Source organism: Rhipicephalus microplus, chromosome 2 (assembly GCF_043290135.1).
Source record: "Rhipicephalus microplus isolate Deutch F79 chromosome 2, USDA_Rmic, whole genome shotgun sequence".
NCBI classification, from domain to species: Eukaryota; Metazoa; Arthropoda; class Arachnida; order Ixodida; family Ixodidae; genus Rhipicephalus; species Rhipicephalus microplus.
Window position 1 is genome coordinate 268,600,958 of NC_134701.1, and position 72,089 is coordinate 268,673,046.

The 72,089-nt window shown below is 44.4% G+C and overlaps 1 protein-coding gene across 1 annotated transcript; it reads left to right on the top strand.

Moving 5' to 3' along the window:
- Positions 1 to 15,223: 15,223 nt before the first annotated feature.
- On the top strand, positions 15,224 to 52,300 carry LOC119169236 (uncharacterized). The gene is made up of 11 exons (XM_075884762.1): positions 15,224 to 15,423; positions 39,186 to 39,249; positions 40,806 to 40,891; positions 41,758 to 41,850; positions 43,225 to 43,284; positions 43,730 to 43,813; positions 44,737 to 44,890; positions 47,229 to 47,410; positions 49,234 to 49,427; positions 50,863 to 51,080; positions 52,043 to 52,300. The coding sequence occupies exons 1-10, from the start codon at positions 15,349 to 15,351 to the stop codon at positions 50,873 to 50,875; spliced, it is 1,005 nt and encodes a 334-aa protein (XP_075740877.1). The 5' UTR covers positions 15,224 to 15,348; the 3' UTR covers positions 50,876 to 51,080; positions 52,043 to 52,300.
- Positions 52,301 to 72,089: the final 19,789 nt, after the last annotated feature.

Sequence of the window (72,089 nt, forward strand, 5' to 3'; positions counted from 1 at the left end):
AGAAAAGTGGAGTCTTCCAAACTTATGATGCAAGTCCGGTTGGCCCCGGTGGTAGCGCCGCTTCAGAGGCTAATCCCGAGATGCTTTGGCATCGTGGGCGACCATCGCAACACAGAACCGTTGTTCCGGGCAGTCGTATGAGGTGATCTTGATCACCTCACGAAGTGCCGCCACGAGTGCGGCTATCATTTTGTCCTTCAAGAGGCCGGCATGAGCCGGTAAGGTAGAGGAAGCGGGCAGTTTCGTCGTCGCACTCTTGTATGCAGTGGCAGAAGCCGTAGGTGGCGAGGAAGCACGTGGTGTCTGAGTCGCCGTCGAGCACGTGGTGACGACGGCAGAGGCCGGCTGAGTCGAGGACGAGGGCGATGTCGTCGTCGTGTTCGGGGACACGATGGGCGCACTCGATGTAAGTTGAAGGGCGGCTTCCGTGGTCAGGCCGCCGGTTCCAGCAAGTGCATCCTGGAAAGAGCGGCCCTTGACGATCGTCGCACTGCTCCCAAGTGTTTTGGCGTGTTTCATAGCATGGCGGCGAGTCATTGTGCCGTCAGATGAGGCCATGATGACCACGGCCTTGGGCTGGAGTTGTCAGGGAGGGCAACACGGCTCGGTTGCGGAATGTTTTCCGTTAGATTTGATGCAGCGTGGATGTTCAGCTGCTCACGGTCATGGGGCGTGCTCGACACCGCAGCGCAGGTACCGTTCGTGTCGTGAGCAAGTGGCTTTTGCGTGTCCGAAGCGGCCGTAACAGGAACACTGTAGGGGCTGGCGCTGGCGTGGATGAATAGGCGTCTTTGCTTATAAAACGGGATGTTAGAGGGGATGGTGGTCCCCACAAAAGCGAGGGTGAGGCAATTGCCTCGGCGAACACCAGCCACAAGTGGCACTGGTGAAGCGATGGTGGCGGCTAGGTTTTCGAAGGGGCTCGACTGCTCCACTCCGAAGACCACGCCAACACAGGTGTTCAAGTCCAGTTGCTTGGCTCGGACTTGAGTCTCATAGATCGTCCCAACCTGGAGCAGGGCGATCAGATTGGTAGTGGGGTGCGCGTCAACCGCAACCAGGTTTCGCTTGAAGTTCACGCATATATACACGTCGGGTGGCAGGAAGCACCTTACGTTGTATAAAAGTGTGAACATTACACGCTCTGGTAAATTCGTAAAAGTCAGCCAGAGGGGGCGTTCAAAAGGAAGAAAGAAGGAAAGATGAAAAAGTGGGGAAAAGTTCAAAGCCGTTTAGCACTCTACTGTCAACTAAGTGAACAAACACTTATAGTTCACTGGGGAGATTTTGAACTTGCGAGTAACTTTCTGCACGATGATTTTATGAGATTCTGACCGAAGCGTTTTTTTGTGTGTGTCCGAACATCACGTGTTTGGTTCGCCCTTGCGATTCGCGTGTACTTTCTAGGCTAACCAAGATGTGATAAAGGGATCTAAAATAAGGCTTGATATTTTAAGCTATGTGATATTTACGCCACAGCGAGACTTTGTGCTCTGGTTGACTGGTAATTATCAGTTCTACCTTAAGATTCTTGAAACAGAATAACCGGACATTTTACCGGTTGGTCAAATTTTCCAGTGCCCTCTACTACAGCGTCCCTCATAAACATATTATGGATTCGGGGCATAAAAACATATATATTATCATCGTTTGCGCAAAGGCTGAAGTGATGACGCCACAGTCTTCTTTCTTTATAGGTGATCTGAAGATAGGAAAAAATGATAAAGTTCCCTCTCTTAATATTTGCAGCAGCACGTAAGGGATAACACACGAAGACGTCGCCAGTGGAATGCGTGTAAAACCACAAAACACAGTTCGATTTGGATGGCGGAGCATGGATAAACGTTCGATATAATTTCGTAACGTCATTAGGGCATGCTCCATATAAATACCCGAATAGTTTCGCAATCTATTTGTCCCGCCGCGGTGGTCTAGTGGCAGAGGTACTCGGCTGCTGATCAGCAGGTCGCGGGATCGCATCCCGGCGGCTGCATTTCCGATGGAGGCGGCAATGTTGTAGGCTCGTGTGCTCAGATTTGGGTGCACGTTAAAGAACCCCAGGTGGTCGCCATTTCTGGAACCCTCCACTATGGTGTCTCTCATAATTATATGGTGGTATTGGGACGTTAAACTCTCGAAAATTTGTAAAGGGCTAAACGAGAGGGAACATATAGCAGAGTATATCTCGATTCTGGTGTCTCCTTTCTAGCGCTGATATATATATATATATATATATATATATATATATATATATATATATTTATATATTGTAATGATGAATGTAGTGGGTCATGCAAATCTCGGCACACACACTGTCAGTGCTAAGCACGAGACGCTCGGCCCGGACTGTCGCTGATTTTGCTAGCTAGGCCTACGCTCCTACCTGGTCTCGGATAACAGTTTTGACTGTCTCCGTTCTATATTATAGTTGGTGGAGGTGCTGGGTCTCCTTGCAATCCTGGAATTGCGAAGCCGGACTCTACCTGCTGTCATGACCACTGCATCTGCCACAAGCCCTCCTCCTATGGCTTCCCAGGCCATCGTGTGCTCCGGCGCGGTCCGTCAGCGGGATCCTCCCATATTCAGCGGCACTGACGACCACGACGTCGACGACTGGCTGGCTACTTACGAACTCGTGAGTGTATTGAACAAATGGGACGAAGCCACGAGACGGGCCACTGTCGGCATTTATCTCAGTGGCATTGCCCACTTATGGCTTCGGAACCATGAGAACGACGTTCCCACCTGGACAGCATTCAAAGCAAAGTTCAGCGAAGTCTTTGGTCGTCCTTCTGTCCGCAAACTTCGTGCGGAGCAGCGCCTTCAGTCGAGATCTCAACTGCCTGGTGAGAACTTTACAAGTTACATAGAAGACGTCATTGACTTGTGCAAACGCGTCGATGTGAACATGACAGAGGTGGACCGCATCAAGCATATTTTTGAGGGTATTGACGAGGACGCTTTCCAGATGCTCATTTCAAAAAGCCCTGCTACTGTCGCCCAAGTTACCGAGCTCTGCCAAAGCTATGATGAGCTCCGCCGGCAACGTTTCGTCACCCGCCGTGCTGTCCCACATCAGGAATCGATGTCCGGCTTAACTCCCTCGCAAGACCCCGTCCTCCTCTCGCAGATCAAAGATTTCGTGCGCGAAGAAGTTGCCCGCCAACTCTCGCTCATCTCTGGCCTACCGGAGCGCAGTGCACCGCTTAGCCCTACTCTACGGACTATTATACGAGATCAAGTGTCTGAGGTCCTTCCTCCGCAGCTGGTGCCACCAGTCAATGCACCATTGACGTACGCCGAAGCAGCAGCACGACCACGACCACAGACGTTCCAAGCGCCGCCTCCACAGCGTGCTCCTGTTTATGCCGCCCAGCAGCCACGACCTCCAGTTCGCCGAGTCCCTAATCCATGGCGCACTGCCGACAACCGACCGATCTGCTTTTCGTGTGGTCTACCTGGGCACGTCGCACGTCTGTGCCGCCGCCGCCCACTCCACTCACGTGAAAACCTACGTCCATATGAGAACGATTACACGTACACTCAATACACCCCAGACCCCGAATTGTACGCTCCTCGTCCAAGCCACCGACCAGCTCCTGATCGCCGATCTCCTTCTCCACGTCGACGGTCGCCCTCCCCGATACGCCGACGCCCCCCTACAATCGACGCGGAAAACTAAATGACGCAGTTCCCGAGGCAAGAACTGCGTCCTCGTCGCAAAGCACAAGCCCTCTTCGTTCGCCGCCGAATGTAATTAATGCCGTTCTTGAAGGTGTGCCCGTACTTGCCCTTATTGATACTGGTGCCGCAATTTCTGTCATCGCCGAAAAAGTTTGCCGTTCAATTCGAAAAGTGACAACGCCTTACTTGGGTTCATGTCTTCATACTGCCACTGCACAGCCTGTGCAGCCTGTGGCCGCGTGTACTGCCAGACTTGTAATTCAAGGAGTGCCCTACACAGTGCAGTTCGTAGTACTCCCGCACTGTTCTCATGACATCATTTTAGGTTGGGACTTTCTCTCCCATCACCAAGCCGTCATTGATTGCGCCCGTGCCGAAGTCGCCTTTTGTCCCCTTGGTGATGCGCTACCAGTGCACGATCGCCCTTCCGACGCGAAGTTGGTCATTAGTGACGACACCCAAATCCCTCCACGCGCTACTGTCTTCGCACCTGTGTCGTGTTCCACCGTCGTCGACGCTACCGCATTTTTCACGCCTTCCGCTGCTTTCGTTCATCGCCACCTATCACCGCTCCCAACCGCTCTCGTTACTCTTCAAGGTGGTGCGACCAACGTGCCTGTGGAGAATCCGTTTCCATTCACGATTACGCTACTTCGAGGCGAATGTATTGGTTCGATAGAATCATTCGAAACCATCGCTACACTTGACGTTCCTGATGAATCATCGGAAGTCAGCGCCCTCTCCTGTAGTTCCGTGAATGACCCTTCCACTACCGACATTCTCAACCGTGTCATCGACGAAGGCCTAAACCCACAACAGAGGTGTGAGCTTTTGAGCCTCCTTGACAAGTTTCGACCATCTTTTGACAGTCACAGCGCTACTTTAGGTCGCACATCTACCGTATGCCACCAGATCGACACAGGTAATCACCCACCACTACGGCAGCGACCATACCGTGTTTCGCCGACTGAACGCCGTATCATCGATGAACAAGTAGGTGACATGCTAAAGCGAGGCGTCGTTCAACTGTCAAACAGTCCTTGGGCGTCGCCGGTTGTTTTAGTTAAAAAGAAGGATGGCAAGATACGCTTTTGCGTAGATTATCGTCGCCTAAACAAAATAACACGAAAGGATGTTTATCCTTTGCCTCGAATTGATGACGCCCTCGACTCTTTACAAGGCGCAGAGTTCTTTTCTTCCCTTGATCTACGCTCTGGGTACTGGCAAGTGCCCATGAATCCGGATGATAGGCCAAAAACTGCATTTGTCACACCAGACGGCTTATACGAATTTAACGTGATGCCATTCGGGCTATGCAATGCGCCGGCAACATTTGAGCGCATGATGGACACTATCCTACGAGGCCTCAAATGGAACACGTGTTTGTGCTACTTAGATGATGTAGTGGTATTCTCGCCCGATTTTCCAACGCACCTTCGTCGCTTGGAACAGGTTCTACGCTGCCTCTCTGCAGCAGGCCTCCAACTAAACTTGAAGAAGTGTCACTTTGGAGCGCGCAAGCTGACCATTCTCGGACACGTCGTGTCGAAGAACGGCGTTCTTCCTGACCCCGCTAAGCTACGTGCTGTTCGCGAGTTCCCGAGGCCCGCGTCTCTCAAGCAGCTGCGTAGTTTCATTGGACTTTGCTCATACTTCCGCCGCTTCGTCCGAGATTTCGCCTCGATCATGGCGCCTCTGACAGACCTACTTCAGGGAGACCGCAATCTATCTGCGTGGTCTCCAGCTTGCGACAGTGCCTTTGCGAAGCTCCGTGAACTGCTTACAACACCACCCATACTGCGTCATTTCGATTCAAGCGCTCCCACAGAAATCCACACAGATGCTAGCGGTGTCGGTCTTGGCGCTGTACTCGCCCAACGAAAGCCTGGTTACCAAGAATATGTTGTTGCGTACGCGAGCCGCACTCTTACAAGAACAGAAGCAAATTATTCGGTAACTGAGAAAGAATGCCTAGCGATTATCTGGGCCATTACAAAATTTCGGCCTTATCTGTATGGCCGCCCTTTCGATGTTGTTACCGACCACCACGCGCTATGCTGGTTATCCTCCCTCAAAGATCCCTCAGGACGCTTGGCACGATGGGCTTTACGGCTCCAAGAGTACGACATCCGCGTCATTTATCGCTCAGGCCAGAAGCACGCCGATGCCGACGCTCTTTCGCGTTCGCCTGTTTCTACTGATATTGCGAGTGTCTCCATCCAAGACAACTTCCTTCCACTATCAGGACCCATCAACATGGCGGCGGAGCAGCGCAAAGATTCGTGGATTGCGTCTCTGATGGATTACCTATCTGAAACACTCGCCCACCCGCCATCTCGAGCGCTACACCGACAAGCCTCTCACTTCGCCATCCGTGATGGAATACTTTATCGCCGCAACTACCACCCTGACGGTCGCAAATGGCTACTCGTCATACCCAGGCATCTCCGCGCCAGCATATGTGCTGCTTTCCATGCCGATCCGCAGTGTGCGCACGCCGGTTTGTTTAAAACCTACGCCAGGCTACGTTTTCGGTTTTATTGGCGCGGCATGTACACATTCGTTCAAAAGTACATTCGATCTTGCACAGAGTGCCAACGCCGCAAGCACAATCCTAGCCGTCCTACTGCACCAATGCAGCCGTTACCGTGCCCAGTGCGACCATTCGACCGGGTTGGGATAGACCTTTATGGTCCTCTACCATATACATCAGCTGGGAATCGCTGGATTATTGTAGCGATCGACCATCTCACGAGATATGCAGAAACGGCCGCTCTACCAGCCGCGACGGCACGTGACGTTGCGTCTTTCCTGCTGCAACGTTTTGTTCTGCGTCACGGCGCTCCACGTGAACTTTTGAGCGACCGAGGCCGCGTCTTTCTCGCGGATGTTATTCGAGAACTTCTTGCAGAATGCCATGTAATTCACCGCTGTACTACCGCATATCGCCCACAAACAAATGGCTTGACCGAGCGTTTCAACCGTACTCTTGGCGACATGCTTTCTATGTATGTCGCCTCCGACCACACCAACTGGGATCTTATCCTTCCTTACGTAACGTACGCTTACAACACGGCACCTCAAGCGACGACAGGCTTTTCTCCATTCTTTTTACTCTATGGTCGAGAACCATCGTCTCCAATTGACACCATTCTCCCCTACCGACCCGACTCATCCGAAGGCACACCAGTTTCCGAAGCCGCCCGGTATGCGGAAGAATGTCGGCAATTAGCTCGCACCCTTACAACACAAGAACAAGGGCTACAGAAATTTCGTCACGACGATGGACAGTCCAACTACCAATTTTCGCCCAACTCTCTTGTTTGGCTGTGGGTGCCCCCCAGTGCTGCTCCTGGTACCTCTACAAAGTTTGTCAGCAGGTACCATGGACCTTATCGCGTCATAGAACAAACTTCCGCTGTTAACTACCTCATCGAACCCCTCACGGCCACTGTGGACCTGCGTCGCCGAGGCCGCGAAATCGTACATGTGAATCGCCTCAAACCATATCACGAACCACTTGTCCTCACGACACCTTAGAACACTCACTTGGCACCATCTTCAGCGAGGGGGAAATATGTAATGATGAATGTAGTGGGTCATGCAAATCTCGGCACACACACTGTCAGTGCTAAGCACGAGACGCTCGGCCCGGACTGTCGCTGATTTTGCTAGCTAGGCCTACGCTCCTACCTGGTCTCGGATAACAGTTTTGACTGTCTCCGTTCTATATTATAATATATATATATATATATATATATATATATATATATATATATATATATATATATATATATATATATATATATATATATATATATATATATATATATATATATATATATATATATATATATATATATTGGGAGTAATAATTCAATGGGCCAGTTAGTCTTCGTGAAGGTATGTGATGAAGGGAGGACCCCTCCCGAAACTGTTGGGAAATAAATATATTTATCCTTGTTGACAACGCTCCCGTTGTGCCATATCCCATATATACATATATATATATATATATATATATATATATATATATATAATTATGTCTTACCAACTAGCCCCCCCCCCTCCCCAGAATACGCTTCTAGAGTTCATTTCTCTTAGATGTGGGCCCTGCTGTATGTTTTATTTCCTTGGAAAAGCAATCCAGCGTGCGTGTAAGCCTAATCGCCACGAAGATGCGTGATGCAAGTTTTCCTAGATTTTGCCTAAGAAAAGGTGTGCGACCGCCATGTGTGATGTTGGCGATCTTCCTGTCCACTTCGTTTCTGGTGTCTCGTCTTTAGCGCAGTTATGTATATATTTTTTCAATTTAACAAAACCAGTTGGTCAAATTTTCCGGTGCCCTCTACTACAGCGCTCCTTATAATGATATTGTAGCGACGCTGAGGCAGACAGGTTAACAAACAAGCGTATTTATTAGGGCGAACTTGTGCCCACGATTCTAAAGACTATGGTCGTCAAGTCTGAGTAGCCGAGTGGCACAGATCCAACTATCTTCCTCTTCCTCGTTGCCGGAGCGCACGAACGCGTGGCGCATGCCAGCCGGGTCTTGCTTGTGCTCTTGCCACGATGATTGCGGCGGGCTACTTGAATGTGGCCAACCTGTCGTGGCATTATCCCCCTCCTCAGACGCATCGTCCCGATGCTTAAGACAGTGAAAAGATACATGCGCACTCTCACTCGTTTTTCGACGATCTGTCATGATAGGGTTTCATGCGGACTACGTGTACCACTTCCGTGGGATTGCGGCGTCTTGAACTCACGTGTCCAGCGGTTCTGACTTCATAAGTGACGTTGCTGATACGGTTGAGTACTTCATAAGGGCCGAAGTATCGGCAAAGATGCTTTTCAGAGAGTCTGCGGCGGCGCACTGGTATCCATATCCACACTTTGTCACCGGGATGATAAAGTGCGTCACTGCGTCGCTTGTTGTACCGACTAGAATCGACGTGCTGTTGGTGGCGTATTTGGTATCTTGCCATTTGCCGTGCTTCTTCGGCTCTTTGCAAGAAGTCATCTAAGTCAGGTGGAAAGCTGCTTTCGTCTTGTAGTGGTAACATGGCATCCAGCGGGGTGGTCACTCTTCGGCCGAATACTAGTTCGAAAGGGGCAACGTGGATTGTTTCTTGAACGGCTGTATTATATGCGAATGTTACGTAGGGTAATATTTCATCCCACTGTTTATGTTCAACATCGACATACATTGATAGCATGTCGGTAAGAGTTCGGTTGAGGCGTTCGGTTAAGCCATTTGACTGAGGGTGATACGCCGTTGTTCTTCTGTGATCGGTATTTGTCATGCGCATCAGGCATTGCATTAGGTCTGCAGTAAATGCTGTGCCCCGATCCGTAATAACGACGATGGGCGCACCATGTCTGAGCACTATGTTGTTCACAAAGAACTTGGCGACTTCGGCAGCTGTCGCACTGTACAGAGAGTCAGTCTCAGCATAACGGGTCAGATAGTCTGTGGCTACGACTATCCATTTCTTGCCTGCACACGATGTCGGGAAAGGTCCTAGGAAGTCCATGCCGACTTGTTGGAATGGGGCATCTGGAGGGTCTATTGGCTGGAGAAGGCCGGCTGGTTTTACGGGTGGAGTTTTGCGCCGTTGACATTGACGACAAGTTTTCACGTAGCGCTGCATTGATGCGAGCAACTTAGGCCGATAGTATTTCAGGCGAATCCTGGCAAATGTTCGGCTCACACCCATGTGTCCAGATGTTGGCTGGTCGTGGCATGCGTGCAGAATTTCCTCTCGCATGGCTGTGGGCACAACTAGTAAAAACGTTTCACCATTAGGTTCGAAGTTCCTTCTGTAAAGGACACTTCCTCGAAGGCAGAACGCGGAGAGCTCTCTGGAGAATATGCGAGGGACTGTAACGTCGACACCCTGCAGGTGTTGTATAAGCGCCAGCAAATCCGGGTCATCTCGTTGTAGTTGAGCGATTTCGGATGCGTCGACAACGCCTAGAAACGGGAAGTCTTCCTCTTCAAGTACACTTGGATCGACGGGAGAGCGTGACAGGCAGTCGGCATCACCGTGTTTCCTTCCAGATTTGTACACGACCGTAATGTCATACTCCTGCAGCCTGAGGCTCCATCTTGCTAGTCGACCTGACGGGTCCTTGAGGTTTGCCAGCCAGCATAGAGCATGGTGGTCACTGACAGCTCTGAACGGTCTACCATAAAGGTAGGGTCGAAACTTGTTTATTGCCCAGATGACTGCGAGGCACTCTTTTTCAGTTGCAGAGTAGTTAGCCTCAGCTTTTGATAGTTTGCGGCTGGCATAGGCTAACACTTTCTCTTGACCATTTTGCCACTGGACAAGGATGGCGCCGAGGCCGACATTGCTGGCATCGGTATGGACTTCAGTGTCGGCTGTCTCATCAAAATGGGCAAGTATTGGTGAACACTGTAGTCGTTTTCTTAATTCGTCAAAAGCTTTCTGTTGTTCGCTTTCCCATGTGAAGGGCACGTCGTCTTTTGTCAGTTTTGTAAGAGGATCCGCAATCTTTGAGAAATTTTCAACAAATCGCCTATAGTAGGCACATAAACCAAAAAAATCGACGCGCTGACTTTTTTTCTCTGGGCGTAGGGAACCTCTGAACAGCGGCTGTCTTTTCGGGATCAGGACGAACACCATCGAAACTAATGACATGTCCAAGGAATCGCAGCTCTTCGAAGCCGAAGTGGCATTTTCCGGGTTTGATTGTCAATTTTGCTGACCGGATGGCTTCCAATACTGTGCGTAGTCGCTCTAGATGTTTGTCAAACGGTCAGAGAATACCACCACGTCATCCAAATACACTAGGCATGACTGCCATTTCAATCCGGCAAGGACAGTGTCCATCATTCGCTGGAACGTTGCTGGTGCGGAACAGAGGCCGAATGGAAGCGCTTTAAATTCGTAGAGGCCATCTGGTGTAACGAATGCCGTTTTTTCACGGTCCCGCTCGTCGACCTCTATTTGCCAATATCCGCTTTTCACATCTAAGGAGGAGAAAAACTTTGCGGATCGCAACCGATCTAGTGTATCGTCGATACGTGGCAAGGGGTAGACATCTCGTTTAGCTACACTGTTCAGTTTTCTGTAGTCGACACATAATATAAGTGTGTTGTCTTTCTTCTTAACGAGCACTACGGGGGACGCCCATGGACTATTCGAAGGCTGGATGACATCATTCGAAAGCATCTCCTCCACTTGCTTCTTGATAATTTCCCGTTCTTTCTGTGACACCCGATATGGATGCTGGCATATAGGCCTCGTGTCGTCTTGCGTTATAATTCTGTGTTTCGTGATTGACGTGCACTGGACCTTCGAGGCACTTGAAAAGCAATCAGAGAATTCTTTTACCAAGGCGTAAATCTGTTTCTTTTGACTGTCCGGAAGGCTCTGATTGACGGTCACGGATGTGTCGATGTTGCAGGCCACTGGTCGAGTGGTTGATGTCGTTAAGCTGCATAGTTCAGTCGCCCTACAGAAGTCATGTAAATAGGCAATAGCCGTGCCTTGAGCGATGTGTTGAAGTTCATTGGAGAAATTTGTGAGCAGAACATCTGCACGGCCTTTCGTCAAGTGAATAAAACCCCTAGCTACGCAGACACCTTTGTTCAAAAACAGCCCTACATTTGTATCCGCTATGCCTTCGCGGTTGTACAATGCGTCCCTTTCTACGAGCACCATTATACTGCAGCGTGACGGCACAGTTACGTCATCATGAACAACGCGTAGAGCAGTTAGGCGTCGTTCCTCAGATTCCTCCACAGGTATAAGTCGTTCAGTCGAAAACGACACGCTGGACCTACGCAGGTTAATTACGGCGCCATTAGCTCGCGAAAAATCCATTCCTATAATGAGTTCCCTTGAACATTCTGGCAGCACAATAAAATCGGCCACGTAAATAAAGCCCCGTATTTCAAGTCTTGCAGTGCATCTGCCAAGGGGCGTAATAATGTGACCGCCTGCCGTGCGTATCTGCGATCCACTCCACTGTGTCACAACTTTGTTTAGCTTTTTCACCATCTTCTGACTTATCATTGAATAATCAGCACCGGTGTCGACTAAGGCATTCAGCTCCCATCCTTCCATTCTCAACCGCAAATCTGAAGTAACGTTTTTGTTGCTGCACCCATCTACCGGAAATACACCGTCATCACCCTCAAACAATATTGGAGCATCTTCGTAACTGACGTTATCAGCGGCCTCACTTCCACAGGTCGCTTGCTTCAGTTTTCCGGGTGTGGACTTGGAGAGCGATGACCACGCTGCCTTGAAGGTCTACGTGGGCTGGATGACTGGTAGCGCATAGGCGATGGTGACCGTGACCGGTGTTGGCGTAGAGTTGGCGAGTTCTGGCGCGTGGACAAGTACTCCTCAATCTCCGCTGGTCGTTCGCCGTTTCGGGGGCACGGTGCATACGACGGGAAGCCTCTTAATCCAGCCTGTCGGTAAGGACAGAATCATCTGTACAGATGACCCGCTTCCCCACAATGAAAACACAGAGGCCTGCGCTCGTGGTCACGCCAGACGTCACTTTTCCTGGGCCTACGCTCCACATGGTGATGTGTGCTACGTGCTCCTGGGGGCAGATAGGTAGCTGTTGGTTCCCGTGGACGAGGTGCGCTGCGTGCCGCAGGTGGGAGAGGAGTCGTCGCCATCGCAACTGCTACATTGCTGTGTATCGTGGGTTGTCTGACAACCTCAGAGTATGTTCGGATAGGTCGAACGGGCTGCAGCTCACGCTCTGGCTCTCGTATCACCTGCCTCAGTTCGTCACGAACAACGTCCGTAACGGATAGTGCAGTTGGAGTCTGGGGCATTTGCAGTCTGCTCAGTTCTTCTCTGATAACTGATCTAATGAGCTCTCGCAGGGCTTCAACGTCGTTTCGCATGCCTCCGGAGAATACCTGTGCAGATGTGCAGTTAAGATTCCGGTTGTACTGCCGAGCCCGCTGTTCCAGTGTTTTTTCGATGGCTGTCGCTTCCGAGTAAAACTCAGCAACTGTGTTTGGAGGGTTGCGGACGAGAACGGCGAACAGCTCTTGCTTCACTCCGCGCATTAGATGGCGCACCTTCTTATCCTCAGCCATGTTGTAATCCGCACGCTTGAACAGACGGACCATGTCCTCAATCCACATAGCAGCACTCTCGTTCGTGAGCTGGTTCCTCGATTGAAGAGAAGCCTCCGCCTTTTCTTTCCGGTCTATGTTCGCGAACGTAGCCACCGCTTGTCGTCGAAATACCTCCCAGGTAGACAACGAGGTTTCATGGTTCTCAAACCATGTCTTTGCGAAGTCTTCCAGGGCGAAGTATACGCGATGGAGTTTCTCTCTTTCGTCCCATTCATTCAAGCTCGCCACTCTCTCGAACAGGTCCAACCAATCTTCAACATCCTCGTACGAGTCGCCGTGGAATACTGGCAGCTGGTGCGGTTGGCTAATGAACACTTGTGCCGGTGTTACCTGGGTAGTCATAGTGGTGGCATCCATCGTTTGATTTCCCCTTGGTGTGAAGTGAAGAAGACCGAACTCAGGTGAGTCACCTCGAAGACGGCGACTTGCCGTCTGGTGTGCAGGAGTCACTTCCACGGGGTTGATACGCTGGTCGTCGGGGCTACGCTGTCTTGAGCTCGCGGGGCTTCGATTCATAACCCGGCACTTCCACCAGAAATGTAGCGATGCTGAGGCAGACAGGTTAACAAACAAGCGTATTTATTAGGGCGAACTTGTGCCCACAATTCTAAAGACTATGGTCATCAAGTCCGAGTAGCCGAGTGGCACAGATCCAACTATCTTCCTCTTCCTCGTTGCTGGAGCACACGAACGCGTGGCGCATGCCAGCCGGGTCTTGCTTGTGCTCTTGCCACGATGATTGCGGCGGGCTACTTGAATGTGGCCAACCTGTCACGGCAATATAATGGTTTTGGTGCATAAAACCACGTACATTATTATTATTATTATTATTATTATTATTATTATTATTATTATTATTATTATTATTATTTGTGCAAAGACTGAAGTGATGATGCCACAGTCTTTCTCCAGTTAATCTGCAGAGAGGGAAGACGGCTGCATCCTGTCCGACCTCATTGGCTGATTTGAGAGGCACTGGCGTCACACCAGAAGTACGTAAACTTGCTGAGGTGCTCAGTTGGCAACTCCACGCTTAGTGAGAAAGAAAGGAGAACCAATAAATAGAATATAGAAGAAAAACGTAACCGCAGGAACGAAGAAGCAGTTCTCGTAAGAACACCGCAGAACCGCGGACACTTGATAAGACAGACAGACAGACAGACAGACAGACAGACAGACAGACAGACAGACAGACAGACAGACAGACAGACAGACAGACAGACAGACAGACAGACAGACAGACAGACAGACAGACAGACAGACAGACAGACAGACAGACAGACAAACGCACACACACTCCCAAGTCCATACGCGTGCCCGTGCAATGTTGGCACCCAGCTCCTTAACAAGCAGTAAAGAACAGCGAAACACAACAAGGTTTATGAGTCAAGTCCTCGACTCTACCCAATAAGGAACATCGGGATAGGCTTCGAGCACGAGTGCAATAAATCTCATGTTCAATGTATTTTACAAATGCTTCAAGAATTCGCGTTGGCTTTACAAAAGACCATGCTAAACGAAAGAAAAAACGCCCAAGACTTATTTTGTGATACATTTTGTGATACACATTTGAAAAGGCAGGATCCCGGAAGATTTATATGATCACAGACTGCATTAACAACCATGCCGCCTAAACTTTAGCGAATACGCCAGTATGTACCACTGTATATACACCGTGCTTGTAGTTAGCACACTTTACAAATAGAAAGAACGCGAATTGAAAGCGCTGCTAAGTTGGGTTAGCCACTGAGAAATACGGATAGATTTGTCTTCAGTGTTGCCTAAGTTCCCGCACTTCTTGCAAGGCCTAGGCTAGAAATGTAGAAGTGTATACTTTAGTGCTGCTGGTGACTAATCGGCCCGGGACTTCCGGAAAAGTTTGTCTCAGATTCCTTTTAATTTTTTAGGTATAAAGGCGCGGCAACAATAGAGGAAGAAAATAGGTCAAGGGTCGACGGACATATTGTTAAAAGTGAAAAACAGCGCTAAAAAAAAACAGGACAAGGAAGGACACGGGACCGCAAGGCTGTATTGTATTGTATCTACTACTCAAATAAAGAAATGTACTCAACTAAAGCAAAGGGGCATTCGCGAACGTGACATCGGACAGGAAATGGAAACACGGAGTATAGGGAATCTCACTGGACGAGAGTGCGAGTCGGGAGACGATAACTGAGCTGGCTTCTACGCTACGCACGGGGGATGGCGAAGGAGGAGGACGAAGGGGAAACAGGAAAAGCGAGGAGAGGGAATATTGAGGAAAGTGGAGATAGAGGAAAAAGTCGGGAGGTGGCGCTGGCGACAGTAGCGACGCGCGGCGAGTGCGAAAAGAATCCCTCGCTCGCGTCGGCTGATATGAGAGCAGCGAGCGATGCTGGCTCCGGCGGAGTTGCTCGAAAGACGACGGACCGTAAACTTCCTGACCACTCTTTCCTCCCAACGAGCTTCCACGCCTCGCGTGGTGATAGCTTTCGGAGCCCTCTGAACGCGGTCCCGGGCTTCTTCGGGCTTCACGTTTTGAAGACATGGCTATCCTGCGCTCATGTTGCTGCTTTCTTTCCGTACGCAAAGGAAGCTTCGTGTGCGGCATCTACACGCTCGTAAGTTGAAGTATTCAACTTTTTTCATCTTCTGTCACGTGCATGAGTCTCATTCCGGGACATGTTATACATAGCCGGTTTTGTTGTGTGAATTGCGTTGTAGTTCGTTGTTTCACTTTCGCGCAGCCTCGTAGAATTTTTTTTTTCGAAACATTTACTACGAATTAGATTTGAAGCCGCAAGTAACAAAATAATGGTCTTAATAATATCTAGGATTTCGCTTGCCAAAACAACAGTATGATTATGAGGCACACTGCAGTGTATGGTTCCGAAAATTTCTTTCACTTAAGGCTTTTTAACGTGTACCAAAATTCAAGTACATACACTGGCCTCTCGCATTTGGTCTCTATCGAAGCGCGACTTCCGGGGCTCAGTTCAAACTCGTGGATTTCGGGTCAGCAGCCAAGCACAATGACGAATCTATCACCGTGATCGCAAAGGCATGCTTTTATAACGATATACTTCGTTGATAGAGAGTGCAGAATAATTTTTGTCCACGTGATTTTTCTTTAACGTGCACAGATATGTTTGTGAGCGGGTTTATTTTCGCTTCATTCAAATACGCCCTTTGTTGTCGGGAGTCGAAGCGGAGTCCGTGAGCTTAGCATATCAATGATTGATATCTGGGGTTTAGCGTCCCAAAACCACCATATGATTATGAGAGACGCCGTAGTGGAGGGCTCCGGAAATTTAGACCACCTGGGGTTCTTTAACGTGCACCCGAATCTGAGCACACGGGCCTACAACATTTCCGCCTCCATCGGAAATGCAGCCGCCACAGCCGGGATTCGATCCCGCGACCTGCGGGTCAGCAGCCGAGTACCTTAGCCACTAGACCACCACGGCGGGGCTTAGCATATCCATGTCATAGTCGCTAAATTACCACGGTGGGTGCGATTATGCGGGCTTTAATGGAAGAAAGTAATATTTAGAACCACGCTAATTATTTCACAAATATCTAGCTTTTAAAAGAGCCTGGTCGAGGTAACAATTTGAAGATAGTTTGTCCCAGACAGGTGAAGCAGATGCGAAATCGAACCTCGAAAAGGAATCAGACAGAAGCAAGATTGCACCGTTACGCCGGAGCAGTGCAGTGTACCAAATTCTGAGTTATCTTAGAGTGTTTCGTAATGCTATGAAGTTTATGTGACAGATAAGCAAAGCTCTACTAGCAACATAATCTGCCTCCAGTGATAATTGTTACGGCACATATCGTCTCTACCATACCCAATAACTTCTGTAATATGGCTCTAGACTTGTAACAGCTTTATTGCGGTGTCAAATTGTACAAGTTTTCTTGCTAAAAATTAAAAAAAGTACAATACTTTATTCACGAAGCGTCTAACTCTGGCAATTCGCAGGCGGCCTTCAATCCTGACACGTCGCCCATACCTTTTTTCTCTCTCAAGAAATATGAAAAATAAAGTAAAACAAGACTTTTTTCGAACAAATACTGGCCCATAAATCGACCAGCTGACTTCAGAAGCCCTACAACAACAACAAAAACAGTATTATAAAATATTTTGGCAACCATTGGTAACATTTAAAACTCAAGTTAATTGGGACCTACGCATGATGCAAAACAACGTTAAATAAAGTTGGCCAATTTGGTTGATAAATAGTTGAACGTCTGCCTCCAATGACGGAAGTACGGTGTTCCAATCGTACTGCCTCTAGGAAACCATACATTTTTTACTAATGGATGTAGAAGGGTAGTCCCAACAGTCACTCCGTTGAGTATGATTACATACCAAAGAAGGTGGCGCCAAAAGAGTACGCAGAAGTGTGTGGGTATGGTTTTTTTGAGCCCTCAGATGCAGGATAACCAAATCACGAATAAGAAACACAGTTATCGACTTGACACACAATTACACATACACGCTGTCTCACTGAACAAAGTCCTAATCTGGAGTCCTTAACCCACACGCAAGAGGAACGGTGCGTCCTGACGTATAGGTCAGTCGCGAGTCACTCGCGGTACCACAGAGAGGTAACGATGGTGTCTGCACGAAGCAAACAGCTGCAGTGATGAAGTCGTGCGCAGGTGCACGAGTAGACGAAGACCTGCTCGTCGCGGAACGCACAGGTCCACGCCGGTGACGGCTCACTCGGACGTGGCACAACGGCCACGGTTTTAGCTCGGGTTGTGCAGGAAACCCTGGGACGCGGCACCGAGGCCACGATCTCGGCTCCTGGCCCGCACGCTCGAGCCCCACAGGAACAGCTCCTATAGGTCCGGCCCGTAACGCTTGCTGATTTTCAGAACACACCAAGCTCGTCCTGGCTTGGTCCTTGTGGTCTCTCGGGCCGAACGTCCAGCGCTCTGGCTGGCCGCGTTCTTTCAGCCGAGAGACAAGTTAAGTCAAGCTCCTTGGAGATGTGGCGCACACTCACGCCGGGGGATTGGCCAAGAACCGGATAGTTTTCATGAATTACTGAGCTGGCCCAGCTCGCGAGCTTCACAAGCGTCTCTCTCGAGCACAACGTCGTCTTGTTCCGATTGGCTCTTTCGGTTGTGGGAAATAGTCTCTCACCAGACTAGGATTGATTTTGATTTGATTCATTGTTTTCCATTTACACACATGTTCAACATAGTAGTAAATGAAGGTGGGTGAGGGAAAAAAGCCGCACAAACGTGGCTTAAGAGAGACCTCACCCCCTTAGTGCAGTAGGGATACATATAGCAAGGAACATAATACACTTGATTGATATGTGGGGTTTAACGTCCCAAAACCACCATATGATTATGAGAGACGCCGTAGTGGAAGGCTGCAGAACTTTCGACCACCTGGGGCTCTTTAACGTGCACCCAAATCTGAGCACATGGGCCTACAACATTGCCGCCTCCATCGAAAAATCAGCCGCCGCAGCCGGGATTCGATCCCGTGACCTGCGGGTCAGCAGCCAAGTACCTTGGCCACCAGACCACCGCAGCGGGGCCACGTGATACACTTTGCATAATACACTAATACAGTGACTATAGGGTATGACAGTTATACTACACATTAATGCATTTCTTCTCAGTCCAGCCTTCCTGAAATGCTCGAATATCCGTCGTCGCTGATGGGAGGCAACCAACTATTGCCACGGGGTAAATAAATAAATAAATAAATAAATAAATAAATAAATAAATAAATAAATAAATAAATCTTTCAATCAACTTTTATTTTCACCATAAACATTGTATCGAAAAGTAGAAGACCCGAGAAAAAGCTGCTCTCGCGCAGCTGAACCAAGCTATGGCCACAATTTCAGCCGCAGTGACAGAATAATTTGTTTCGCAGCTCCTCCACACAGGCACGGTAGATACCATGTGACGAACGAAATTATTTATAGCGCTAAAATAAAAAAGAGAGAGGAGAAGGCAAACGGAAATAAAAGACAGTGCTACGTATTTCCTTCTACTTCTGTGTGCCCTTTAGTCTTGCTTTTGCAGTATTGCACTAGAAATCACGTTATGAAAAGGGCAATTTGAAACCAAAACCACAAAAAGAAATCAACGGCTTGTGGATTCGTACTACAAACTGTTGCTTGTTAGTTATCCCTTTCATAACCCTTCCCCATATTGCGGAATTCCGAAGAGCTCATTTACAAATCATGCCACTGAGCAAGTGCGAATTCGCCCAAGAAAACGTTATTGATGCAGTGGCCGCCAGACGAAAGGTGAGGTTGAGCGATGACGCAACCATTCAGTGAGAAATCGGTGCCATGGAGCCAACAGTTCTCGAAAAGAAAAAAAAGACCATCCTTATATTTTATCCGTTATTTGTACTCGAAGTCAATTGTCAGAGGAAGACTGAGTGCAAATAAACCTTAATGAGAAAGCCTGTGTGCTACGTTCATGCTACGCAAATGTGTTGTGCTCCGGCACCTTTCCTTCAACTAGGTATAGCTCATACTTTTATTGCCTGAACCTGGGCCCGAATAGTGCATTACGACGTTCTTAACGTAGAAATCGGGTTTTACGTGCCATGACCACGATATGACTATGAGGCAAGCCGTAGTGGAGGGCTCCAGAATTGTTTACCACCCGGTGTACGTTGACGTGCACTGGAATCGCTCAGCACACGGGCCTTTAGCATGTCGCCTACATCGAAAGGAAACCACCACGGCCGAGATTAACCACCCTATTCACAAACGCTCCTCGACTCGACTTTCACCCTTCACTTGACAGAGTTGAGCACTGCGCCGCTGCTCGGCTGAAAATGACGCTGCGCTACTAAAGAATCGCAGCAGATTATCGCTGATATGCTGTGACTTGCCCTGCCTATAGACGGCGCTCCCATACGCTTTCTCAAGTGAAAGTGGAGCGTTGAGTGAAGGGACGTTCTAGAATACGGAGGTGAACCTCGCGACCTTCGTGACCGCAGCCGAGCGCCGCAATCACTACACCACCGCGGCGTACTCTATTCGCGGTAAGCCCCAACGGCAAGCATTGTGCGGCATCTTTTCAAGCGGCAACGCGTGCGATCCCATAGAGTGTATGACGCAGTTTCCGCTTTCGAGGTCTAAGCTGAAAGCCTTAGATATCATACTTGAAAACTTACACTCCGCGTCGGCGGCATCAGCATGAGGGATGGACGACGTCTTCATCACGTGACGACACCGCCGTATGACGTCACAGAACGCCGAAATTTGTGACGTCATCGTGCATTCAGAAATCATCATGCCGTGACGACACATTATGACGCCATCGCATGACACTTACGCTTGATCAAATGTGGGCCGGTCACGAAGGCAGTGCAAAACCATGCGAGGTGCGCAAAGATTGCGTAGCCTCCACCATCGGGGACAGTGCAATACCTTCCGATCATGGAGGCCATGCAAGCTTTGCATCGATACATCGACTGAGAAAAAAAAAGAAAAGACGGCTTACAATTTCGAGTCAACTTAGGCGAACGCAAAAAAAAAAAACTACGCGAATTCTTTTTTTTAATAGTCTTCTTAAGTGCATACACTGCGAACTCAGCGAGTCGGGACACCATCTAATATGACTTGGGAGTTCATTACCGAACGTCTCGGGGCCCCTACAGAAGCCTTGTTCATAAATTGTGAGCACATGAGACGAGAGGGGTGACGGTTTATTTCATCCCATTCGAACTTTTCAGAATAGTGCTTGCTCCCGCCCTATAGTGACGCCCATCAATTGTCTGCTCCAACGTGATACCTTTGCGAAGCTACGCAATACTTTAGACGACGTAACCGTTGCCCCCAGGAATTCGTAGAACTGGCAATTTCGAAATACTTTCAGGTAGCCTGGAAACACGCTACTAGCTTCTAGGATTGAATTCAAAGCTTAAAATCCGCGCTGGGCACTTACAATAGAGTTGGTACTGAAGTTTATTTAATAAAAAAAGAAGCGGTGGCTTTGGTCCCCGATAAAGGTTCACTTCGAACTGATTCGCAAAGCAAAATAAAAACTAAAGCTAACTCACAACCCGTCTTGCACAATCAGTCTGATATACTGAGTATTCATTGTGGAGGCTTATTTCCTTTCACGTTACCTTAAAACTGGTCTTCTCAAGTTTAGAAATTTGCGCCATTCTTCAAGGCTCTTGAGTTTAAAAAGACACCAAAGTGAAGCGCATAATCAATTTAAACTAAAAAAAAATGTTTTTAACACTTGATTACTAATTTCGCAATAATGAATTCACTATGGACGAAGGAATATAAAGTCGGAGTACTGTTCTTGAATGTCCAGTGGGACATTCCATGTTTCAAGCACAGGTGTTATGCTTGAGGTTTTTCAGTGGGTCGCAGATAATAAATGACCATCATCGTGAATGAGCCAGGGCTCTATTGATACCTTTCTTCCTGCTTTGCTCCCATAACATGGGCACCGATTTCTCTCACGTGATATGCGATAACTCTGATACGTGAACACAGAGAGATAAAGCAAAACCTGGAAAGACAGAAAAAGATAACATTTCTTTTTTTGCGAAAAACATTTCATGGCGAGGTGAGATACAAGTGTTTCCACGATCTGAAGGCAAGTGTCGTAACCACTCGTATATCCAGGCACTAAGAGCGTAGCATATATTATAGTGTGAGTGATATTATAGTGTATAGTGTGAGTGATATATATTATAGTGCGAGTGATAATATAGTGTGTAGTATGAGTGATATATATTATATTTTGAGTGATATTATAGTGTATAGTGTGAGTGATATATATTATAGTGTGAGTGATATGATAGTGTATAGTGTGAGTGATATATATTATAGTGCGACTGAGAAAAAAATAAAAGTTAAAACAAACAGGAATCTTGGAAGGAAACCGTAGCTAAATAAAGGAGGAGTGCACGATAATTGTCCCAGCATAGTGCGGGGGTGGGATGGCAGAGTGGAGGTGAGGAGGAGAAAATCGAGAAGGAGAGAGGGAGCTCAGAAGGCGAAATAAACTTTATTTGGACTTGGAGAACCTTGGTCAGACACCCCCCGAAGAGGTGTCCGCTGCAGTTGCTGGCCACGCCCACGCCGGTGTCGGAAGACCATGACCCTCTGCCCGTTCGGAGGCCTCCTTCGAACTGCCGAAACTGCCGAGAGCTGGTCTTAGAGCTCGGATCTTCTTTTAAAGGCCCTCTCCGAGCCCTGCTCTGCGTTGAACATTGCGCTACGTAACGCCGTGCACTGCCAGAGAATGTGGGTGAGTGAGCAATTGTCGGTCCCACAGCTAGGACATCCTGGTTTTATGCCTTCAGCAAAGCGACTGAACGTGCCACGAGACAGGAATGAACCGGCCTGCGGCAAGCACAGAGACAGAGAAAAAAGAAGATTGAAAGAAAGAAAAAAAGAGTGAGTGAGTGAAACAACTTTATTGGGTCCACAATGAACGCAAGAGAAAAAAGATATAAGAGGACAAAATGACTTGAGACAGAGTGAGGTAGATAAAGGAGTGCATAGAAAGAAAAAAATAGAGAAAAAAGGAGAAAGACAGCGAAAGAATTGGCGAAAAGAGGAAGGTAGAAGAGAAAGAGACACAAGAAACACAAAAACATGCAAGCCTAGGTCTGTGTAGTATAGTATTGCAACGGGTGGAAACGAGAGAGGTGAGATGGCAAAAGCCTAGCTTCTCTGTAACCGGATAGGTTCTCAACGGCTTCGCTGCGACCAAGCCTCGCGCATCTTAGTGTGAGCTGCACTAATTTCTTAATTCAGTAATTATATTGAGTTCGGGGTCTTTTTACGGTGTGTGCGGTGGGTGGACTGTCTCCAGAGTGGCAGCTAAACATCGGTGAGTAGGATTTTCACTACGCATCGCGATCAGAATTGCCCCTTAGCGGGCCCGTGCCTCATACCTGGCAAAGTCCGGGTATGGGGGACAACGAGATGCCGCTAGCGCCAAGCAGAGCACCACTTATCTATCCCGCTCGACTTCAAGTTGCTGCAGGCTCAGCAACAATATCGACGTCCCATACAAAAACAGCGAGGCCTCACAGTGTAAGAAGAGGCGTACAGAGGAGGGAGAAGAGGTTGACAACGATGACGCCACATCGACGTACTCCCTTAATGACATGACACAGATGGATACAGAAGCACCCAAGGAAGACGAGGGAGCTTACACGGTGGTCATCCATCACAAAAACCGAGCTACGGGGATACCGGTGGTGTTCAGACCAATCACTGCCGAGGACTCCTTCTGGAAGGGGAATCCCAATCGCATGGCATCTGAGATAATCTCTGCTATCAATGAGAAAGTGACATCATCAAGAATCAACAGAGACGGAAGTTTTTGTGTTGGAGTACGGTCTTCGTACTCGGCAAACAAATTGCTGCTGACCAAGAGTCTGGCTGGATTGCCTGTACATGTGTTGATACCTCAGTCTTACATGAAGACCCTAGCAGAGATAAGAGATGTTCCACTCGAATACAGTGATTATGACCTACTGGAATATCTTAAAGATGCTGGAGTAATCTCAGTCACACGACAAAAGAGATGGGCAAGAAATGAAGATGGAAGTGCCACAATGCAGTCCATACGTAATGTAATACTCCAGTTTAGACATGACATGCCATTGCCAAAAAGAGTTGCTCTCGGCTTTACGGTTCACACTGTCGAGGAACACATTGAGCTGGAGGTAAGGTGTTACAACTGCCAGAGATATGGGCATAAGGCTAAGACTTGCAGGGGAACCAAGAGATGCAAGGTATGTGCGGGTGCACATGATTACAAAGAATGCACCTCGAAGCGTCAACCTAAGTGTGCCAGCTGTGCTGGACCACATCTGGCGTCGTTTTCAGGCTGCTCTCGAAACCGTTTGGCATCAGCGGCACAAAGAGAGAGAATTGTAAAAGGGTACCATAAGATACAAAGAGGTCCAGCACCCAATGCGGATATAGTCGAAGATGTTCCTGCGGCACAAAGAAATGCAAAACAGTGGCGCCACGACTCTTACTCGGAAGTATTGAAGCGCTCAGCACCAAAACATCACGTTGGCAAAGAAGTCCGGGCCCAGGAACATGCTTAAGTGAAACTTTCTGCCGGGCCAGACACAGCCAAGGAGCCACTGACTACCAAAGGGAAGGAACACAGCAGCTTGCTGAGAGAAACTTCTTCAAGAAATGCGATCTCGGCGGAGACAGCCGGAAACGAGCAAGTCATTTTGCCAATAATCTTTGCGGCTCTTAAAGCAATTCTACGATCCCTGCCACAAGTAGGTTCTTTACCAGAAGTGAAATTGCTGCGAGATGTTGAGCATCTTCTCTTGTCGTAATCATGGCTACCGGACTATCTAACTGGTACAAAAGAAGTGCAAGATTCCAGTGGAACTGCAATGGTTTGCAGAATAAGAGTGGAGATTTTCGGACATTTGTCGCTTAGCACGGGTTTCAGATTTTGTGTATTTCCGAAACAAGAGTATCCACTAACTTTCGCTTGTCCAATTACGTGGTTTACCAAGCAGAACGTCCTGCTGCAAAAAGCAGAGTCATGTTATGTGTGAGATGCGATATTCCGTCGACACTTGTGGCTACTTCAAAAACAGATGTGCCGGAATTTGTTAGATGCAAGGTGAAGTTTGGTAACGTTACTGTAACTGTCGTTAGTGTTTACGTGCACCCTCAAGCAAACGTTTCATACGCAGAGTTGGCTGCAGTGTGTAGATCTGACCATGATCCCATAATTATATGTGGTGATACTAACCCGCACCATGAATTGTGGGGTAGTGAGCGTTGTAGTGTAAGGGGATCTGCTATAGTAAAAATATGTGAAGACCATGGTTACACTATACTAAATGATGGTTCTCCGTTTCTACGGGGGCACAACTACTGCAGCGTACTAGACATCACTGTGTGCTCCTCTGAATTAGCGGCTGGAACAGACTGGACTGCAGACGCTGATACAAGAGAAGGTGACCACTTGCCAGTATTTATATATCACCCCAAGTTGAAGAAAACGAGAAATAACCGCACAACAAGAATTACAAATTGGGCAATCTTTCGAGAACTACAGAGACAAAATCTTGAACCTTGTTCTGACGCAGAAACGTATGCATCGAAGATAAAAAAATTTTCTAACAAAAGCAACTCGTGCAATACCCATTCCAGATGGGTATTCGGGTGTTGACGCCGAGTATGAGAGGCTTCGGGCAACACGACGCCGATCTGAAAGAAGATATCGCAGGTCGGGTAATTTAGAAGATTTCAAGGTTGCACAGAAAGTACATTCTGCAATGCATAACCAACTGCAGAAGCTTTCAACCAAAAGGTGGCAAAATTTATGTGCCTCACTTTCTCCATTTACCTCGGCGCCTCAACTGTGGAACATGGTACGCGCCCTCCGACAGCCAGTAGTCCACTCGAGACCACTACAGGCTCTAGCGCTGTCTCGAGGAGTTAGCGAACGTGTGATTGCCGAAGAATTTTGCGATCTTATACTGAGAAATGGAGAGACCGCCCCAACTAGCGAATATAAATCCTCAGCAGAATCAGCTTCGGCGGTTGTAACAAAGTTCTCTGCGATCAGTTCATCAGATCTGGATGACAGCTTCACACCAGAGGAGCTCCAATCTGTGCGGTCTTCAGTAAAACGAACAAGTTCACTAGAACAGATGAAGTTACATACGCTGCTCTTGCTAATTTGTGCAAGAAAGGAAAATTACACCTGTTGGACATCTATAATAAAAGTTGGCAAGAAGAAAAAGTTCCGAAAAGTTGGAAGATATCAAAAGTAGTACCGTTGCTAAAGCCAGGGAAGAGCCCTATGCAGTTGGATTCGTTTAGGCCAGTTAGTTTGACAAGTTGTTTTCAAAAGTGAGAGAAAAAATGATCAATGAATGAATTTTATGGTGGCAAGACATGAAAAAACTACTGCCAGAAAGCATAGCCGGCTTCAGAAGAGGTAGATGCACAATGGACTGCATTCTGAATTTGGTCACAGATGTGGAAAACCAACGAACCCAAGGAAACATCACTGTCGCTGTATTCCTTGATGTCCACCGAGCATACGACACAGTGAGTCACGTTCACGTTCTGGAAAGCCTGGCGTTACAGGGATTCAAGGGCAAGATACTGCGTTGAATCGCTGACTTCCTGAAGCACCGGAAAATTTTTGTAGTTACGCAGGAGGGCCCAACGTCAGAACATGTCATCAACCAAGGAGTGCCACAGGGCAGCGTGCTAAGCCCTACTCTCTTTAATGCAGTCATGGCGCAGCTCCCGTATAATCTTCCACCTAACATCAGATGTTCAGTATATGCTGATGATATAAGTATATGGACGTCTGGTCCATCGTTTTTGGATGTACAACAAACTCTACAACAAGGATTGGATTGTGTAGACCGTTTTCTAAAAAAAAGAGGTATGGCACTGAGTCTAGCTAAAACAGCCATACTTCCATGTACATTAAAAAGACCTGGAAATTTCCAGATTATTCTGCAAAATCAGCCTATTCAAATGGTCAAAACTCATAAATTCTTGGGAGCAATTTTAGACAGGAGACTAACATGGTCGCTTCATGTCCAGTCCCTGGAACAAAAAGTGAATCAGGCCATTCGAATCCTCCGGCATCTCTGCGGGGCCAAATGGGGTGGTACTACAGAGTCGTTATTAGCCCTACATGTTGCCTGGATACGCCCCATCGTTACTTACTCACTGCCTTTGCTGCACGGACTTCCAGCCTCCACCGAAAGGAGACTTCACTTGTTATTGGCAAGGAGCTTGAGGGTATGTCTGGGTTTACCACGGTCAACTTCAAGTGCTTTAGTGTATGCGGAGGCTCGAGAGCCACCTTTGGCAGTACTCCGAACTAAAGAAACATCTCGAAATTTATTTAGAATTTTCACGCAACATGAAAGTCATTTTTTATCTGGTGCACTAACACAAAGGACGGCAACGAGACTACAGAGTACTATATCATCATTTCAAGCAGAAGTACCAGAATTTAAACAATGGAAACGTTCAAAACCACCTTGGATGCTGCCACTTCTCAACGTTATCCGTGAAATAGACTGCATAGAGAAGAAAGCAGACATGGCACCTCTAGTAGCGGCACAGTTGGTACTTCATCAGCTTCATGTAATGCATAATGAAAAAACGAAGATATATACCGACGGATCATGCACAGAAGAAGCGTCAGCCTGTGCGGTCTTTATACTCGAAATTCAGAAAAAGAAGGTGTACAAATTATCGCACAAATCTTCATCGACGACAGCAGAATTGGTGGCTATCTTTGAAGCAGTTAAGCTTATCTGCGAGAATCCTGAGCCACGAAAATGGGTGATATGCACTGATAGCAAACCTGCTCTTCAGCTAATCAGAAATGTGAGATCATTTTACAAAAATGGTGAAATAGCACAACGTATTGCAGAAACTATGGAATATGCCTCATCGCAGGGTCACAACATCGTATTCCAATGAATACCCAGCCACATTGGAATAAAGGGAAATGAAGATGCTGATAGCGTCGCGAAGAATGCATTGAAGGAAGGACGGGATTGTGCAATCCCTATGTCTGGGGCCGATATTCGACATTTTATATCACAAGGAGCTAACCATTGTTCGATGGAGAAGTGGTTTGAGAGCCCTAAATCAAAGGAAACGGTACTTTATGAAGTTGATCCACACAGAAATTTTTCCATAGACAGACCTCCCACGACACCTAGAGACATTGATCCACCGACTTAGATTGGAAGTAGCATACACAAAGAGCATCCTGCACAAGATACATCGATCCAACTCACCGGAATGCCATTGTGGTCATGCAGAAGAGAATGTTCGCCATATTCTTTTGGAGTGCGTTAAATACGCGAATGAAAGAGAAAAATTAAAGAACAAATTAGCAAGTTTGGACAGACGGCCCCTCACAATAAAGAAACTACTTGGATCATGGCCTGAGATGCATCTCCAGAAAAAGGCAATAATCTTCCTGACAGACTTTTTAGTGGAGACCGGACTGGACAAGCGCCTATGACAGACAGCCAGAGATGGGTATTATATAAAATGTGGTCATGTATATACTGACATTAGATTAGTAAGGTGTGCGCGTAAGTAGTTTATGACTGTGTGAACTGCGCGAAGACAACTGTGTATTGGCATGATATTTGAACTGGTTTCAGTGTGCTATTATGTTTTTTTCTTTTCCGTATTGTTAATTTTTGGGTACCATTCTGTATTATTCTTTTATTTTTCGCTGAAAACTTTGTGATATGGAGTAGCCGTGGCAATAGGCACCTCAACCTCTCCACAGCAAAACAGGTAAAACAGAACAGAACAGAACAGAACTAATTTCTTTTTTATGTATCGAAATACACAATTAGTCTGCCTCACTTTCTGTTATATGTGCAAACACACGGAGCTAAAACAATGCATGCGATAAGGAGCATCCCTGACATTTGTCGTGGTATGTAAGAATATGAGCGCTAATTGTTTACTGTACGCATATATATATATACACACATATATATATATATATATATATATATATATATATATATATATATATATATGTAAGAATATGAGCGCTAATTGTTTACTGTACGCATATATATATATATATATATATATATATATATATATATATATATATATATATATATATATATATATATATATATATATATATATATATATATATTCGTGCACCGCTTCAACCGGGACGCTCGTCAATTCAACGAGACAGTCAAGGCCTACTGCCGAAGACCCAGCAAGGTGCCATACATTGACTACCAATTCAAGCAGTTGCCACCAAGACGCTTTCTTGCTGCGGATGGGCTTCATCCGAGTTTTATGGGTGTCGCTTTGATTGCCGAAACCCTCAAGAAAGCACTCGGTCGTGGAGATTTCGAAGCTACCACGGGGTGGTCGACTCAACCAGCAGCTCCCGTGAATATACGTTCAACACAAGACACCCACGAGAAGACTTCTGCATATCAACATACACCAGGAGCCCCACACCCACCCAACATCACAGATGAGTTCCCGACGATCAGCGAAACTGTGACTCCCACGAGCCACAAGCACCCCCTCACCATCATCAACAGCGCACCACTACTAGGGGGGAAGCCTGCAGAACAGCCAACACGCGTCCCTCCATTGCGGATGTCGAGACCAAAAGCACTACACGACAGCACCACTGCACCACTCCTCAAAGGGAAGCCTGCTGAACTACGAAACCGCGTCCCCCTAATGCGGATCCCGGAACTGCCAACGAACACATTCGCCGGGAGCCCAACGCCGAAATCCTCCCCACAACGACGAAGGCCTGCCGGACATAACTACAACCTGCGCACCTAATCAGTGCCATCGCCGCACCCAAAAGAAGATTGACTTCTGAAATGTAAGTCCAGCTCATCGCTTCCCAGTTGCAGTGCCACTTTCCTTAAAGTACGAAAACTTGCTGACAAACGAATTAGACATGAAATGCATAAATCAACATTGCAAGTGTACCTTCGTGCTAGAATAGCCCCCAAAGGTATGACACTCTCCCTCACACCAGCCGCTACAAATCTAGATGAACACGACCAAATAACATGGAAAAACGTCCTCCTTGAGGCATCTCTTAAATTAACAGAAATCGCTCTTAATCACAGTGATAAGCAGGTAAAGAAACTGGTCGCTATGACCAACACCATTTTCCGCCACAACACTTTATCGAACGAAGAAATCACGCGATTAACAGAATTTGAACAGAATAAATACCAAGCCATCATGACCACAAAAATTCATAAACTCAAAAGAGACCATGTGCCCAAACCCGCGTTCCCTGATATAGTTCCTTATCACTACAACACCACCACCCAGGAAATCACTAATGGTACAAACGAGCACCCATCTAGGAACACACCCTGTGACACTGTGGTTGTAAACTTATCGGACACGAGCTTGTCACCTGACGAAGAAAAACTGCTACCTAAGGGACTAAACTTCTGCCCGACCACAAAATTTTTTGATGAATTCTACTTGCTCCGAGACCTCGACAACTTCGCTCGAAGCTTAAGGTTGCGCGAATATTTCTTGGACAGGCCTTATAACCACGAAACAATTCACCGTCGTAAATCAAATGATTGGACACCGAACAGCAATCGAGACAAGTGCTTGGACCTTCATATCACTGCAGTACGGAAAGATATAGTACACGAATACCACAGACAGAAAGGAAACCGAGAAATCTTGACAAAATCTGAAAAAATAAGTATGAAAAATTTGGCATCTAGCACAGACATAACAATAAAACCCGCTGACAAAGGAGGAGCAATTGTAGTCCTCAATACAACCAACTACTTACAAGAAGCATACCGCCAACTAGACGACTCAAGATTTTACGAACGCCTCCCAGGTGATCCGAACGACGAATACAAACGTATCGTATCAACAGAACTAAAGAAACTGTTGGATGCAGAAAAGATAGCCAGCACTGACCACAAACTGATGCAAGCAGCATACCCTCGTCCAGGTCGCTTCTACATCCTCCCAAAAATTCATAAACCCGGTAACCCAGGTCGACCAATCATATCAGGCATCGGTACAATAACTGAACCCATATCAGGGTACGTGGACAAACTAATAAGCCACATTCCATGCACCCTCGCGTCGTACATAAAAGACACCACACATTTTCTTCGAGACATTGCAGGTATCTGTGTGCCGAAAAACTCGTACTTGGTTACTCTTGATGTCTCTTCATTATATACAAATATTCCTCACGATGACGGCATAGCTGCATCACAAAACATGTACACAAACCATAGACAATCTAACACCCCAGATTTCTCTGCCATTGCAACTTTGACGAGGATGGTCCTCGAATTAAATTCATTCGAGTTTAACCAAGAGTATTTTCGACAAATCAGCGGGACCGCTATGGGCACCAAAATGGCACCTAATTATGCCAACATATTTATGGGAAAGCTAGAATCTGAATTTCTTGCACAAAGTTCCTTGAAACAAATGTTATACAGAAGATACATAGACGACATCTTTCTTATTTGGACCCACAGCGAGGACGAACTTCTCAGCTTTATCGACACTTACAATGCTGTACATCCGAACATACACTTCACACACACATATTCGCAAGTTACCGTAAATTTTCTTGATGTTACCATAACGATAGAAAAAGAGAAGCTCTCTACAACCCTATATCGCAAACCAACGGATCGACAACAATACCTTCATTACCAAAGCGATCACCCACGCCACTGTAAAAACAGTATTCCATACAGTCAGGCTCACCGGTTTAAGCGAATCTGCTCTAGAGACACTGATTTTGACACGAGCTCACAGAGGCTAAAACTTATGCTCGAGAAACAAAAATACCCCCCACATGTAATTAATGACGCTGTTCAAAAAGCGAGAAAACTAAAGCGTGAAGACTTATTTATGAAGCGACCACCACGAGAAGACCCACAACGAACAAACCTTTGCTTGACTTACAGCCCAAACTTCCCCAATGTAAACAAAATCCTTAAACGACATTACAACATTCTGGAACAAAGTGAACGTCTGAAACGCGCATTCCCATCCGCTTCAGGCGTCGTTTACCGACGACCACGTAACCTCAAAGACACCCTTGTCCACTCCCAAATTAACACATCACCCCCCAATAATTCATGCCACCCTTGTTTAAAGCCACGATGTCTTGTATGTAAGGCGATGCGAGAAACAGACAAAGCAACCAGCACGCAATCCAAGTTTTCGATTAACATACGAGGAACCCTAACATGCGATTCCTCTAATGTGGTATACCTACTCGAATGCAACGTGTGTGGTATGCAGTACATCGGACAAACAGAAACACCATTTACGATTCGCTTCAATAATCACAGAGCCCATGCGAAATCAGCCCCAAGTCTACCTCTATCAAAACATCTCAATCTTCCCGACCATGCATTCGACAAACTATCAGTAACGCTCTTAGAGACGGGATTTAAATCAAATCGAGAACGTGAACAACGAGAGTCATACCTTATCCACCGATTTAACACTCTCGATAGAGGAATAAATGAGAATCCTGGTACACTTGCAGCAATTAAAGCATTAGAAAACAATAACGGCAACAATGAAAATAGTAACTGAGTTCACGGCACTGCACTGGAGAACCCAAAACAATTCCAAGTGTAACTACTCTTCCTAAGTGCAGCTGTCGTCTGCTTTCTGTTTTATTTTACTACCCAATCAATTGTGCCATGCATGACATGCCCAACAGCAACCCTGTGCACAGCCGGGAGGCCCCCACTACACGCGTAATCCAGAAGCGGGCAAGGAATTCGCATTGCACCCGCTTGCACAACCTACCGCAATACGGGGCACCCCTCTTTTTACGACAAAATGTTGACAGGGCGCGGAGTAGTTAAAGGCTTAGAACTTCCTAAAATGCCCGCTTACCAGCCTCTGCCACAATACGCGGCACCCCTTCTTCTACGACGAATTGTTTACGGGACCCCGAGTAGTTAAAGGCTTAGGACTTCCTGAAAAGCTCTTTTTTTGCCCCACACCGAACCGCCAGTGCCAGGAGGGGCCGTCTGATCGGGAGGAATGCATTAGTGAACGGAAACATACACAGACCGCTGACATCAGAAAGGTGAAGGGGTGAAGGGGGAGAGAGATGAAGGGGGAAGTGGAGGGAAGAGTGGAAGGGGGCACCCGAGGGGCGTCCACCGTATAATATTTTTCTCTTCTCTTTTTTTCTTCTTTTTCTTTTCTTTTTCTTTCTTTCTTTTTTTTCTTTTTTTCTTTTTTTCTTTTTTTCTTTTCTGTCTTTTTTTCCTCTTTCCTTGCCCTCCGATTTGAGATTGTATAAAGCTGAGCACCAACAAACTGTATCTTTAATCCTGATGAAGGCCAGACTCTAGGCCGAAACGTCGAAATAAACAACGTTGTGACCACTCACGGAGGATCTACTGAACTATATATATATATATATATATATATATATATATATATATATATATATATATATATATGAAGGTATGAGATATGGCACAACGGGAGCGTTGTCAACAAGGATAAATCTATTTATTTCCCAACAGTTTCGGGAGGGGTCCTCCCTTCATCAGGGGATGAAGGGAGGACCCCTCCCGAAACTATATATATATATATATATATATATATATATATATATATATATATATATATATATATATATATATATATATGAAGGTATGAGATATGGCACAACGGGAGCGTTGTCAACAAGGATAAATCTATTTATTTCCCAACAGTTTCGGGAGGGGTCCTCCCTTCATCAGGGGATGAAGGGAGGACCCCTCCCGAAACTGTTGGGAAATAAATATATTTATCCTTGTTGACAACGCTCCCGTTGTGCCATATCCCATACTTTCACGAAGACTAACTGGCCCATTGCATTATTACTTCCACTATATATATATATATATATATATATATATATATATATATATATATATATATATATATATATATATATATATATATATATATATATATATATATATATATATATATATATGTGTGTGTGTGTGTGTGTGTGTGTGTGTGCGTGTGTGTGTGTTAGCAGAATCTTCTAGTTAGAATTGTAGACGATGGAAGCGGACGGTTTCCAGATACCTGCGTCAGTCCTTATTCGGCGAAATTGGGGCTGTTTTTTCGCAGGGCGCAAAGTTCACAGGAAGGAGACTCGTTTGATACGAAACGCCAGATATTGGTGAACGTTGCCATCAGCGTTCAAATATCTACGCAGAGCAAAGCCTCTCGTGACCCATCGACGCCATTGAGGTTATCAATGAACGTCACCTCAACCCATAATGAGCACAAATATTGTCTATGCTTATTTTTTTTAGGTGGACTTTACTTTAAACACAAGTGCATTGCTAAAAAGACAGTTTTCAGGGTCAACATAACTATCCTATTGCAATACGAAGGTCTTAGGAAGTTTATGGGGTTAAGATATAACCGCATTTTGTTACCAAGGTTGTGTACAACATGCCACTTGTGTTCTAAATATAAAGCGCCTGGGTTCAAATCTGAGCAATGATAAAATTTTTTTTCCCACAGGAATACATTACTTTCTTTTTCTATTCCATAGAGGGCGCCTGTGTTCTACTATAATGCTTCAAGATGCTTCAACAGAATGTGCCTGAAGGAATGGATGGCCGACCGAACTGTGTATATCTTCGCTGTAAAAAAAGTATGAATGCTAGAACGTAATAGCATTACTCAGTTCAGCATTGTAAGGAAACATAGGATCTATCGCAGCGGCGTAGCGAACTAACACAAAAAATAATAAGTGACTTTAAACGAAAACTGAGTTTCCTCGGATATGGTCTATAATATCCTGTCTATATGGGCGGCCACTTTTTTTGCTTTAAAAATACGACGCTAAACCTCATGAAGTAATGGGAGATCTATTGTACGCGCTGAACATCACAGCAGAACTTCACTCTTGGAGTCTGCAGAGAGTTCTTCTCTTCAGACAGCATTACGCCCTTATTAGGTGACATGGTCTTAAAAGAAGGGTTTGGAATTCCGGCCTCGTGAGTGCGTAATACACAAGGCCACAAAGGCACCTCTGCGCTTCTGGAGGCGTGCAAACCTGCACAGACACTTCCGACCCGCTGTACACCGAGCGTGTTTATTAAGAGTGCCGTTCAGGACAGAATACCGCACTAAACACGTTTCCGCTACCAGCCCCCCCCCCCTTTTTTTCCCCTTCTTCCGAAGGTTCAGTTTAGGTGACCTCTGTTAGGTAGACATGAATACGCGTCGTTTTTTTAAAATAGTATCCTGTAAATGTATTTGTGTCCTGCAGCATGAAAAAAAAAGGCGTTTCACATATTGACCAATAACAGTGTCATACAAAAGCGTATGAAGTTAAGCAATGAGTCCACCCTTAATTCTGCCGGCACTCTCTTTTAAGAAAACGACCGCTCAAGCGCGATGGAAGCCCGGCATCGATCAACGTCCTGTACGTCTTTGTTCCGGAAGGTTCGGAAAAGATTGGAGGGCTTTTTTCGTGGCTGCAAAACGCTCGCAAGTTCAACGAGCTCTTATCAAAAAGGAGAAGGGCAAGAAAAAAGAGAGCCGTCGGCGTTGTGGGTCAAAATGATTTGTCGCGCACCAAATACGCAGGCCTGGTCCCACGAGCGGTCATTACTCAATATAGACCGGAAGCGGTTCGGTGGCTTTGAATGGACTGTGCCGTTTTTGCGGGGGACCGCAAATTAGTTTCTGTCCTTGCTCACTCAGAGCAGGCTGGCCTCAGTGTTGTGAACTCAGTTTGTGCTTAAGCACGTCGTAGACGCTTTGATGGAGAATGAAGACCTGGAAAAGAAATCAACTGCAGAGACAAAAGCTGACAGCTTCCATAGGAAACGTGTCGTTCCTTTCTTTCTTTTTTGCTGAAGTAGAGCCGAGGAAATTTATTAGTTAAGTGAGAGCTTCGTGCTTAATTTCTGTACGCACAACGAATGAGCGGTCCATTTAAAGTAACAGCTGCTGGTCCGCATATGTAAAGTGGGGCTCTCAGAAGAGGTGTTGCTTTTACTTGAGCCTCCTAAAAATTGGGGTTGTTAGGTTTGCATATAGCGATAATTTGTAGAAACAAGGCGTTATTCAAATGTATGTCATTGTCGATGCGTTAATGTAACTCGAGCTTTTTAAACTGGCAGCGTTACGTTTGCAAGTAGCGATTATTGGTAAAAAAGCGGCTTTTTGATTAAGGCTTACGTTCTGTTTCCTAGAAATGGAAATGGCTTCCGTCTGCTAAAAAACAACAACAAAAAATGCTTCGCGTTCATTGCTGCAGTAGCAGAGATATAATGAGGATTCTATGCCTTACAATGGCCATTAACACTACCACTGCCACCAACCACTACCGCCACCGCAGCCACCCCCACCACCACCACCACGAACAACAACAACAACAACAACAACAACAACAACAACAACAACAACAACAACAACAACAACAACAACAACAACAACAACAACAACAACAACAACAACAACAACAACAACAACAACAACAACTTACACGATGGAGACGACCAGAACACGGTGAATAAGGAGATGGCTTGCAGCAGATAGATAGATAGATAAATATATAGATAGATAGATCAGCGTGTGAAATTTTCCGTTCAGGCGTTTTCAATCAGTGACATCTTTTACCGATTAATTGCTTTACACAGTTTAACTACAACGTCCCGAGGCAGGGTTGCGTCAAATCTGGTAATATTTTCGCAATGTGGTACATTTGGTGTGCAAGATGCATCAGCATTGCGAGCGCCCATCGGTGCAGCAGTGTGCCTGTAAAGCGTGCATATTTGCAACAAACGCTTCTACGCAGAGAAGCCAACTTGTGCACTACACGCGAAGCGTTTTGCGGAACGACCAAGCGCGACGCAACCACCAATCCCGATAAGGATCCGCACAGACTTGGAAAGAACGTTGGAGTGCTCTAAAGCGTGAGATGCTCGTAAAATTGCAACTTGGATTTTGATCATGCTAGCGGTTGTCTTCCACGAGAGTGTGAAAACACTCGCCAACAGTAAATAAGGAGAAAGCCGTAGGTACCTCACCAGACACAAATAATGACGTATAAAAATGATGACGTAATAAATGATGATGACAAATGATGACGTAATAAAAGTCGACAGAACTTGTGACGTCGTCGTGACGTCTCTTTGACGTCACATGACATCGTCATTTGGTCAAAGGTGGGCCGATCGCAAAGCCGCTTCAACACATTCGATTAACAAAGGTTTTGAAGTGAGGGGGGCAATAAAATAATAATAATAATAATAATAATAATAATAATAATAATAATAATAATAATAATAATAATAATAATAATAATAATAATAATAATAATAATAATAATAATTGCTGCCCTCAATGTCCCTGAAGTTCTGCCAAAATCTCGCAACGTCTTACTTGGCCTTACTTAGCGTCTGTCAGTCACGACATTTTTGCAGTTTAAAGTAAAAGAAAAGTATAACTCTCGTGTGGCTTTTTATATCACCCACTCCAATTACCTCCACACGTTCTGGATCTGCGCGACTGCGTGGTATAACAGTGCAGCGTACGTCAGTATCTTCGGCGTGTCAAGTAAACATGACAAAGAATACAATCATTTCACGCCGGCTTTCTCCGGCTTCTAATTGGGTGCGTCCGCTTGGTCTGTTTCCCAAGTGTTAAGGGAAGTTCAGCGTTGCATTAACTCCTGTATCGACACATTGTAGGGACCACCTCAATTCCCGTACCAGCGACCCCATAAAGGCTTGTTCCCAAATGCGATTAGACATCGCCCGACAATATAGAAAAATAATGCCACAACTCTGCATTCTGTCTGTCCACTCAAAGAGTTCGCCACGGATGCATGTACACCCGAAGCTGTTGAAACGCGTCGTGGTTTTGTGCTATGCTGCTACAAGCATAGCCACGAATTCCGTGCGAGCCTCTTTTCTCTGATAGTATATCGAGAAACGCAGGCGGATCTACGACCCCATCTCGGTCGATCAAAGTCACATGAAAAGCATGCGCTTACTGTATCTATCTTGCCTTCATTGAACGTTTAAAATGGCGTACTTCAGAGCGAAGCGGTAAGTGCCGACCTTATGGGGCTGGAGGCACAACCCCCCATGGATTGCCACTAACGCTGCTTAGTACTCATTGTTTCCGGAGTCCACATCGACTGAACAGGCCATCGAAACCAAGCACCGAATGCCCAAGCAGGCAGTTCGTGACTAGCTGCCGTTCCTACTTTTGAATGTAGCTCCTCACAAAGAACCACTAGAGTGAGCGACATGGCTCTACGATTCCTTCAGTGCAAACCTGGGGACCTATTGCCCATTCAATCGCGTTGCCCTCTGCGTGAATGTAGCTCGTGATTTATTCGAGCGGAATGGCCAAGCTTCTTATAATCGCAGCTTGCTTATCGTGCTACTCGCCGTGTTTTATAGACATGCAATGTGACCAGTCACTTATCAATGTTATTGCCTCAACATATCTTTCGGCATGTACATGGACTCCCTTAAATATTTCATACGGGTCAATGTCTACCAGTTTTATAGCACAACATTTTAAAGCTTGAAGTCGAGTGAAAATTCTGCAATTGTGCAATTTTCTTAGTGGAATCACGAATTCATATGGCACGCAATGCTTCAAAGAACTTGCTGTTGAACATCTAAAATTTCATTTTCATTGCATACGCATCAGCACCACTCATCATATACACGCTAATTACTTCATTGCGTACAGTGAGTTACACGTAGGAACACGCAAAAATTTGTGTTGGTGTGCTACTGATACCTCCTGTACACAATGATTCAATTAATCTTGAACGAGTAGCATCTATTATTCAAAAAACCTTAATCCGCCTTGGTCGAGCAGTGGTCATGGTGCACGGCTGCTAAATCATGGTGGTCACATTTTGATGAAGTCAAATCGCTGCAGGTTCGTCTACTGCACAATGTCATTGCACGTTAAAGAACACCAATGGTCTAAATTTCCGAAGCCTTCCGCTACGACTCGTCTCACTCTAATGTCGCAGTCCTTGTACAAAAAAAAAAAACTCCGGATATTATATAAAAAAGAAGCTGTATCTTCTGGTGGTGAAAAAGAAATATACATTAGATAAATGTTAGATAATTAAAAATGGATTGATATTCCGGTAACATTTTGAATCATAAGCTCGGGTATAGATTTTGTACTTTGTGGTAAAGGTAACTGAATTATAACTAGTTAAAGAAAAACCTGGAAAAAGCCAAACTAACAATGAATACACCAATTGTTTTGAAGAAGGCACCACAAACTGTAGAATAAGAAATTAAGAATACCGCTCCCCGTTATTTTTCCCCCAGAGAAGTTCTAAATTACAATGTCGTTTTCGTGGTGTGACTTTGCTTGATTCGTTTTGTTTTATGTTTTGTCCACAATAGCAGGCACAGTTAAAACAAAAGACAGCCATATCTTTTCTTTGCAGGTGCGTGGTGAATTAACGCTATCTCCGTGTCAACCTAGTTTTACATAGTATTAAATACCGCGGCAACTTCTTCAATCGCTATCTTTTATAAAATGCAGTAACACAATGCTTGGTTCAGCGAGTCACCATATTTGTTAAAAAATTGTGCCAGTATTAAGAACATATTTGTATATTACTTCCATTCGATTAAAGTTGAGCGGGTGCAGATAACGTCACCTAGTCCTCTATACCGAGAATGAAAAGCAAAAACACAGCGGATGTGGCGGGTAAATATAAAAGTAGAGAAACGCGATCTCGAATTCTCATATTACCTTGGGAATGTTTTAGCAGCAGTAGAACTTAGTTTCTCTTTTTGTTCTTGTTGCAGATTTTCTACATCATGTTGGTCGTCACTGGAGCTTTTCATGCCGCCACCGTATTGCACACTCCAGGTGAGGCTGCAGACACAGTTCAGTCGATTGGACATTATGCATCGCTCACGCACTTTTGTTGAAATATAATTTACGCAATCGATGACCGAAAACAGCTAATCGTTTGCTGGAGTGCGAATGAGTCCTCTGATCAGGATCTTCCATTGCCCATTTTTAGCCCAGAATAGCGGCCAGCGTACAGTAGCCAACCGGGCACAAATTGCTTGACATATATTTCTTCCCCTCAAGTTTTTTAACGCGACAGCGTAAGAAACATTAACCCGTTTCGCAGAAATTTCAGCATCGGATTTAGTGTCGGCATCGTTGGCGTTGAGCGAAAAATCTGATATTGCTTTAGCGCAGCTCAGTTTCAGCGTGAAGGAAAGATACTATTCTGTCAAAAAGGGAAAAAAAAATAGACGACAGAGTTTGATTGCATAGTATTTTTCCTACAAGCCCAAACTGAGCTGCGCTAAAGCAATATCATTTTATAATGCGCCCACTCGCCCAGTCAACAGTACTTAGCGAAAAGTCTGCGCTGTCCGTGGGTGCGAAACGGAAAATGGTTCAAATAAAATAAATAAAGACCTTTGGTTTTGTTCAGCATCGATCCCAAACCTTCTGCATGGTAAACAGGTGTTCTTACAAATAGCCATGCCATTGCTTTAAACTGCTTCGGGAAAAACACTATATAAATTTTGTGTAGTGCAAGGAGTGTCCTAAACGATTGTAATACTGCATGATAGAAGCCTAGTCAAGGCAAGTGAATAGCACGACAAGATAGTGTTGTAAAGCCACCACGCCCTCCGTATAAAGCACTTGGGGACGTTCAATTATGATAACAAGCAAAAATGTCAACAAAGTGACCCGTTGCGCAGGTCAGCGTGTGCATTACGGACTCCTAGTGGGCCTTTCGCTGATTCGCGAAAGGAAGCTTTATGGCGTACTGGCCACTGCGCAACTACACTTGCAGTAGGCACTCTAGGATATCTCGACAGGGCAGCCAGCCGGTCTCAGAACTGGCTAACCTCTCTGGCCCTCCTCCTCCTCCTCCTCCTCCTCCTCCTCCTCCTCCTCCTCCTCCTCCTCCTCCTCCTCCTCCTCCTCCCTCTCCTCCTCCTACTCCTCCTCCCCCACCCCCTCCTCCTAGGATATCTCGAAACACACAGTATCACTCGTACAAACGTTCTCTTCCTTGTGGCCCGATTGACGTAGGCAACGAGAACCAACGTCATGCAAGAAATTAGAAAATGAGATAGCTATGGGCACAGGTCCGATTACATTATTGTGTTTTACACTGAAAGACGTAGCTGAAGTGTCAAAGTCTTTTCGCTTCCTCTTTTTTTTCTGCTCTAATGTGGATTATTGTATAATGTGAAAACAAAGCCTCAAAAGAATGCCAAAAAACGTGTCAACTGAAATTAAACTGATGGAGCATTATGTAACAAACCATTTCTGTTAATGGCATTCCCGTTTACGTGCGCATGCCTGCGTTTAAAATTTGCTGCGTATTGACGTGCTGCCCTTAAATTTCTCACGCATTCCATTTACCCGCCCTTCACTGGGACTCATTTCAGTGAGCTTCATGCTGATACTCATCCTTCTCATCTTCTCGGGGATGTGCATAATATTCTCAATGGTGCTGCTCATCGGGCTTTTCCTGGTACGTTGGCGATTTACCAACTCTTCATTCAGCACTAATGTATGTATGTATGTATGTATGTATGTATGTATGTATGTATGTATGTATGTATGTATGTATGTATGTATGTATGTATGTATGTATGTATGTATGTATGTATGTATGTATGTATGTATGTATGTATGTGTGTGTGTGTGTATGTATGTATGTATGTATGTATGTATGTATGTATGTATGTATGTATGTATGTATGTATGTATGTATGTATGTATGTATGTATGTATGTATGTATGTATGTATGTATGTATGTATGTATGTATGTATGTATGTGTGTGTGTATGTGTGTGTGTATGTATGTATGTATGTATGTATGTATGTATGTATGTATGTATGTATGTATGTATGTATGTATGTATGTATGTATGTATGTATGTATGTATGTATGTATGTGTATGTATGTGCATGTATGTATGTGTATGCATGTTTATGTATGTATGTATGTATGTATGTATGTATGTATGTATGTATGTATGTATGTATGTATGTATGTATGTATGTATGTATGTATGTATGTATGTATGTATGTATGTATGTATGTATGTATGTATGTATGTATGTATGTATGTATGTATGTATGTATGTATGTATGTATGTATGTATGTATAGGTGTATGCACGTATTTACGTACGTATGTATGTATGCAATACAAAACAATGCTTTTCTAAATACCTATTGCTCTCGTAACCTATTTAAACCGAGCTCACGATGCAGTGATTATATGACGATAATCATAATTCTCGTGAGGATGCTCAAGGAACAGAGCAAGCAATGTTTTGACATTAACCTTGCTGTTGTTTTCTCGCTCGCTTATTCTGTTTTCATTCCAGGACAACCGCCTTCTTCTCATTCCGTGGCTGACGGTGGTGTCCATGACAACCGTTTTTGATGTTGGCATCTCTTTGTACTTCATCACCGACATGGTAAAGAGTTGCTCTGATTCAATTCCGCATTACTGAAGAGAGAGGTGAATTACTTGACAAGAAGCTAACGAAAGCCCATGCACAATAAATTACACCTTGCTTGTTCTAGGAATATATATTAAAGAGACGTACGTTTCTAATACCCCAGTCGCACGTGACTACTTACGGGAACTTTGAGCGAGCGCACTTCGAGGGACTGCGCCGTGAGCGCCTTTTACAGGCTGTTATACGAGAAAGCTTAGTGTCACTTGCAGCAAAGTACACTTGCCGGCAAGTGCATTCGCCAGCCTCACTTTGCTGCGACTGAGTGTGTAGCTTCGGTAGCAGTGGCTTGCACACGAATAGGCTGTTGCATAAAGTGGCGCTCATAGTATTTTTAAACCATTGTTTTCGTTATCTGAAATACTGCTATGCATTGGAATTCATATCACAACAATAAATCTCGCTACTCTCTCCCTCTGACAGTTTGCGGCCACGTCCGCTAGGGGAGGGAGGGGGGGGGGTGCGGGAGCACATGCTGTGCAATGGCCCTGTCTGTCACGTTGTTTGCTTCCTTGCAAACGTGTAGGTCAGTCGTTCTCTAGTCGTTTGCAATGACGTGTGCCACTGGTGCTACTTCCACGAAGACAACGTCGTCCGACGCTGAAACGCGGGCGCCAAAATAATAAATATACGTTGCGCTACTAATCCGCCAATTGTCACTTCCATAATTTTCAAAGTACACTTTGCTCTCTCATGTAGAAGCGCAGCGCCATTGTGGCACCCTGTGAGCGTAAGTTCAGTCGTCCAAAATTTCACTTTTGTTACCACGTGTGACAACGGTATTATATTATTTCTGTCTCGGCTGATGATTATTCGAGAATGTCTGTGATCATGTGCCCATGCTGAGGAGCATGACACGTATGGCTTGGTGTCGTGCACAATTAGAGCTGAAAAGACTCTTGACATAACGCGATGTTCTTTAAATCACGATGCCCAAAGTGTATCTTGTCCTAAAAAAACTGCGAGTCAAGCTTCATTAGATTAAAAATATTTGGAAGTGTGAACGTGCAATAAGTGCGTGAATTGTCTTTTATAATAAATTTAATTCAGCTGGAAAAAAGTTGTTAAAGAATAATTATTTCAGAAGTTTGAAAGTTAGAAATATTTCTGAAAGTACAAATGCACTAGATTCATTGTGCACTATTAGTTCGTAACATTGCCACATCAGATATATAGAAATTTCGTATAGTTACATAAAGATTGGAACAAATCAGCGCAATTGACTGTGTCGCTTAGTTTTCCTTAGCAGATGAAATCACAGCTGTAGTCCGTGACTACAATTTTTCACTGAGACCTCTCCTAACAATGGTGCGGCTTCCTTTGTTTCTACAGCAAATCAACGCCTTCGTCATTACTATGTACATCACCGACTACGCACTTTGCTGCATAAACGTAAGTTATCGTCGCCAACCTTATGAAAACATTTGTTGCCACGCACGCACATAAACACAATATACAAGTGCTATCAATGAGCAAAATGAGTGCGAAGTAAAAGAATAGTAGATAAACTTGGCGCCAGCAAATGTTGGGGTAGCGTGACTTCGTGCTTTATTGATAATTTGCCTCTCTAAAGAAAAACAGTATCAAGCGAGGGGCAAGATAATAATAAAAGAGTAAAAATAAATAAATAAATAAATCAGCTGGGGTACACAAGAATAGATCCTTTCATTTATGTTCATAATTTTTTTTCGTTCACACCTGCCAATGTGAATGAAAGCTGCGTACAGCGACCAACAAGCCTGCGTTGTCGCCGCAACAGATTGCTGGGATAGAACGCTCCTTTTGCTTGTTTCGTCACAGCACAAATACAGAGGGCTTCCTCTTTTCTCCTAGGCAGGTATACGCCATACTCTGTGTCCTCTCCCAATACCAAGAGTACAGCGCGGGACACAGAGCCGTGGGAAAGAAATCGCGTCCCGGTGTAAGTATACCTGTCCGCTGATTTACTCTTGCACGTGTTACACCCAAAGCGCGAAACCTTGCCGTGTGGTTCCACTAAGCGTACCACGCAGTCTGGAGGACACAGTTTACTCAGAAAGAAGTGTCCACCCTGCAGGATGACGCGTGAGAAGGAAAGAAATACAGGAAGAATGAAAGAGAAAATCGAAAATTAACAATGGCTGTCCAGCCACGCACTTCGTTCAGGTGGGGCACCTCTAATGCGAAGCTGCGCTGATTTTTGTTCTCAGCAAGCGCTTCCTTATAGCGTGCCCCTAAAAACGACGAGATGTGTCTCTGAAACAAGTGCCTTGATTTTTATACCCTGGCTAGTGGATTTAGGGTCACCATGTGGTTTGACGTAGAAAAACATCAACCCTTCGCTGATACTGCAAGCGTATATACTTCTGAAATATTTACTCTTAATACATCGGGTACCTACTGTAAAAGAACACCCCAGACAAACAGTACCACCTACAAACAGTTAAATGCTCACAAATTTTAACAGAGTATATCGAATATTTTTGAAGACAGGAAACATAGTTGGCCCTTATTACCAAACTTATTTTACTTTAAGGTTACAGTGTCATTACATGTCACTGCTGATTGTCAAGTTGACATTTGGGTTATATATATGTAAATGCATTATTTAGACTTATTGTGAGGTGACATCAATATTGGTGTTTTCAAGATTTCGTTTTCTGGTGCTTTGGTGTTAAATTTTGCACGGAAATCATACAACCCATATTTTTTTGTCTGTGTTACGTATTCCACTCAACCGAAAGCCAAAGAGAAGCTGGCGACTTGTCTGCACGCCAGCACTTTGTTATAAACCTCAATAAAAATAAATATAGCTTTGTATCAAAGAACGTTTCACCATAACTTTCTTTTATTTTTGCGCTGCAGCTTCCCGTACTTACAGGAGGCAATAACAAACATGAACCCTCAAAGTTGAACAGCCTGTCTACTTGGCCCAGTAGGACGCAGCCGACGCCGACGACCGTCAGCGCGACACAAAATATGACACAAACATCTCCTCAGACAGGGACAACATCCAGTGGTAAGTCTCATTGCATCGGCAAGACACGTTACGTCAGCCTGCCCGGCACCTCAATACGAGGAACGCTTGGCTGGTATATCGATCATAACGTCGACAGTACGTATTGCAAATGAGTCAGGCTATTGATATGAGAGAAAAAAATCTGTTTATATAGTTTGATGGCTGTCTTTACAGCAGAGCTACGCAGTCAAACTGCGAAAATAAAAATAAAAAGTAAAGGCACGCGGAATTGTTTTCTATGCCACGAGGTGTACGAGATCAATAGTTAAATACTTTGCTTCTATCCTGGCGCTTCTAGTTCGGTGCGCCTGCTACATCAAAGAACGCCGCGAGCAATGTTCTCTGATGTGCGTCAATTCTCTCGCTGTATCGATGTGGGGCACTTTTGTAAGAATTCATAGCGTGGGAGTATCGAGCAAGACAACCATTACCCAAAAATAGAGTTACTGTGTGTGACGAAAATATCTTTGTACAATAGCTCTACTAAAACGAGGGCGGCCAAGAAAGGCAAAAATGGTGCACGAGTTTCAATTGCTTCATGCGAAAAATCGTATGTAGCTTTCATATTTCGAAAAAAAGTGGCCGCTATTAACAATTTCTACGCAATAGATTTCACCCCAATACAGCGGTTAAACCAAAACCGAAACCCGGAAAAGTGCAACTGCCATACTGCTCTCAGGCATATAGAATGATCGTGGGTCGTACCATCAACCATCAACCGACTTCGTTGTGTGGGTGTGATGGCTGTGCTTAGATTCTTAGCACAGATGGCGCACATGATTATCAACTTGGAAGACGTATACACCCCCGTAAAGAAAGATATCGAACGGTGAAGACAACCAGACCGAACGCCGTTCATCGCTTACAACTTGTTATTCTACTACAGCGCTCGCCTGCACGCATTTATTTACTACTTCGTCTTTTTCAACAACCCCTGTAATCGTTGTCTGGAGCAGTGACGTCATTCGGATCGTCCGATTGTTGTGCTCACCGGTGCTTCGATTTTGGTTTCACCGCTCAGTTTGGTTACGCTTCACTGCGCCTCAGTGATTGCAAGAGGCCACTTTGTCTTTATCTTAAAGCTCGTTGGGGGCGCTCGGCCGCTGCGAGGGCGCCGATGGTAGAAGTGTTAACAGGAAAGACCGTACGTTTGCGCCTCGCACTCAGCGGCCGCTGGCAGCGGGCAGTCGCGTAAGAACTCTTGAAGAGTGAGAAGATGTCTATGGGTGTCTTGGTCTCATTTCTGAGAGGTTTCCAGGCCTGCCGCAGCCCAGAACCCCACAAGCTACACGGTAGCTTTCTTGCATGCAGAGCTACAATCCTCCCATTTGATATGAGCGTAAAACTTCTCAAATAATAAAAAAACTAATTTCATTGTCTCACTTACTTTCCAACTAAATGATGTTTTTAGTCGTTTTACCATGCCCGCAGCCAGAGAAAAGTAATTTCAAAGGCAGAGAAGATCTATCGCATTTTTTTTCTGATTTTGATGATTTTGGACACGTCTCTTGAAACAACCGTAATAATTGCTGTTGTTTAACGTCTAAAAGCTACAGCATCATTATGAGAGATGCCGCAGGGCTCCGGAAAGTTCTACTACATGGGGTTTGTTAACGTGCACCTAAGTACATGGCCCGCAAGCACTTTCACCTGCATTAAAAATACGCCCGCGGTGGTCTGAATTCGATCCCGCTACCTGCGAATCAACTCTCGAGCCCCCTAACCATTAGACCACCGCGTCGGGTTCTTGAAACGACCGGTATACACAACTTTAGCACACACAGTCCGAAACACGCACATACACACAAAACAATCTTTCATAAAATTTTGGTAGGGCGAGTAATGGTAAAAGAAAAAATAACAACAGTGATTTTGTGTTGCAAATCGCACAAGCACCGTTTGGCTACGGGCTTGTAAGGGGTGAAGTGCACGCTGGGTTGCAAACGTCAGAATCTGTCGTTTGGCGTCGTAACGGGAACGCTAGATTTTCGGTCTTGACATAATCAGCATGATTCAAAATACAATCGAATCATTTTATAGGAGACACGGACGTAAGAGAAAAATGAGTATAAAAGACACACGTAGGCCTACATAGAAATAGGTGTGCGTAAGAAAATGCATACCTTTTTCCTGCTTATAAGAGACACCTCATATAAAAGACAAGAATGGCTCCCCGGTGCATAGCTCTTATAAATGGTTTCAAGTAAAGTATAAGAGGAAGTGATCTCCTAGAAATGATCGTTGATAATCCCATATTCTTAATATTCTCTTCAAATTTTTCAATGTGGACTGAATTTGGTGTGTGTTTCTATGAGTGACAGCTTTCTCATTTCTGCAGACAAAGTGGTTCCTCTGGAGCGGAAACCAGTTTTGCAGATGATGCCGGCCATTCCCGAAGTATCGAATGCATTCGTATGCGGTCAAGAAGACATGTCGAGCAGCGCACGCATATCGACGGCCGAGACGTCGTTGCAGCCGTACGCCGAGGAGGCCGATCACAGACGAAACGACGCCGTCTTGGTGAGGAGATTTTCTGAGGCTTCGTGCATTGCGCTCGCCTAAAGTGTTCCGCGTAATCATGGGCATAACGAACTCTTGTTATTCCTGACTACGTTTGGTTCTGTGCATAAAGAAGGAAATGTTAATAATGTCGGACAACATCGACAAGCTTCAACTTCGAGAAATTAAAATGATTGCACGTTGTTTCCAGCTGAGGTCTGAGATTCATATACTTGCGCCAAAATTAGCATTTTGTGTTAAACTTGCGCAACTTTGCGAAGTTCTCTAAGAAGCTTGCCTTAGAATTTGGCAACATTGTGAAGTTAAGGGTTAAGTCTGAGCTATTCTTGCATGACGTCGTCACAAAGTTTACAAAGTGAGAAAGGTGTCGTTGTGGGGGGGGGGGGGGGGCTGTTTTTGCACACTTTTTACATTTTTTAACGGGAATCAAATGGACACTCGACGCATTTCCATTTGCAGGTTTAGATTCCCTTAATCTTTCTTGTGTGTCCTAGTGCGTGCGCGCAGGAAGCAATGAAAAATTTTGACTAAAAGAAGCAGTGGGTGGAGCAATACGTTATTAACATAAAAAGTAGTCAATAATAGTGATGACCTGCTTCATGACCGGAAGCAGTTGGAGCATTAATGCTTAAGAAAAAAACTGGCGGAATAAATTTTACTTGTTGATTCCTTGAATGGCCCGTTCTCACAAGTTTATTTATATTTTTGTTTTTAGTTAGAATTGTTAGCATGAATTGCGCTTTTAATGATGCGTTCAAACCCCGTTAATTGTGCCCTACCAGTGGTGATACATGTCTTTATAGTTTTAAAATAACAAATAATTTTCAAACAGCTCTGAATTCCTTAGGGAAGTTAATTGTGTAGTGGGAATTTGATAGTAGTGGCAATATGGTGAGAAAATGTCGCAAGAGGACTTCAAACAATCTGTATGTGACAATACACGCAGGAAAAGAACTTGAAATGATAAATGTTTATTGAGAAAGCAGGAAGACTTCAATGACAAGAGATAGAGAGAGGTGTCTATAAATAGTTGAAAATGAAAGAAGAAGAGGTTTACGAGGTGCTAGAAGCTGATTTACTGCCCTGCGCAGGGGTGCAGCAAGTGTAAAGAAGTTTAACGCGATAGCGTTAAAAAGCTCGTGTCGCAGAAAACCCGCCACTGGCGTTGGTCTCATTAGTTGTGAGTGAAAAATCGTCCGTGTGTCTGTGGCTGAAACATAAAGTTACCGAGGTAGTCACGGGAGGCCGCTACTTGGCCACGCGTGCGCACGCGATCACACTGAAAAAGCAGCGCATTCGAAGAAAAAAAGTGCTCAAGGTCATGAGGCGCGGTAGTTTCTTTGCCCTACCACCCTTCCCTGCTTAGCTTCCAGCTCTTTCGACGGGACAAGAGAAGAGATAATGTAATTGCAGCATGCGACAAATCTTTGTAACTCCACTCGTACCAGACGAATTCTTAAAATATTTGCGGCGTTGAATTCGTGAGGCAATAAGCTCTTCTATTGAAATAATTACATGGTTACTTGAAAAAAGTGTTTCGGGACCCCTTTAAAGCATTTTGTTCGACAGGTGTTACGACAAAAGCGAGCCCATTCGGTGACAATAGCGCGCTGGTCCAATCTACTGTGTGCGTGTTTGTGTGCGTGCGTGTGTATATAACAAAACATATGAATAAGTATGCACTTAGCGGTTGAAAGGTGCACTAGGGGCCGGAATTCACTATTGTGTTCAACTATTAAAGGTGAAGCTTAAGGGTCCACCAATTTTTTTTTCATGAGTGTTAGATGTGCAACGTGAACATTCACCTATCATTCTTTTCCTAGGACGTGAGCAAACTGCGGTCGAGAACGAGCGAGGACAGACTGTTTGTGCCCGACACAAGACATGCACGAGCTTTCACACCGGTGAAAATTACTCACGAAAGTCCCGAACAGCCTCGGCTCGTGCTTGAAACATGCCCAGCATCTCAGGTGCCGACACCAGCCATCCTCGGTGGTACTAATGACCACCGAGAAAAGTGAGTGGTCACTTTGCGTAATACTGCCAATATGATCGCAGATTTTCACATGAGTTAGGAGTGACTTAAAAGGTGTGTAGTTATTACGATAAGTGCCATTCACGCAAGTGTAGGATCGTTGTAATGGGTTACACAAAATAAGAATAATGAAAACAGTAGTGACAACGGATTTATGTTGTTGATCAACGGAAAGAGATAACACATAATCGCTTCAACTCAGTTTCTTATAAAAACAATGCAAAGTAGGTAAAGAAAAAAATATTTAAAAAATGAAGAAATAGAGAAATAAAGGCACAATAAAGTAAGTGTGATAGGAACCTACACCATTTTACATCACAAATGTCCTATCATAGGGGTAAAAAAGAATATCAAACGCAATGGAGATTGCACTTGCCGCTGACGATACAGTTCAGCCAACAAGTTCAACAACTTTGTCAGCAGTTGTCTGGTACAAATAGTTCCTAGACGTATGCATCCGCCAGCTACGTCCAGTTATCACATAACGCACAAGCGTACTGGAAACACCAAGCGCTTTGTGTGTCCTGCAGGCCCTGCTCATTTGTACGAGTAGTACAACAGTCTGTGCGTACATGATAAACTCACCCGAAATAACACTGAAAGAGTGGATAGCATGTTGGTCATTGCAATACAATTCATACGGAGAAAAGCGAGTGCGGGTACTCAGGGCCTCCTAAGCGTTAGCGTTTAACGCCCTACCAGACTACATCGCCTTCAGTGATAAGCAAGGGGAGTAAAGGGGCGTTGAAAACTTTCGATACGCCATGAATGAATGAATGAATGAATGAATGAATGAATGAATGAATGAATGAATGAATGAATAGACAGACAGACAGACAGACAGACAGACAGACAGACAGACAGACAGACAGACAGGCAGGCAGACAGGCAGGCAGGCAGACAGGCAGGCAGGCAGGCAGGCAGGCAGGCAGGCAGGCAGGCAGGCAGGCAGGCAGGCAGGCAGGCAGATAGATAGAGAAATGAATAGATAGATAGATAGATAGATAGATAGATAGATAGATAGATAGATAGATAGATAGATAGAGATAGATCGATAGATATATAGATAGATAGATAGATAGATAGATAGATAGATAGATAGATAGATAGATAGATAGATAAAAAATCCTCAACATACCTTTGCTTCACTGAGGAATGCTTCACATTCACATGTAATAATAATTAAAAATGAGGTGGCACAGCACACAGCAAACACGGAACCACCGTTTAAAAAATGAATAGAGATAGATACAATCATATGGCAAAAAAACCACTTCGTGCAGGTAATTCCAAAAGAACGAATGTAAATACTATACATATATATGATAAAACACTTGCAAATATATAAACGACTCGTGATTTGCATATAAAAGCATTTCAATGCGATGTCACCTATATGCTTGCTTTACCTTTACAGCCCCGGAACATAAATGGATCTTCCCAAGCCCAGCAGTTTGAAGCGACCTTCCTCAACAGAAAAGTCCGGATCTACGTAATTAGCACAGACTGTTCAATGAAGACAATTTTTGATACTATATATGGGCAATATTTTATAAGAGCATCTAGCCTCTTCACGTACTGCCTTGGAGTCAGCTTGTAACCACGATACCAGGAGCACCGGCTCCTGATTGAATGGTGGGTTGGTATGCTTGCTGTTCCATTTTCAGTTTGCTTCACTCTTAGAAGGAGCATAGATATCTTGCTCGAGTGACCAAGAAAAATGGCCCATTTTAAACGTGATGTGTTTATGAAAAAGAAAGCTTAAAATAATCTGTTCTGTTTGGCAGCTTTGACACCTCAGTATAATTACATGTGCAACAGGAACCGGAACCTCTGCGATATTGTACTTCGTACTTATATACTGTGGCATTCTTTGATTGGTCTATGTTAAAATATAGTATCATAGGATAGTATCAGTCTAGTACTTCTGTATTAGGCTAATACAGTATGATACAAGAGTGTTAGACTGCACAGTACTGCATAGTACATAAGTGTAAATTGCTTGTCGCCCAATGTGAACCGGTAATAATATTTGAACTGTTACTTGAACTGGTTTCCGTGTGCTATTAGGTGCTTTTTTTCTTTTCCGTATTGTTAATTTTTCGGTACCGCTCTGTATTATTATTTTATTTTTCACTGCAGGATTTTGTGATATGGAGTAGCCGAGGCAATAGGCACCTCAACCTCTCCACAGCAAAACAGTTAAAACAGAACAGAAAAGAACAGTTGAACTGTATTACACTCTGCGTCAGGATTCTGCAAAGTAGTTGCATAATGTAACTGCGAGAAGTGCCGAATTTTGGAATTCTTGATTTTGTGCTAGTTTACTTAAAATCAATGTTTTGGAAACGTATGAGACGTCCTCCTGCATATGACATTGCCATTGACGGAGGCAAACTTTTACGTGCTGATTACTCTTTTTTATGGATGGATAAGCTCGCTATTTAGTTTCATGCAGAAGTTCGCCCATCTTTATGCTAATTGGTGAGAAGTATTCTGTCCACTATGAGCGTATTCGTCTTTGTTATTTCAGACTACTTTTGAGATTGAACCGCTGTACCAAGAATTCATACAATGTGTTTTCTGATTTTTCGCAGATCGTCGACTTGCTGCAGTCAAACCCTGATCATCTGTGCAGACATTGTTACATTCTTGATGTAAATGTATTTTGCATGAATGTGTTTTCTATAGACTGATGGGAAATAAGAGAATATTTTAGCTCGAGCACGCAGACTCCGTCAATAAAAAGCCATATTATTCCGTGTATATCAAAAGTTTCCCGGAAGAATAATGAACGTTTTGAGTACAATTTATGTTATTTTGATTCAAATAAAAGGTATATATATATATATAAATTTTCATGTTGGACTTGTATTATCAAGGAGCTCCTTTCACTATGACATTGTTTACTTTCGTAGCTGTCCTCTGTTTACTGTGTTGCGTCGAGAAGAGGTGTTTTTGAAATAATCAAGTACGTACGTGGGAATCCAATAGCCTCCATCAACAGATAGCAACAAACGTAAAAGAGCTAGAAAAGTCATCTGCATGTCATTTCGCCCAAGGTCAGTGTGGTACTGTTCATGGTATGCAGAATATCTAAGAAGCGATTTCACTGCCAAAATGAAGGCATATAAGTCCTAAGGAGCTTCTCTTGCAGATTTTGAACTCTGAATAAAACTATCGCGCGAAAAGATGGAAGTTTGCCGGTTTATGTACGACAAAGACTTGAACAAATTGAGAGAGAAAATTAGAACAAAAAAAAAAAGCTTTCCTAAACTCTTTTTCTGCGCAAGGCTTTAAAAAGCGAAAATTGAGGGTTCTGAAAATAATGTGGTTACTTCTATGTTGTCTATAGGCCTTAACCAGGCAATGCTGGTTTTATTTATTTTATTGAAATAGAAAATAAACGATGGAGTTGTTGTCAGCGCTACTTGGCGACGGCTACCCCTTTCCGCTCGATTGTTAGAAATAAAGAGTAGAAAAAACAACAAAATAGCATATATACATATATACAATCCCAAATGAGTGAGTTCAAAAGTTCTCATATGGGCAGAAAAAACACATAGCAGCCACGCGCACTTTTAACTATAGTACACTCAGTAGTGGCCATGGTCACAAAGCTTTGTCTCTTCGAAAAAGCGTTGCAGCACCTTCATTGCTTTGCCGTTTATTTTAGATAACCATGGGTCTAGTATTTCATCCAATGACAATCTTCGCTCGGGATCTAGCGTATGGAGCCTCTGTTCGAGTCACCTTCGGTGTGTGTCGTGTTTCGGGCAGTCGAGCAAGAGGTGATAGATACCCTCGTCGTCGTGGCCGCATGAACATGCTGACGATGTTGCACGCTCAATACGTGGTGTGATGCGGGTTATTTTTAGGTTGCTCCTAGGCTTTATCTTAATGATGATATATGTTTTACATTGGTTCTCAGTGCAGAGAGGTTTCGCTTAAACCACAGCAAGTCTGAGACATGACATGAATGTGGAACTGACTCGAGAAACACAAACTCGCGCTGAAGGCTAGCGTTCGCACCTCTCATACGGGCACATGGTCATTTGCGCAGGCCTTCCATCCATGGCATCAAAGTCTTCCTGCAATCGAGCAGCTTATTCCATTCGCTAGTATTCCCTCGTTGTACGTACGAGGCGTATTCGGCTCACCGCTGTCACTTCGCCGCCATTTCTTGGGCAAACTGTTGCCATCATCATATTTAGCAGATCAGTAGTAGTTGGGCTTGCTGAATTTATCTGGCACACACCCGTTTATGATGTTGACAGTTTTCGAATAAGCCTTTCACACAGCTTACACAGCTCCGCCGTTGAAAAAGAAACACGAGGGCTTATCTAAGTTCTCTTCCCACCAGCACTTAAAGCCCGCGAGTAAATCGGCCGATTCAATGCGAAAGACGTAACCGATTATGGAGTCTTAATTTATTTATTTCTCTAAAAGGACAAACCAATGCCTACACGAGCACTGTTGTGTATGAAACGGAGTAACGGGAGTGTCGCAAGGAAGCTTCTACGAGATAGTCTTACGCGGGCTCAACACCACTGCTCACTCTACCCGGCTGATGACGCGACATTGCCACGGAGGAGAATGCAGTCTGAGAGAACTATAACACCCGGCCGGAATCAAGAGAGTCTTTATCTATGTGCAATCACGAAGGACGGCATGTTTCCCATAGATATGTCACGTAGGCAAAAGAAAAAAAAAGAGACACCAGAATTTTCGTAAACTTAATCCAGGATTCCCTCATCAATTTCGTACAAAGGAAGTTTTTTTTATGAAGAGCTAATGAGAATCGCACCAAAAGCTTGAAGTAATGAGCGTTGTTTCACATTTGTCATTAGTCTCCACGTGTTCCCAATTCTAACGTAGGAACTGCGGAAGTGAGTCGGCACTTCCAGAGGGCAGTACATAGAGCATGGCATATTGCTTGTTATATATAAGCGTCCGAACGAGGAAAAAGCTTAATTAAGAAACAGTCATATCCAGCATTCATCGATAAATTCACCGACTTTAAATCCCCTGAAAAATGAAAAAATGGAGGGACAGTAGACGTCGAGAACATAAGTTTGTGTTCTATCATGACGGTCTCGGCAATTATTTCGTGCTGCATATATAGTCAGTCCGCTGAACCTTTAAAAAGCTTTCACATGAAATAAAAGTAACAGATAAGCGTTCAGAATGAGCAGCTATGTACAGCTGTTATAAAAAGTGATGTGTCTGTGATAGTGATTACACGTAAACATGAGCATGTGAATGTTTTATTCCAGAGTAAACGCCTTCAAGGTAACTGTTCATTTCAAAGTATATTCTTTATTTGCATAAGTTCTCTATGTCTTTTTCATTTATTTCTTTGTTTTTTTCTGGGTAACCATATTTCTCCGAGCTGCAGAACTTATGAATATCAAGTATCCCAGATTATTTAAAACTTAACCTTTCTGCAGCAAGTTAGTAAGAACAACATAGGACCGGACAGATTGTTATGGAAAGTTGTTTGAAAGCCTTATTGCAATGAAAATAGCGGGTCAGACACAAAAATCCAATCTTTATTTAGAAAGATGTCTGCAAGGGCACTCACAACTCGGGTTTTTTCTATCACGATGCTAACTACGCACGTTTTTCAAGATAGGAGTCATCGAGACTGCCCATTCGATCGTCAAGATGACAAATGATCGACGCCACCCAAGCGATAAACTTGTTGCAGAAAGCGGAGGTGTCAAGGCTTATACTTCCAGAGCAGAGTATACGAAGAAAAAAAAAATTTACTGCGAACGCAAGACAGTTGAAACTGTCTCTTGTTACATGTATTCTTGGGGACATAACTAACGAAGCTGAACGACACAAAACCAGTAAATAAGACATGTATTTCCCTTTGCGTTATGGTTGTGTTTTTTTTACATGCATGTTTGTGTGTGTGTATTTCTTTAGGCCGTACTGCTTTTATGTATACTTGTCGTGTTGTATGCTCAATATATTCAAGAGCTAAGATAAGAAGTAACTGGTGTCCTATTTGAGCACCAACTTTTACAGATTATATTAGTAAAAAAGGCAAAAAGAAACAAGCTAAACTAATGGGTTTCTAAGTGGGAGAATCTATGACGGCTTGGGCCATTCAGATATAAAAGAGAAGTAATAGAGAAGGGAAGATGGTGAGAGAATGTTTATTTTTTGGGCATTAAAGTACTCAAGCACCACATCGCCGCGAGCATCAGATCCGTATTTATTGGCAATAATAGATCGGAAAGAAAGTTTATAAAAGTTTTCTTTCGTAAGCGACGTTTTATTGTTGATCGACCCTCTTAGCTTGTCATTGTTTTTACATGAAGCTAAGACATGAAAAATAGCCAGTGCAAAAAAAACAACAAATTTTGTTTATGTGTAAAAAAGGGGCAGCACTTCTTGATACAAGTAGAGACTACCTAGAAGTTAAAGCGTATTGGTAAGCTTCACACACACACACACACACACACACACACACACACACACACACACACACACACACACACACACACACACACACACACACACACACACACACACACACACACACACACACACACACACACACACACACACACACACACACACACACACACACACACACACACACACACACACACACACACACACACACACACACACACACACACACACACACACACACACACACACACACACACACACACACACACACACACACACACACACACACACACACACACACACACACACACACACACACACACACACACACACACACACACACACACACACACACACACACACACACACACACACACACACACACACACACACACACACACACACACACACACACACACACACACACACACACACACACACACACACACACACACACACACACACACACACACACACACACACACACACACACACACACACACACACACACACACACACACACACACACACACACACACATACACACACACACACGCACACACACACACACACATACACACGCACACACACACGCACACATACACACACACACACACACACACGCGCGCGCACACGCAAACACACACGCACACTCTCTCTCTCACAGACACAAACACACGCACGCAAACAAACACACGTGCGCACACACACACATACACGCACACGCAAACACACACACACATGCACACGCACGCAAATACACACACACACACGTAAACACACGCACGCGCACACGCACACGCAAACACACACACGCACGCGCACACGCACACGCAAACACACACACACACGCACACACACACACACACGCACACACACACACGCACGCGCACACGCACACGCAAACACACACACACACACGCACGCGCACACGCACACGCAAACACACACACACACGCACATATACGCAAACACACACACATGCATACGCAAACACACACACACAAGCACACGCAAACACACACACGCACGCACACGCACACACACGCAAACACACACACACACAAACACACACACAGACACACACACAAACACAGAGAAAGAGAGAGAGAGCAGGTGGCACTTAATTACGACCCTGTTCGAACACACAGAAAACGTGCTTGGTCACCATCAAACAGTCCCGACACTGCAGCTCCATTGTTTTTATAATGTTGTTTGAATAACACTTTTCAAACGTTCTTCGGCCTATGTCTGATCCGTCACCATCTTGCAGTTGTGGAGCACAATAAGACACACTGAAGCAGTGAAAAAGCACACAGCAAAAGAAAAAAGAAAGTTTATGGAATGATTGAGGTCCACATGCCTCAAGTAAGCATTTTCAGTATCATTTCACTGTTTTTCTTTATCTGCCATTGTTTGTGTTATGTTTGTGAGTTCAGATCACCCTTCGTGAAGCATGCGACAATATCAGCCAGGCTAACGTCTCCTGCATATGAGTAAAACTTGTGTATCTTTTCACTGCTGCTGAACATGTCGTCAGTTACGCAAAAAAGGGTCCTTGTATGCGAAACCAAAGTACGTTGCAAAAGGTCCGGCCTGCTGAAGATTTCGCGCGATTAGAGGCAAACTATAGTTCTTACGGAGAAAAAGAAAAAGGAAGGCAAATGCTTAGCTGTCTGCTCACATGCGCAGGAAAGAGAAAGATATCGGCGAGAGTTACCTGCAAAACTGGCAAGATTATTCATTTTCTCTTTATAGCAGCATTAGTAAAATGAAGTGTCACAGAGTCTTGTCTAGACAGCCGCCATGTCACGTATATTTATAGACCAGCCGAGACCTTCTCTTCAACGAGATAATGCAAGACAGGAAGATGGCTCCGCAAAATTAGGATTGAAGTCAACATTAAACATATCAACAGTTCCTGTGATAACGAAACAACAATTTTTAAAACACGCTTGAACGTGACATTTCGCAAAGCTGTCCGCACAGACTGCTATACCGTGTAGAGCGCGCATTGAAGGCTGTGGCAGTCGAGATGCTTTGTGCGTCTGCAAACGCTCCTGTTGGGCAAGAGCTTTCCCGGAGCCTAATATTGTGACCTAATATAGCGGAGCCTAATATAGCGGAGGAGTTTTACAGAGATCTGTATAGTAGCCGAGACAACCACGACCTTAATACGATAAGAACTAGCAGTAACCCAGATTACACCCTACCAGTAATGATAGAAGAAGTCAGAAAAACTTTGGAAAGTATGCAAAGGGGCAAAGCTGCTGGGGAGGATCAGGTAACATCAGATCTGCTGAAAGATGGAGGGCAGATTGTGTTAGAAAAACTAGCCACCCTGTTTACGTGGTGTCTCCTGACGGGAAGTGTACCAGAGTCTTGGAAGAACGCTAACATCATCTTAATACATAAGAAAGGAGATGACAAGGACTTGAAGAATTACAGGCCGATCAGCTTGCTCTCTGTAGTATACAAGCTATTTACAAAGGTAATTGCTAACAGAGTAAAGAAAACATTAGAATTCAATCAACCAAAGGAACAAGCAGGATTTCGAACAGGCCACTCAACAATTGACCACATTCATACTATCAATCAGGTAATAGAGAAATGCTCAGAGTATAACCAACCACTATACATAGCCTTCATAGATTACGAGAAGGCGTTTGATTCAGTAGAAATATCAGCTGTCATGCAAACACTGCGGAATCAGGGCGTAGATGAAGTATATATAAACATTCTGGAAGAAATCTACCGGGGATCAACTGCTACCATAGTGCTTCATAAAGGAAGCAACAGAATACCAATCAAGAAGGGTGTAAGCCAGGGGGACACAATTTCCCCAATGCTATTTACCGCGTGCTTACAGGAGGTTTTCAGAAGCCTAGAATGGGAACAGTTAGGGATAAGAGTCAATGGAGAATACCTTAGTAACCTGCGCTTCGCCGATGACATTGCATTGCTGAGTAACTCGGGGGACAAATTGCAACTCATGATTACGGAGTTAGACAAGGAGAGCAGAAAGGTGGGTCTTAAAATTAATCTGCAGAAAACGAAAGTAATGTACAACAACCTCGGCAAGGAGCAGCGCTTCGAGATAGGTAATAGTGCACTTGAAGTTGTAAAAGACTATGTCTACTTAGGGCAGGTAATAACCGCAGAACCGAACCACGAGATTGAAGTAACTAGAAGAATAAGAATGGGGTGGAGCACATTCGGGAAGCACTCACAAATTATGACAGGTAGATTGCCACTATCTTTCAAGAGGAAGGTATATAACAGCTGTATCTTGCCGGTACTTAGCTACGGAGCAGAAACCTGGAGACTTACAAAGAGGGTTCTGCTTAAATTGAGGACGACGCAACGAGCAATGGAAAGAAAAATGGTCGGTGTAACCTTAAGAGACAAGAAGAGAGCAGAGTGGATTAGGGAACAAACGGGGGTTAAGAATATCATAGCTGAAATCAAGAAGAAGAAATGGACATGGGCAGGGCATGTAGCGCGTAGACAGGATAACCGCTGGTCATTAAGGGTAACTGACTGGATTCCCAGAGAGGGGAAGCGGGTTAGGGGGAGACAGAATGTTAGGTGGGCAGATGAGATTAAGAAGTTTGCGGGTATAAATTGGCAGCACCAAGCACAGGACCGGGTTAACTGGCGGAACATGGGAGAGGCCTTTGTCCTGCAGTGGACGTAGTCAGGCTGATGATGATGATGATGATAATGATGATGATGAATATTGTGACCATGAAAGCGCCTTTAACACACACGGTTCCCGCTGATATTTGTTGCTGGTCAATTCTGTGTGCATGAATGTGTCTCAGCGCAGAAATTAGGGTTAGTTGGTGGTAATTTGCCTTATACATCCTATCGAATGCTAAACAACAATCACACAGGAAAAAGAGCCGTAAACTGTCTCTGTGCCTGTCGAGCTGTTCACAGCGTGATTGTTGCTTTGCATTTGTTAAGACGTATGACTTCATGTAAAGGGGTTACGGTTGTTGCATTTCAGGCAACGCCTCAGTCATTTGAAGTTGTTCGCGCCTTCAAAGATAATTTAGAATAGCTCTTTCGATACTCAAAAAGATTAGCGTCATTCACATCGCACTAAGAGACGCGAGGCTCGGTCACGGCAGATCGGATGAGAACTTAGCTGGGCATGGCTTGGCTAGCCTGATGATAATTTTCTATGTATACGAAACAAGGCCAACCTTGGCCATGACAGCTCTTCTGTAAAACTCATGTAGAACGTACGTGCCACAAAAATCGGGCAAATATCGCTAGTGAACAATCTGGTTCCAAGAAAACTAACAAGAAAACACGCGTGTGACAAACACTATTATAAATATATTAGGTACTCGGACTCATCGTAGAATTAAATGTTGCCAACGCAGCAACGATGAGAAATCCGGAGACTAAGGTCATGAACACGATGAGGCTTATCAGAAGAATCACCAATAGACATCGAGGCATGAAGGAGGCCGTTGTCGTCAGACTTAATTCATTCCTTCGTGATTAGTCATATTACATACGTGACCACCTACCCCAACTGGTACACTGCTGAAAAGACTAAGTTGAACACCCTCATTAGAAGAAAACCCAAGATGGCACTAGGACTTTGAGGCAGCACAAGCACGGAACTTCTACTACAGTTGGGCATGTACAATATCCTTGAATAGCTAATAAAGGTATACCAAATTTCGCAACTAGACCGACTGACCAGGACACCAACGGGCGGTAGCATCCTGGACAAGCTCGGGATAGCCTATAAAAAGCAACAAGGCGATAAATAATCCCTCCCCAGTCCTGTCACAGAAAAGCTACGCGTAGCTAACATACCCAAGAACATGCACCCCGAACTGAACCATGGTCAAAGATAGAGCAGAACGCGGTCTCTACTACAAGCCTCTGGGAGGGACAAGGAAGCGACGTTTGTAGACGCGGCAGAATACGCGGATATACGTGTCTTCGTAGCAGCAGTCCTCAATACTGACGAACAACTGGTCGGCTCATGTAGTGTACGCAGCAGACACTCCGAGGTAGCGGAAGAAGTGGCGATAGCCCTAGCCATAGTTTGCTTCAATAGCCGATACATACTAAGCGATTCACAGACAGCGGTGCAAATTTATTCACAAGGCAGAATTTCGCCAGAGGCCACGGCTATCCTTAAAGCCAACGCAAAGTATATAACCTCCTATAAGAGACAGAAGAACGACATATTATATGGTTCCCGGCTCACACGTCCCCCCACACCCCCGCGCCCAACCTCAATAGGAAGGTCCATCACGTAGCGCGAGGTCTCACGTTCCGTGCCCGCGTAGAAAATTCCTCTTCGGAAGACGGGCATCCCGTGAAGGGCTAGACAGAGATGGATAGAATGACCCGATATTGCAAAATTACGAACTTTTATAAAAAATCTAGGCGTATTTATCCACCACCAAGCCCCGAACTCGACTTATCCAAAGGGGTAGATTGCAATTGCAAACCCAGACCTTCCCCAATCCTATTCATTTTAAGAGGATATACCGAGATGTCGATTCAGATGATACTTGCAAATTGTGTGGCTGGACTCCCGCATCACTTAGGCACATTCTCTGAGAATGTCCAGTTTTAGCAAAAAATAAATTAAAAATGCAGTCTCCTCAAATGAGGCTGCGAGAGATGGTGCGGTTGACGGCTGCGCTGCGTAGCTCACATCTTCAAGATCAACTGTATGCCATTCATCAAGCCCACAAGGCGGCGAAGAGACAGGGTTTTTGGTCCTACTTGGGGGATGCCCAGGCCCAGGCCACGAATTTGCCGGAGTTATTAATAAAGTTGTTACCACCACCACCTGGCTTCTTGTTAAAAACGGATATAGTAATGCATTGTCCATTTCTAGTGACATGACTTTGGTAGCGTCGGGCACGTTGTCTTTTGCAGTTGTAGCGGCGTCCTCTAAACGCGGCTCACGCCCACGGCTTGAAACTATCGAATTACGACACAGCGAAGAAAGAAGTGGAAAAAAAATGGCAGCATATCCACAGAGTGAATGATGGAGAGTGGGGCGAAGCATTCGTCCGTCCATGCGTCCGTCTGTGTGACCGTCCATGCATCTGTTCGTCCGCCCGTCCCTGCGTTCGTTCATGCATCCGCCCCTGCGTCCGTTCATGCGTCCATCCATGCATCTGTCTGTGTGCCCGTTCGTCCCTCTATTCAACACTCCAAGTCCCACCATCTCGCATCTTTTTATCATATATTCCCCATATAGAAGCACCGCCATCCAGCGGACATTCCAAGGACTAAACGAGAGGTGGCACACGCACACTTTCTTACGGCTTGCGCTTCGGGTCTACTTCCCACCTTTAACCACCTTGAGTTCATGGTATATACTAGTTCACTGTATTCATGGCACTGCGGCCCAATGCTCGCTAAACCTTTCTAAAACCAAGGAGGTTACGCCCAGCGAGTATAACGTAGCAACCTTTTTCTGTCAGATAGTGCTCAATGTACATGTCAGTGGCTGCTAATGTGAAATGAGAGACAGGAGGATTCAGCTTTTAATTTCTTACGGCTTGCGCTTTTTAACCATCTCGAATTCATTCATGGTATATACTAGTTCATTGTATTCATGGCCCTGCGGCTCAACGCTCGCTAAACCTTTCTAAAACTAAGGAGGTTACACCCAGCGAGTATAATGTAGCAACTTTTTCTTGTCCGATAGTGCTTAATGCACATGCCGATGGCTGCTAACGTGGATCGCAGCGTGCGCGTTGACTAAAAGCCTGATGCTCCTGTCTCTCATTCCCCATTAGCAGCCATTGGCATGTACATTGAGCACTATTTTTTATTGTTAAACAACGCACAGAAGAAACCTCTCACCGGCACCACCTTGGAGGTCAAATGTTATACCTATTTCGGGTATGTGTCACTGGTGGTTACGTACTACGAGGGACGCCCAAGCCACGCCATAAGGAGCTTCGCCCCTAAAAAATAAACTGAGGAAGTGAAAATGTAAATGCTGTGCTACACTCTCTTTGTTCTAGTCGTAGTCCGTTCTTCGTGTACGAAACTTGGTAAAAGTTTGGCTACTTCAGAGCGCGTATGACTTCGAGACTACCGGCATTGCTCGTTCTTCCTTCAGCCGATTGCTGGCGTTTGCAGTGTGCTTGAACTTCAGATAAGGCCACTTCTAACACAAGAAGCTAAAACAGACAGAGAAAGAAAACAAAAAAACAGCATTTGTCAATCGTTATCTTACAGCCTCGTTTCGAAGCTCGGGCTTATCGAAGACGTGCTCCAAGTATACGCGCAATACCGGGAAGCCTGAAAAGAGAAAAAAAAAAAACACAAAGTCCGGCCAACTAGGCTGATGAACACGGGAGAAAAGGCGTACAAGGCTGAAGAAGCGTGACCAGAATGCGCTCCTCCTAAAATAACATCGATCCTCTAAAGGAAACAACGAGACGTCCTGGTCAATATTTGTACAAACTTGGACGTGTTGAACAGCGTACGTGCGAGCTTGCGCAAGGAAAGGAGAAGCTCCTGGCTTGCTAGCTTACAGTGAGACAATACACACACACACACACATAAAAAAACAGCGAATAATTTCTTTATTTACTTAGGTTAAGAAGTTGTGAAGGTAAGTTAAGTTTAAGGCATCTAATAAAAAATTATGTACTTATTACTGAACTAAAAAAAAAGAAGTGTACATTTAAGGGCTTGTTTCCTTTGAAAGACAATATTAATGTAATAAAACAAAGAGAAATATAAGATGTTATTAGAAGTAACTTTAAAATAAATGCAAAGAAAGAAAAGCGGACGAAAAGATAAGTTGCAGCCGGCAGGCTTGGCATCGTTGCAACAACTGCGGCGGGGGTAACGCGGTGCGGCGCGTTGGCACGGAGACACGTACGGACCGCGTTACACAGGTTAGTTGAAGAGCTGCTTCGCATCGAAAACAAACTTTGCGCGCATTTCACGCCTAACAGTAAAATCTTTTGACGCAAGTGCTTAAGCAGGCTGGTTGTATAATATTTATATAATTATATAGTTGCCCACTCAATCACTTTCATTAGCGAAACTAGCACAAGACAACACAGTCATTCTTTTTTTTTTGGATTGTAATACTGATTGTCTTAGAATTATGCCACGTGAATATCACGCGTTTATGACAATGGCTTCATAATGCGCGTCTGAAGGGGTTAGGAAGCATATCCATCCAGGTAGATTTCAGTGAACACGGAAGTGTGAGAGTTACTGAATGAGATCTTTCGACTTAGGAAACTTCAGTGGTGTACCTGATGCTTTCTTTTGTAAAACCCGCACGAGCCGGTACTAGAAGACTGTTTACTTTGAGAGCGGTCGATCGCTGAAGCGTGCGAACGATGTAGCAAGGATATCTGAGAGCTGTAGCAAGCACAGTGACAGAGGACATGTTGCGGGGTTTTCTCACCGCCGAACGTTTGACCTCAGCCCCATCTGTCACTGTCAGCCCTATCGGCATGGCAAGGAAGTTTGTTCATCAATGGTTAGACGAGCTTCAGTAGGCAGAGAATGCTTGGCTCAGTTGAGTGTAATCCAGACAGTATGTGGAGTGAGTCAGACGGACGAATCTAGGTTGCGCAGACGGGAATGTAGCAGACCTGGTGTGTCGTGTGTGGGTAGCAAAGCGTCACTGTGAGAACACCGTATACATAGGCAGCAAGGTGGGTTGTTTGTTCATGTTTGTAAGATGTGGCACAAGCTAAAAGTGCATAACACGAGGAATGAGAAAATGTCTGAGACCCACGAACACATCTCAAACGCAAGCTTCCTCCTCTCTGTTTCTTTTATTTACAAAAATAAAAAAAATTACATGAAAAAAGTCGCAGTTGCAATTTTACGGAGGCGTCTATCCATTTTCATTTCACTGTTAGAAAAAAAAGTTTAGAACCGATAGAAAAAAGTAAAACGAAATAGAGGAAAAGCAGAAATGTTGAGCAGTTTGGTATTACCGGTATGCTACCCTACATAGGGATTAGGGGAGCTTGAAAGAAGATGAAAAAGAAAGGGAGTGGAAGCACACACGCACACACATAACGTCACCGCACAGAGAGGAAGTCTTGGGTTGTATAAGGCATTATTAAGAGCCTAAAAACATTCGGGCATCTCTGTTGTCCTTGGAATTTTAAGAATGTCTTGGTTGTTTCGATTCTCGATGACTTTTCGGAATGGCATTGGAGAATGATTTTTAATGTCATCATTCTGTTGTCAAGATGAGTGGGAGTGCTTGAGAGGGATCGTCTCTGCACAGCATAGTGAGGGCAGTCGCAGAAGATATTGTTACGCTATTCATCCTTTAAAAAACACACTGCATCGTAACAATAATGCTGCAATGTTTCCTTGGTGCTCATGGCGTCGCTAACAGTGTTGTCAGTCATCCCTATCCGTAACAAATAAGACTACATAGGCAGTACAGCACCTGGGAAATTCAAAAGATTTCGTTTAAATAAAGCAGACATAGATTCGCATGGTACTCTTTCCCAGTAGCTCACTCAGTAGTCATCAGCCATCATAAATATTAGTCTCTCTCTCTCTCTCTCTCTCTCTCTCTCACACACACACACACAAACACACACAAAAAGCGCAATGCTGAAGTACTTTTGCTGCTTTGTGCTTTGCTTGGTCTTGTATGATGCGATTTTACTTCATAATGTTAGCAACATACTACTATTAAAAGGAGTTCAATTAGAGTAGTTAGGGCACTCAGAAGATGACAACTAACATATTTTTACTCCGTTTTATATGAACAATAACACGCTTTAGAAGCAATTTTGACAGAGCACTCAAGGTTGGCATTCGTAGCGAACATGTCGGCAACGAAACGACTCCATAACGTGACCTAAAAATGAAATCCAGTGCCCCATTTTTTCGTCCCATACCTGCGTAGAGAAAGAGAGGACAAGAAAGGTGAAGCTTTTGTAGAAAATATGGAAAGCTTTTCTTCGTAAACAGGTTCGTCTGTCAAAAAATGCCCTCTGAGATCAGAAATTGCCACGTCGTGCAAAATCATTGAACCATTCCTTTGTGAAGCCATATCTTTCCAGAAATTGCTTCCAATATATCGATAAGGACGTTTCACGGTCTCTGCTCTTCGTACGGAGAGTCACTTTTATGGGTGAAATGTTTCACAGTTCTATAGTTTTCTGTCATTAAAATTCTAACTATAAAACTATGTGCTTCGTGCATTCGTGCCTGTTTTCTACCAGTGACTGAGTCTGTTTTATTCTTTTTTTAATGATATTTTATTTATTTGTTTATTTAAAATTTTATCTCTCTACTCTCTTGACAAAGATTACTAAGCGAAGGAGTGGTATGTCTGTGTTTTCATTTTCTGGCAGCAGTATGCGGCCCCCGCGTTATGTATTGATTGGTTGACGTTGGCTTGCGTACGCCTGCTTGAGGTTGCAGTCATAATATCAACCTTTTTTTTTGTACCAAAAGAGCTGCTATTGGTTCAAAACTAAAGAAACGTTTTGGCGCCTATTGAATTTAGACGAAGAACTCAGCCGTCGTGTTGTTTTGCGTCTTTTCCGTTCACATTCACGTCGCGTCATGAAGTTTCTCCACTTATGAATCAACTTTGCATCTTCGTTCACCGGAGAGCTGCTGCGGAATTTACCGGGAGCATACATTCTTAAAAGCCAAGTCACAGCCATTCTGAAGGCAGCCTTATTATTGAAGCGTGAAGCCGCGTATGCATAACGATGAGCTTCCATGGGAAACAAGGCAAAAAAAAAAAAGAGTGATTTTTTTTTTGTTTCGTAAGCACGTCATTCCGGCGTGACATTTCATAAGTAGTGCGAGAAAGATATACATACGGTTTAAAACTATACGCTCGGCACGCGCAAAAGTATTACGTAAACCACGAAACACACAAAAGTGTTTAGGCGTAATACGTAACCAGAGTAGCTGTCCCAAAATAATGATGAAAACAACTCTTTCATTTCCTTTTCACTTTCAAGAAAAAAAAAACAGTAACGAGATTGGCGAATTTTCGTTGAGTTAGAATTCATGGTATAATTTATGAAATTACATTATGTGATCACACATAAAATGAACGGTGGATGAATGAACAAACGATGCAGAAAGTGACGCCTCTAATATCAAAATTTCATCATTGGAATTGCGTAAGTAAGCTACTGAGTTTTGACTTTGTCAAAATATTACGCAAAAAGGGCGCTATCTATAGGGCGAGCAAATACGAGATTATATCGGCAAATGTTTAACCTCTCTGAAACGGGAGCTATTTATTCACATAACAACGTAATGCGTGTTCGTTTAACAAAGTTTCCAAAGTTCATTTTACATACCCCAATCTGATGTGCTAGCCGCTACAGTATCAAAACGTGCGCGAATTCAGAATCTCGCTGATGCCACCTACGCGTGACTTGATTCGATTTCGGACCATGTATAAAATAGTAGTATATAAAAAACTATTTCTTGGTCATGCTAGAGCAAAAAATATTCTACTTTTTAGACGGCTCGCGAGAAGCGGCACGTTGAACGACTCGTCGAACATGTTAGTGACTTAAGCAAAGATATCATATGTGACAGTTGAAGTTGAATGAACATATCTTTATTCTGCAGCAGGTTCAATCGATTCAAACCTGTATGTATCTCTCTTTCTTGGTCCCTAGTTGATACAACTAATAAAAAAAAAACGGCGTACTGAATTGTGTACAAAGCATCTCAATTGGATAAGCCTGTTAGTGCGTGCATTTGTATGTGTTCGTGTATATGTCAGGAACGACCATAAAGTTTAAAAATTTTGCCGAAGTGTATGAACCACCCCTTCTGCGCCCCACCTTTCTACACCAATGAGTCAGATGACCCATTGGTTATATTTTGTGAATCGCAGCAAATATCCATAAAAAGTGAGTGCCCCCGATGCAGAAATTGTACGTTACACGTTGGAGAAGTTCTTGGTGTGTGCTCGTGAGACAAGTGTAGAGCTTGTTGTGTAAGTCGTACTAGCAGCTTGCGCTATATTTCTTTGTGCTTCGGCGCGTCCTTGGCCTGAAGGAAACGCCCATGCAATAGGATCAGTGCCATACTCAAGCAAAGCCCACATGACATAAGGTTCATCTCCTGTTACAAAGTTCTAGGGCCTGTCAGAACGAGACAAGTGCTCTCGACCGAATAAATGCGTTTGAAGGCGTGAATGCTTTGATACAAAAAAGGGGCTTTGCGTTGTCGGCTGAGTGGTGGAGCAACTGCCCGGTGTGTCGTACTCTAGCAAAGGTTCTTTTCAGGGGGCTATGAATAGCCTCCGTAACTTGGACTTGAAGTAGCGTATACAAACAATTTCGCGCACAGAACACATTTACCGGAATGCAACTGTGGTCATAAAAATATGAATGTTTGGAAGAGTTTTTTTTTCGAATGCATAAAACACGCAAATAAAAAACCTGAGAAAAGAAGCCATGGAGTTTGGCTAGGCCCCGTCTATATTTGCAGAAATATCTTGGACAGTGGCCTAAATGATGATGATGATGATAATAATAATAATAATAATAATAATAATAATAATAATAATAATAATAATAATAATAATAATAATAATAATAATAATAATAATAATAATAATAATAATACTTCGGGCTTTTTGTCTTAAAAACAGTATATAATATGAGGGATGCCATAGTAGAGGGCTCCTGAAATTTTGACGACTTCGTGTTGTTTAACAATAGCAGAGTATGTGGTCCTCCACGATTTCTCACTCATCTATATACAATGCCGTAGATGGGATCGAACCCGCAACCATCGGGTAAGCCGCCAAGCACCATAGTCACTGATTCGCCCTTGTCGACGCTAGGCTTTAGCCTCAAAAGCATCTGAGACGAATGAACATATCTTGTGCATCTGCGCGTAATGAAATTCGATGACCGTGGTCTCGTTGAAACGTATGAAACAAGTTTCTGAAAACGTTCTGATGGGACCACCACCTCGTCATCAGTGCGATATTCTGAAAGCGCTGAACAATTTTTTTTAAACGAGACAAAATTTGACTAGGGGTATAAACTGATTTGGACTTCGAAGGTATTACTTCATCGCCACCATCTTCTTCTTCCTTAACCGAAAATTCGAGCATCCTGTTTGCTACCCTGCACTAACGAAAGGGAGAATGGCGGAATAAAGATGGGAAATAAAGCGATGAGTGAAATTGACGTGCAAAAAAAAAAGGAAAAAAAGTGAGCTGGGGTGACATAGCCTAATCTATAGGCCACTACCACGTAAAAAGTTGTTTTCATTTTCCAGCTTTAAATAGCAAGCTTTAAATGATTCCACTAGTAAATGGTCTAAAATGCACCTTTATTGGATAATTTTGCGTATGTCGATGAATTTTCAACATGCCACAGAAGCGAGGAACTTGCAGCGAAACACGTACTTCAGAACTACGCTACATGTGGTGTGCCACTTCTTTAGCGCGTACACGCCAAATAAACAAAATTATTGAAGATATTCGCGTGTGATGTCACATATTTCACGTATTTTTCATATTTGCACAATACTTGCTCGATGAACTTTTTTGAAACTCCTTATGCTAGGTCTATGACACCCACAGATGATGATGTACTTCATATTTATTGATTAGAAGCCACGTAGGACACAGCAGACGCCTTTAAAATCTATGACATCACAGTTTTAGGGCGGGAATATCAAAGGTGGAGTCTCCACCCGAATTTTTTTTCGCACGTTTTCGTGCTTACCGAGCGTCGTGTTGCAGTATATAGGGGCGGTGTTTCCGGGGTTCGTGAAATTGTACTTTACTGATACGCGAAATATCGTTTTGCTGTTTAGTGTCCCTTTAAGGTATTTCCTGAGAAGCTTTTTTTGTACAGGTGCCATGAACATTAGTGCTAAAATATACTAAAAATTATATGTTTTGTTATTCTCGATGTAAAATCAGAGGTCCAATATGGCTGACGTGCAAATGTAGAGGTTAATTTAAAAAAAGGACAATTTACTTCTGCCAACATCAATTTCGTTGTTCAAGCGCTTCTTGAATAGGATTCGGCGTACGTGCAGTTGCGCGCTCAATTATTTTCAAAAGAAACCCTTATCAACCCACAATTATCATTGGCGTTATCCCCCACGGTGACTGTTACAAAAAATAATAGCTAATAAATTAAAAGATAAGAAATTAAAATGTACACACGCGAGCGTACGAACGCGCTCAGCGAAGGTGCACCGGTCTAATGCGCGTTTGTAAGTGCCGCTTTCGAACAGCTCCTTCAATCAGCTCCCTTCATGGACTTGTTAACGATCAGCTGCTTCTGACACAAAAAAATGTGGTCTCTTATCGAGGCTGTCCAGATTATTTGTCATTTGACGTCGCGAAATCGCACTGTTGCCGAGATATGAACGCATGACCGGTAGTTGTTGCCCGAAGCAACTGAGGTGATGCGCTGCTATAACACTTGGACGAAAGTGCAATTACCAGTATACGGAGGAAGCGAGCAGTTAGGAGGGAGCACTGTGGAATGTGATACAAGCCAAAAAGGAATAAAAGAAAAAAAAAGGTAGAAAAAGAGGGAGAACAAAAGATTAGATTAGATTAGATTTGTGGAATTTAACGTCCCAAAATCACCATATGATTATGAGAGACGCCGTAGTGAAGAGCTCCGGAAATTTCGACCACCTGGGGTTCTTTAAAGTGCACCCAAATCTGAGTGCACGGGCCTACAACATTTCCGCCTCCATCGGAAATGCAGCCGCCGTAGCCGGGATTTGAACCCGAGTACCTTAGCAGCCGAGTACCTTAGCCACTAGACCACCGCGGCGGGGCAGGGACAACAAAAGAAGGATAGAACAAAAGAAGAAAAGAAAGAAATAGAAACAGAGAGAAAGATAGAACAAAAGAAAGAGAGAAATAGAAAAATAAACAAAGATAAATAACGAAAGAAAGGAAGAAGAAAAGAAAGACATGCACACTCAGAGTTATGTTGCCTTCATTTTCCCTACATAGAAAGAGGTAATTACGTTTTCAACGTTTTTTTTTCACTTTAATTCAGTTTTCGAAGCAAATAATCGCCAACAGCATTGGTGACCGCTGACCACCACTGGCAAAAAAAAAAGAAACAGACAAAGCCAAAACGCTATCGTATATGCACACGAGACCACGAAAAGACAGGGAAGACTGCCACACTCTAATTTTTCTATTATTGTTTTTCGCTTGGGAACGCGCTGTAACAACATGGACAATTCAAGCATCACCGCCCAGTCTCCGGCAGGTGCTGCGCAAACGAAGAAATGTTGTTTGCTTTACACGTTGTTGAATATGCCTCTCGCATCAATAGCAGCGTCTCCTTAGCGAAAGAAGCGAAAGAAATAATTATAGCAACAATATTTCTTAAAACACATTTGGAGCTCCACCCCTTTAAATTTGGAAGTTACGTCGTTCGAATAAATTGGGCCGTGATAACAGGCGGAGTATGACATAAAAAAAAATCGTACTTCTGTGCTAGGCCGTCGCATACATGCGTTGCATGATGAAGCCTATTTGTTTCGGCCTTAAATGACGTTGAATTTCCACTCGCCCATGAATAACGTGCGTAGTTTTGTTATTTGTTACGTACATGCATGACATCACGCGATTTCCTTAGGTTATGCAAGTAGCAACCTGTTCAAAATGAATAAATGAAGGGAACCCCGCCCGCTTTCATTACAGAATTTACATTTGATTTTGATTGTGCACATGAACGCAAGAAAGGGAGCTCCGAAATCGAACAAAGCGGTTGTGGGCGGTTAATAACGCGTTGCTGCGTTTTCGGGCACCGGTGGCGCTGCCATCGCCAGTGTTGCGCAGGCGCAATTTAATCCTAAAATAGCGATCGCCTCGAAGAATCGCGACGATGGTGGACGTAAAAGATGACTAGAAAACCACATTCATAAAGGGTGTAATTTTCGAAAGCGTATACTTTTCCCATTACCGCCCACCTTCGCTAATGTTATGAAGAGTGTTGCGAATGGTTGGAATTTTACGAAAGAAAAATTTACAACCTGTCAGTTTTTTTTTGCATGAAGCCACAAGGAAAATACGCGCAGATTCTTGAGAGAGAAAGCTTAGAACTAAGTTTCCGCTTTTTTTTTGAATATTTCTCTGTCTTCGGCCTTCCGTCGCCTTTTGATAGTATGCGGAGCCGACTTCCATATTGCTGATTGGAAGATTGTCCCGATGAAAATTTATGG

Excerpts from the sequence above, each read along its gene's own strand:
- LOC119169236 (XM_075884762.1), top strand. The coding sequence starts at position 15,349 with ATGGCTATCCTGCGCTCATGTTGCTGCTTTCTTTCCGTACGCAAAGGA. Across the intron at positions 41,851-43,224 it reads TGTACTTCATCACCGACATG|CAAATCAACGCCTTCGTCAT; the intron begins GTAAAGAGTTGC and ends TTGTTTCTACAG. Across the intron at positions 43,285-43,729 it reads ACGCACTTTGCTGCATAAAC|GTATACGCCATACTCTGTGT; the intron begins GTAAGTTATCGT and ends TCTCCTAGGCAG.